General features: G+C 41.0%; 1 protein-coding gene and 1 non-coding gene across 4 annotated transcripts; both read right to left on the bottom strand.

Moving 5' to 3' along the window:
* Positions 1 to 1,629: 1,629 nt before the first annotated feature.
* On the bottom strand, positions 1,630 to 1,736 carry LOC131234171 (small nucleolar RNA R71). Its single transcript, XR_009165579.1, has one exon. It is a non-coding gene; the product is annotated as a small nucleolar RNA R71 (small nucleolar RNA).
* A 32,484-nt stretch (positions 1,737 to 34,220) lies between these two features.
* LOC131232515 (E3 ubiquitin ligase PQT3-like) lies at positions 34,221 to 43,369 on the bottom strand. Of its 3 annotated transcripts, none has more exons than XM_058228798.1 (12): positions 42,623 to 43,369; positions 40,048 to 40,147; positions 39,765 to 39,843; positions 39,443 to 39,642; positions 39,237 to 39,316; positions 38,074 to 38,296; positions 37,818 to 37,963; positions 36,673 to 36,840; positions 36,324 to 36,587; positions 36,045 to 36,083; positions 35,401 to 35,616; positions 34,221 to 34,535 (listed from the first exon to the last, which is right to left on the bottom strand). In XM_058228798.1, exons 1-11 carry the CDS (start codon positions 42,789 to 42,791, stop codon positions 35,426 to 35,428), a joined length of 1,659 nt encoding a protein of 552 aa, XP_058084781.1. In that variant the 5' UTR covers positions 42,792 to 43,369; the 3' UTR covers positions 34,221 to 34,535; positions 35,401 to 35,425. The 3 variants fall into 3 exon arrangements, with proteins under 3 accessions (XP_058084781.1, XP_058084782.1, XP_058084783.1); XM_058228799.1 differs by having other exon boundaries at positions 39,243 to 39,316; XM_058228800.1 differs by lacking the exon at positions 36,045 to 36,083.
* Between the last annotated feature and the right edge of the window lie 28,720 nt (positions 43,370 to 72,089).

Raw genomic sequence — 72,089 nt, 5'->3', positions numbered from 1 at the left:
ATTGATGGATAGGCTTACCCTGGATCAATTAAATTTCCTAGATAGGAGAGGTTCTCAACCTGCTACATTTCTTTGATATTCATTATCTCATGGATATTGAATTCTTAAAATCACTGGTGCTTAAAAACATATATCAATGGTGCAAATCCATAATTTTCTGATCTTTTATATCATTTATTTAAAATGTTTAAATTGTTTTATTTTCTGATTAGGCCGACCATAGTGCTCAGATCCTAGTTGTGTTATCCAAGTCATCATGATTTTCGAACATTAACCTATATGTGGAACTTTGAAGCTTTAGTATTGTTTTAATTCAGTTGAATTACGTCCATTCAAAACTCACAAAATCAAATCATCAGTTTAGTTTTTATTACTTAGTTTATTTTACATTTGATTTTCTCTTTCTTGCAATTCATCTCCCTGTGTGATCGACCTTGTATTCACAGGATATTACTTACGAACCTCTACACTTGGAAGCAAGCAATTATGTTTTTGGCGCCGTTGCCAGGGAGACTGAGATAGATTAGATCTGTGCCAGATAGCTAAGGTAAGTTCTCTTCTAAACCCTCCAAAATTCTATAGATTTTCTGTTTTTCTTTGAAAGTAAATTCAGTTGGGTCTTTCAAGTACTAACTGTGACATAAGGTTGTCTTGCATGAGATTTTATCACCCAAGTACTATGGTTGTCCTACAATTGTTGTTTGATCACAAAGATCATCCGCTGAACCTATTTTTTATATTAGCATAATTTAATTTCTACATTAGTTTTACTGTTGTTGATTTATTTTTTATTTTTACTTTGTGGTTTGAACCCTTATGGTTGGCTTTGCCGCATGGGTTGTTGATTTATTTTGCTTTGTAGATTGAATCCTCATCGTCGGCTCTACTGCCGGTGTTGTTAGTTAAGTTTTTATTTTGTGGATCGAACCATTATGGTTGGCTCTGCCGCCTGGGTTGTTGGTTAAGTTTTCATTTTTATTTTAAGTATCATACTTACTATTTGAATTAGTGGTATTTGTTGTGTGGTGTGGATGATTTATCTCCCATTGGAGTAGGGATCAAAACAATCGACTCTCCTCCGAAGGCAAACTAGTTCCAGGTTTTGATCATTCACTTAGGAGAGGCACTTAACATGACTTAGATTCCATGACAGACCCAGTTGATAATCCAAATCTAAATCTTTTAGATCCAACTATAAATCAAAACAGAGAAAATCAATGCAATCCTCCTCTTGAGGATGAGAATGAAGTTCATAGGAATGTGTTACACCAACCACAGACTTTACATGAACATCTACACCCTGAGAGATCAACTTTACCATCTTGTATAGTGTTCCCTGCTCACACAGGGAACATTGATTTTACACCAGGTGTGATTCAATTGATTCCTAGATTTCATGGCTTGGATTCTGAAAGCCCCTATTTGCACCTTAAGGACTTTGAGGAAGTAATTACAACATTACAAATAAATAATGGCAATAGGGATGTACTCAAACTTAAGTTATTCTCATTTTCTCTAAAGGATTGGGCCAAATCAAGGCTCAACTCTCTGAGACCTCATACCATCACTATATGGCAAGCCCTAAGTAGAGAGTTTTTGAAAAAATTCTTTCCCGAGCACAAAACAAATGCACTGAAATAAGAAATCATGTCATTCTCACAAAAGGGGAATGAACTATTTTTCCAAGCATGGGAGCGCTTAAAAGACCTTCTACTCACTTACCCACATCATGGTTATGAACCATGGCACTTGATTAATGCGTTCCAAAAAGGGCTAACCATAGATACCCGTCAGTTCATAGAAATGATGTGTGGTGGAACCTTTCTTGACAAAGATCATAATGAGGCTTGGGATTTTCTAGACATGTTAGCAGAGAATACGCAGACATGGGATGTCTCTGCTAAACCAAACTAAACTAGACCCATTCCTAGAGAGAAAACAAGGACATACGTCCTACGAGAGGAAGACAACCTTAATGCAAAATTCGCTACATTAGCTAAAAAGGTTGAAGCCTTAGTACAAAATATCACGCATGAGCATGGGCAAGCAAATGTTATAAATAACTACCAAAGGTCAGTTATGCAACCAATGGAAAACACGTACCATCCAAATTGGTATAACCATCCTAATCTTAGTTGGAGGAATGGACCACAAATTAATGCACCCAATGCACCTCAAGACCCTCCACAAAGCAACTTCTTTGGGGCACCTAACAATGCACCATATATACCCCCATCAAAGCGATCATCTATGGAGGATGCATTGACCACATTCATGAACTCTCAAGCTCAAATAAATCAGTCTCTAATTTAATCAAATTAGGAATTAAAGATGGTCGTGGCTAGGATTGAGACTCAACTAAATGCTAGAGAAAAAAGCACCCTTGCTTCTCAACCTGTGTTAAACCATAAAAATACACATTTTATTGGAGACTCAAATCCAAGCGAGCTACATCATGAACAAGCTAAGGCCATCATTACCTTGAGAAGTGGAAAAGAGGTCGATAACAAGATAATGCAACCGGTAGAAATACTAGAGGATGAGACACCATCTCAAGAGAATGATGAACCGGTTATGGTTCAAGAGCTACAAAAACAAAAGGATAAAGAGACTAAGTCACATGAGCCTCCAGTTCTGTTCCCCTCTAGACTTTGGAACCCAACTGTCGCCATGAAATATCAAGAGGTATTGGATGTGCTTCAAAAGGTTACTGTCAATATTCATTTGCTTGATGTCATTAGACAAATTCCATTATATGTTAAATATCTCAAGGACTTGTGCACTGTAAAGAGGAAATTAAATGTACACAAAAAGGTCTCCCTTACTGAGAAAGTGAGTGTTATCATTCAACAAAGGGTCGTACCCAAATACAAAGACTTGGGAAGTCCCACTATTCCTTGTATTATTAAAAATTTTCAAATTGAGCATGCTTTGCTAGATTTGGGTGCAAGTGTCAACTTAGTACCTTATTCAGTTTACCAACAAATGGGGTTAGGTGAGCTTAAACCAATCACGATTACACTCTAACTCACTGACCACTCCATTAAGGCACCAAGGAAAATTTTAGATGACGTTCTAGTCTAAGTGGAGAAATTCTACTTCCCCATAAATTTTATTATACTAGACACTGAACCATGTGTAAATTCTAACGCTCAAGTTCCCATCATTTTAGGCCGCCCATTCCTAGCAACTTCAAATGCAATTGTAAATTGCAAGAATGGAATGATGAACTTGCCTTTTGGTAACATAACTCTAGAGCTAAATATTTTCAATCTATGTAAGCAGCCCATTAACAATAATAAGATCCATAAGCTGAATTTCATGGACTACTTGATAGAAGAAAATGAATTAGAACCTAGTCTGACTAAGGAATTGATTCAAGTCTTTGGGGACTTGAAAAATTCTGATTTAGAAAAAGTGTTTGCGGAAATTTATGATGATAATAAGAGCACTACCACTCAGGACATTGGTATATACCAATGGAGACCATGCACTCAAATCCTATCTATCGAAGACTCGCAACCTCTGTCATCATCAACCAATGTTCCAAAGCTTGATTTCAAACCACTACCAAATGAACTTAAGTATGTATACTTAGGTGAAAATAAAACTTATCCTATGGTGATCTCTTCATTTTTATACAAGGATCAAGTGATTAAATTGTTGAATGTTCTAAGGGACTACAAAGGAGCCTTGGGCTAGACCATTTCTGACATCAAGGGTATAAGCCCTTCCATATGCACCCATTGGATCCACCTCGATGAGGACGCCAAACCAATTAGACAACCTCAAAGGCGTCTCAATCTAAACATGATGGAATTTGTAAAAAATAAGGTGATCAAATTGTTAGATGTGGGAATCATCTACCCAATATCTGATAGTGTTTGGGTGAGTCCAACTCAAGTAATCCCAAAGAAATCTAGAATAACTATCGTGCAAAATTCTAATAATGAACTCATACCAACACGTGTCACCACAGGTTAGCATCTTTGCATTAACTATAGAAAATTGAACCAGGTCACAAAGAAGGACCATTTCCCTCTACCATTCCTTGATCAAGTTTTAGAGAGTGTAGCAGGTCACTCCTATAGTTTTCTTAATAGATATTCCGAATATAACCAAATAGAGATAGCCCTAGAAGACCAAAAGAAAACCACATTCACTTATCCATTTGGTACGTTTGCTTTCAAATGGATGCTATTTGGATTGTGTAATGCCCCAGTAACTTTCCAACGGTGTATATTAAGTAATTTTTCAAATATGGTTGGAAAATTTCTTGAGGTTTTCATGGACGACTTCTCTATATTTTGGAGTTGTTTTGAGGAATGCATCAACAATTTATCTCTTGTCTTGTTTAGGTGTGAAGAGAAGCACCTTGCCTTAAATTGGGAGAAATGTCATTTCATGGTTCAAAAAGGAATTGTTTTGGGCCATGTTATCTCCAAAAATGGAATTGAGGTAGATCACTCAAAACTGTATATTATAGCTAATTTACCTATCCCCCCAAACTGTTAGAGATATTAGATCACTTCTAGGACATGCTGGTTTCTATAGAAGATTCATCAAGGACTTTAGTGTCATTACTAGACCCTTGACTAATCTTCTCTAAAAGGATGTCCCATTTAAGTGAATAGATGAGTGTGTAAGTGCCTTTAATAAAATTAAATCATCTCTTACCTCTACACCTATCATACGTCCACCAGATTGGACACTTCCTTTTGAACTAATGTGCAAATTATGCCATAAGAGTTGTTTTGGGCTAAAGGAAAGATAAACGGCCCTACGTTATTCACTTTATAAGTAGAACTCTAAACTCTGCCCAAGTGAATTACTCAACAACTAAAAAGGAGTTACTTGCAATACTTTTTGCTTTGGATAAGTTTAGACCATACTTGTTGGGATCCAAAGTGGTCAATTTCACGGACCACTCGGCTCTAAAATTTTTGCTATCTAAGAAAGATGCAAAGTTGAGACTTTTGAGATGGATCCTCCTACTCCAAGAATTTGGCTTAGAGATAAAATATAAGAAAGTAGTAGAAAACATAGTGGTCGATCACCTTTCCAGTGTTAGATGATTCCACTGAGGAGATGCATATCCAGGATACTTTCCTTGATGAACAATTACTTGCGATCTCCAAATTGCCTTGGTATGCGGATATAATGAACTATCTTTTAATGGGAAAAATGTCATACCATTCGAAGTCACAAGATAGGAAGCGTTTTGAAACCGAGGTTAAAAACTTCTTATGAGATGACCCGTATTTATATAAATATGGGACTGATCAGATTTTTAGACATTGTGTCCCAAAGGATGAAGTTCAGAGTGTTATTTCCTTTTACCATATGGAAGCATGTGGTGGCCATATTTCTGCTAAGAAAACCACCGCGAAAATCCTACAGTATGATTTTTACTAGCCCACCATGTTTAAAACACTCATGCTTTCTGTGTTGCTTGTGATAGATGTTAAAGGTTGGGAAGAGTGTCTCGGCGTAACATGATGCCTTTATCCCCAATTTTACTATTGGAGATTTTTTATTATTAAGGTATTGATTTTATGGGCTCATTTCCATCTTCTTTTGAATTTCTTTATATATTGGTTGGTGTGGACTATGTTTCAAAGTGGATTGAGACAATTCCAAGTAGGACCAATGACAACAAAGTGGTCATACGATTCCTCAAGGAAAATATTTTTTCTAAATTTGGAACTCCAAAGGCCATCATTAGTGATGGCGGGTCTCACTTTTGCAATAGGATATTTAATGCTTTGATGAAGAAATATAGCATCAAGCATAAAGTGAGCACCCCATAACACCCACAAACGAGTGGGCAAGCTGAGATTTCTAATCAGGAAATCATACATATTTTGGAGAAAACTATAAGGCTAGATAGGAAGGATTGGTCCCTCAGACTATCCGACGCTTTATGGGCTTACAGGACTGCTTGTAAGCCCCCGATTGGAATGTCCCCATACAGATTAGTGTATGGGAAGACTTGCCACTTACCTATGGAATTGGAACATAGAGCATTGTAACATCTCGAAAAAATTCGTACAAAGACCCGAGTATCACCTCAAGCAGAAATACCTAAGGACTATATCCTGTAGTAATTAAGGCAGAATTTAGTTAAGTACTAAACTGAATAATTGATGGATTAACTCGAACCACCATTTCCACAAATGGAAAGACCCAAAACCATTAATACCATTGACTTAACGTCCCTTAAAAACCTAAGAGAAATCCCAAGAGTCTGTCACTCTCGAGAGTACATTGAAACCCCGTATCAGACCTAGACCGCACGTCGAGTGTCCGATGACCGCGAAACTATAAGGTTACTTCCATCCTATTAGGCTTGACAACCATCGTGGGAATCGAGCCCAGATGGTGTCACGCCCCGAACTCAGAAACTGGCTCACAAAATTCCTGATCACCGAATCCGGTGCCGACAACCTCCGTAGAACCCCATTCTCGGCTCCTAGCACCCATTTACCAGGTTCCGATCCTGGGATACTACAAGGAGGATTTATAATCATCAGTCTGATTCATAATAAGCATAACCAAAAGCATAACTCACGAACAATAACCATAAGAACACCATCACAAAATCCATTATGATCAAAAACCTTTGGATACAGTGCATATGAAAGGGAAATACAATATAACGAAAGCAACAAAACTCTAGAAGCTCATCTGCACGCTCCTGCTGCTACTATGCTACGGCTACGTCCTGGCGTCACCTGCACGCATCAATCGTGCATAAGCTTATAGAAAGCTTAGAGGGTGGTGTAAGTGTGTGCGCAATATAAGCGTGCTCAGAATGCAAGGTCAGAGTAATGCGGAATCATGGTGATGAGTACATGAATGCAATCAGCCATACCAAGGCTATACGGTGCAAGATATGAATGCTATCGGCCATAATACAGCCATGCGATGTGAGATACAACTCAAGCATGCCAATCCTCATCATATATCAGTACAGTTCTCATTCTGGATAATCACCGGGGTTTAGTACACTCCAAATGGCACTGTCACTCTCCTAGCCGCACAGTCCAAGTGAGTGTAAGAAACCTCACTATCCGCCTGGCCAATAGTCTGCCAATACCTATCCGGCATGTCAATAGCGGACCCATTCACGAGCTGGTCAAACTCAGCCTAGTATTACCCCCTACCCTAGGGCGAGTAAGGCCACACCCCTTTCCAACCGACCACGACACAGTGGGAGACGCGGCCTCCTGGTATTCAGCCCTCGTGCGCTCATATATCCACTCAGTCTCAACGTTAGAGTCATCTTCTGGTACCATCGGGTTTAGGAATTTTAACCCAGGGACATCTATGGCGCCTGTATGCTAGAACCAAACATTTTCGGTATCCAATCCAGCCACCCACGATGTGTCTGTAGAGGCTTTGGCCCTGATGTCGCTAGGGCATATAATAATCATGATCACACAAATGCAAGTGCATGAATCACCCTACCAAACATGCAACAATCCTGCGCGTACCGAGCGCTCAGGTGGGGCGACTCCACCTATCAGGGAGCCCATAAACGATCTGCCCGAAGGCATATGCTATGATCAATCACTTCTCATATCAGGCATACATATGATGCGTATGATCATGAATCATGGATCTATGCTATACATGTTATGTGGTGATGAGCTTTGATCAAAATGAAGATGGGCCTAGACGGCCTACACACTGCAAGTATGGGCCTATTAATGGGCCCTAGGGAGAGTGATAATGCGGACATTTAACCGACATCATCCGTACAATGTGGGCATCTAACCAACATTGCTCCCAAGGCACGCCGCTATAAGGGTCAACACATAAATCATGGTGGAATCACGTTATAATGGGCCTCATATACATGGGTATTGTATATATCAAGATGGGCCTGGTCACATGGGCCTTATAGTCGTCAAGTGGGCCATACCAGTAGGCCTTGTATATATTACAATGGGCCATAATTAAGGTAAGTGGGCCACATCTCATGGGCCACGCCCAAATTTAAGTGGTGATAATGATTCCCACCATTAAAATCCCCAAGGCTTGCCATAACATTTATTTCCCATTCATTCTGATCGTAAGGTCCCAAGGGACTTCAATGGTAGCCGTTCAATTCTCACTGTTCATCGTGGTCCACATGATAAATAGATCTGTCTTATTTTTGTCTCAAGTCTTAAAAATGATCCTTTGAAAATGATTGGACAGTTTGGGTGCAACACGTGCATCATGGCGGATTCCATATGGGAAAGATGGATGGCAAAGATGAGGTACACACCTCATGTGGGGCCCACACTATGGAAGGTGTGGATTATAACACATACATCAGTGGGTCCCATGTGGGGCCCACCTTAACTATTTTTTTCCACCCAGCCTGAGCCCACTGTAATGTCTATTTTCCACCCAACCTGGCCCACTGTAGTGTTTATTTTCCATCCAATCTGTTCATATGGTCACGTGGACCTGGGCCCACCGTGATATGTATTTGCCATCCAACGTATACATGAGGCCCACCATGATATTTATCTGACGTCTAACCTATTTAAAAGGTCACGTGGACCTGGGAAAACTGGGGGCCCATTGGGATGTTTATTTGCCACCTAAACTATTCATAGGGTCACGATCAGGGGCCCACTGTAATGTGGTTCGGCAATCCAGTCCACCCATTATGTGTGTCCCACTTAACTGAGGGTTCAGACCAAGTTTCAGCCACATCCAAATTTCAGGTAGGCCCCACCAAGTGTTTTTATATGTTTAGGCATGTCTTCACATGATTTAAATGGTGTGGCCCACCTGAGTTCCTTATACGGTTGATTTTTGACGATGGCCCTCTACCCTAAGAGACCCACAAAATGGACAGTGTAGACCATAGACATACATCATGGTGGGGCCCATGGCGGGCACAGGCAGCGCCTGCTGCGTCTACCAGCGCGCAGGTAGCGCCTGCTGCGTTCTGTCAGCAGCAGCTGACGCTGCTGCACCTTATATTTTTTTTTTTTGAAAATCCATTTTTCTCTAGAATTGCCTAGGTGGGGCCCTCATCATGAAAATTCGCCCCGGCCATTGCATCTCATGGCTCAATACTAACAAAACAAGCCCAATATCGAGTGTGTTTCGATGTGTAGAATCATCGGGTGGGTTTATAACGATAAGAATTACTATTTCTTATGGTATGGCCCGCTTGATTATTAGATTGGTCTCAAATTTTGGCTCAACAGCTAAAATGATCTGGGTAACGAGATGGACGGTGTGGATCAGTCCCATACAGCAAGGTGGGGCCTACCTAAGTGGTCCACCCAAAAACTCTCTTTTTTTATTAGCTTGTAAGTACACACCATGTCAGTGCACATACTCCACGTTAGCCACACCCGTCCAGTGTCCAGGGACGCTGGACGGCATGGATAAGCACATTCATAGTGGGGGGGTCCCACATGGACGTGGCCCATCATTCTAGTTAAGGTGGGTCCCACATAAACATGGCCCACTTGACCTAGATCAATTTAATGTTTATGTTTTCCTTCCAGCCGGGCCCATTAATGGGCTGAATAGGGTAGATCCAACACATTCATCCGATGGGTCCCACATGAAAATATGATTCATGGTGGGCCACACTCACCCCCTCATCATATCATCATCACCATTCAAAAAGAGAGAGAGAGAGAGACGGTGATAGGGAGGACGGACCCCGCCACTATGGGCCCTCCATTGATACATCACATACATCGAAATGGGTCCCACCAACAAGTGGGCCCTTAAATCATGAAATCAACAGTAGAAACTCAAAGATCACCCACCTCTAGGCCTCCTTCTTGCTCCCTTAGGCTCCTAAGCTCCTTGCCTTCAACTTTGATGGTGGTAGATGATGGATCAACGGTTGAGATGGGAGATGAGAGAGTGGGGAAAGTGGGCCACACTTACAATTTGTGAGGGAGAAGCTTGGACGTATGGAATTTTGGGTTGCTTGGGAGATTTGAGAAATGAGAGAGAGAGTGAAGTGATGGGAATGATATGGATGGGGTGATATAAGAAAGGGTATGGGTTGGGTTGAAAATTTGTAAAAGTGGTATGGTTGTGGTTGAAAATGGGAAAAAGAGGAATGGTGAGGGGAGAGAGAGAGTGGACTTTTGAAAAGGTAGGAATGGGTTGTTGTACTTTGGGTAAGGCTTGTACTTGACATTAATTGATGGGATATATCATAGAGATTCCCTCGAAATTCGCAACGCGCGGCGTTTCTTCGAAACAAAAGCTGGCCTACATCTCCTGGCCCGGGCATCGGTTCAGTGCGCGAGTCACGGCTAAGGTACAAGTTTCAGTTCAAACTGACTTAGGTATGCAGACCCATTTAGGATCGCGCGCAAACGTCGGATACGGTGCGAAGGTTGCCGGAATTCGACCGGAAGGACCACGAAAGCTAATGGAACGGTAAGGACTAGGACACGGGTCTTACAAATGGTCTCCAAAAATGCACAACTTGAGCCCTGAATAAAGTGTGTAAGAAATGCGAATATCTTTAGAAAATAAAATGAATCTTAAGTAAATTGGGTCATTCGCTCACGCGTGAAAATGGAGATTTCAGACCGTCAGTTTCTGACTAAACTTCACCCATGGGGAAAGGAAACTTCTCTGCACATATCCGTATAACTGTGGCCCCAATCGAGTAAGTATGACCGTTGATCTGACACGGGTCCTCCACTATTGATCAGCTTATTCGATCACACCGAAATCACATCTTGGCATAGATCCATTTTTGAAAAACTTACCCTACGACGAATGTGAGTAGTGGGCCTCCCTGTGAGCCCTGTTTGTCAAAAACAACTACCCAAAGGGTATAACCCATGTATATAGTGGCCTTGGAGCCATTTGCATCACTTCTGGGCCTAAGGGAGAGAGAGAGAGAGAGAGAGAGAGAGAGAAAAGAAGAGAAACGAGGAAAGAGAAAGGAAGGCTTTTGGGAGATCGTTGCTGTGATTCTCTCCCATGACTCCACGCACTGAATCACCTTCCCGTTACACTACACAATCTATTTTGGTTACGATTTGGGTAAGAAATCTTAACCCTAATACCGTAGTTGAGATCCAGAATGGTTGTTTGTCAACCTAGCTAACCGATTTCACCATTTAGGTACCCGATGTTCTATTTTCGGGAATGTAGAATTCGAACCGAGTCCGAATCGAGTATTTTGACGAAAGGTGTGGACTATAAACTCTTAGGTTATGGTTTTCAATGCTTTCAACGTCAGCTAATGATTTATGTCTGACTTCATTGTTGTCATATTGTCTTAGATACGCCGTTTTCGATGTAATATACATGTATGAGCTATGTTGAACAAAGGGTGTATCTCATGTGTTTGTTGAAATGTTTGGATGAACATGTAAATATGATTTATGCTTACTATGACTACTACTCTAGGATTCATAGTTGTCATATGCATGCCGACCTATCTGTGTAAGGAATTGCCAAAATATATGTTGTAACTAGCTTAGTCTATATATTTGGTGAAGTGTAGATTAAGTGTTTGATAAATTGTCTGAATAAGAAATTGTTGATGATTTGTATTTATTAAGGGTATTGAGATAGGATTCTCAATTATCTTATTCATATGTATAGTTTCCTTCATGTAATCTTATTTGCCTCTACGTGATTTATGGATAAAATGTAAGTCTTAGGTAATATGATCAATGTGTTTAATGAAATGCTCAAATGAGAAATTTATTTGGATTATTTGTTGAATGTTGATATGATTATCACATGTGCCTATCTATTGCATCTGAGTAAGATTGGGGCTATAACCTAGCCCAGGCAATCGATAACAGTTCCCATTTAGGTGGCCGAATTAGTCTCACCACATTGGGTATACTTGATGAATTCGGGTCGCACGATGATTGTCGACAGGGTTAGGCCATGAGGGGTGCTTATACGCTCCATGTCGATTAAGTTAACGTGTGCCCGTACCAATCAAACTTACCTAACAAACCGATCGACCTATTGTGTGTTTACCTTGTGTGGGCACTATTGCTTGAATCTAAGGTAGCCCTCTCCAATGTAAAGGCCCACTTTAACTATGGTACCATGATTCGCTAAGCCTCATGAGCCGGGTATGGTGGTATGGGACACCGTGTTCGAGCTGTCGGCCTACGCCGAGGTGATTAGCCACCCTGTAGTGACCGCGAGTATAAACTTATGAATTTGCCTATCGACTGCTTTTCATTAGGAGTGATGACCCCTCAACTTGCTTATCGTATGTGCTTAACTAGGAGTGACGAACCTAGATGGATCCTTGGGTTCGGGTCAATGATATAAAGGGAGGTACCCTAGCTTCCCAAATCTGCTGTATGAATAAGCTTAATTAACTGCTGGGTTAACATGACCATGCATTGCACTGCATTAGTTAGGACGTGCTTTAAAGGCGTGGAAGTCGCACAAGAGGCAGTGTTATCATATGCAATATTGGTGTCAGCGTCGCTTGTTGAGGGAGCTTTGATGCTAGGGCATACATCATTACTTGCACTCCATTCCTGCATTAACAAGAGTAGTTAGGAAGTGATTGTTATGTTGTTTTATCATTACTACTTAATTGACTTGATAGCATGTTAACTTTTACCTTATAGTACCAATGAGTTGATCACTCACTCCCACTTTGGGACGGTGTTTTAAAACACCAACCAGACTCTGGTTTAAATGCAGGTGATGATGAAGTCTATGTGACAAGCAGGACTTCATGGACGAGGAGGAGGAGTTCTCCTACTGTCAGCTTTCAAGTGGGTCTATATAGACTTCGTGCTAATACGCAAGGAACACTGGGACTTTTGGTTTAGATGGACATCTTACATTTTCACATTTTGTATATTTTAAAACAATACATGTACATATTCAGCCCGGTTACATCATCATACTCTGAAGGTTGTGAAATGTTTACTTAAATACATATGCTTCAGACTTCTGCTTGCTTAATTAAATTATCTTTGGAGTATGATATGTTGTTTTAGTGTAATCTCACTCACGTTTAACTCATTAATATGGACAAAATTTTAATATCATTATCCATGTTGCATAAGTGATGTACTAGATCTCGGGAGTAAAGCTTTGCTCGACCCTCGAAATTCAGAGCGTTACAAGCATACTGGCCAATTAAAAAAATTAAACTTTGATATGGACCAAGCAAGTGGACAAAGGAAATTAGAGTTGAATGAATTAGAGAAGCTAAGGAGAGACTCCTATGAAAATTTTAAAATTTACAAAGAAATGACCAAAGCTTTCCATGGCAAAAATATTTTGAGGAAAAATTTTGAATCTCAGCAAAAGGTCCTATTATACAATTCCTGTCTGCAGTTCTTTCCAGGAAAATTAAGATCAAGATGGATAGACCCCTTCATTGTAAAGAATGTATATACTCATGGTGCTATTGAAATTGAGAATCTACGTAATGGCAATATGTACATGGTTAATGGTCAGAGATTAATGCCTTATGTGGAAAACTTTCATTTGGGAGAGGAGTTCATCCCTCTTCATAACCAGAATATTTAGATTGATGCTCCTAGTCTGACGGAGCATTTGTGTAGGATTTGTATCATGTTCAATTTTGTTAGTGTCACCTAGCAGGTGAGTTCTTCATGGTAGATACTATCCACCCTTTCTTTTATTTTTATTGTTCTCTGCATTACATTATCATTACATCGGGGATAACGTAGATGTTAGGTTGGGGGGGTGGATAGTCATCCATGTGAGTTTTTTTTTTTAAGGTTTAAGTTTATTTTTTAGGTTTATGGGAAAAAATTTTCAACATTTTCAAAATAATATGTTTATATACAAGAATGTGAACATGATATTATGCGAATTCCAAAGGTAAAGTTAATACTTAGTCTAGGTTGATAGTAGTCAGAATTCTGATAACTGAAAATTATAGACTTGAGTTCGATTATCTAATCACTAGTTTAAATTAAGTTATAATTTGATGTACTGAATTCACAATACACCCTAGGTAACTAAGTGAGAAATATGATATGTGAACTAGAATAACAAATTTTTATTCAAACAAGGTTGAATGAATTAGTACCATTGATATATGCTTAAAAGGGAGAATATTGAAGAAAAAAAGGTGATGGAAAAAGAAATTTTTATTATAGAGCACGAATGCAATGACCATAACAATCGTGTCAGTAATCCGGAGTAAGGATACCTAAGTATCCATTACTGTTACCATTACAAGTACGATACCTTAGGTTATGAAGCAAACCCGGTAGGAATCTTCATCTAAGGGTGGTCTATAATAATGATGATATAATGATAAAAGAAGAAATGGTATGAAGGAAATGAGATAACTAGAGATTTCATATTCTTAGGATGATTGAAAGGAGTTAGGATAGGGAACATGCATATTTCTCAAAGTTAGACTAGTCTCACTGAGTACCTAAGTATATTGGATCATAACTATTCTAAATTTTGATTAGGTCTCCGAACTCAAGGATGTAACGGATTAAGAAATTGAGATTCTAACTAACTTCAGACTTAGGATAAGCATTGTTTTGTTTTGGAATGCATATGATGAATGGAGGCATAATTGTATAAATTTCTGAGTGTTGAACTATTTTTCACGTTTTCAATGTTTGTGGGTAACATTTTTGAAAACCCTCACGAGACTATAACTCGTCCACTAGGGGAAATCTAGGAGTTTAAAGGCTTGTTTCATATGCTAAATGCAATCGAGATTACTTGCAAAAGTGGTGTAGTTAAAATTTTTATTTTCATTTTAATTTTGCTTTTAGAATTAGTTTTTATTCTTATTTTTATTTTTCTACACTTATTTTGCTCAGGACTAGCAAAATGCTGGTTGGGGGGTGTGTTGAGACTCAAATATTGCATAATTTCCCCCATTTATATCTTGGTTTTATGAACATAAATCAGATTAATGTTCTATTTTACTCATGTTTGTATTGCAAGGTGAATTTAAGAGCTTAGATTGAAAAGGGTGTTAAAAACATGGATTTGTTACTCAAGAATCACCAAGGAAAGGGATGGATCTTAGGAGACCAAGATTGAAGAATTCACATGCCAAAGATCCAAGAAAATCAAGTGAGGAATGAAGAGAATCAAAGATTTGAAGTGAAGAAAATGAATCCTGAAATCATCCTGAAAAAGCATATTCTGAGTCTATTTTAGCAAACTGCGTAAATTTAAGGCAATTTCTAGAGTTTTTCAACTAGGTGCGAAAGTTGGAGTTCCTCACTTATAAATAGGGCTTCTCAGGGCATTCCTAAGCATCATTCAAAGCATTCAAGAGCAATATTTAGGATTTTTAAAGAGTTTTCAATTTTATTAAAGTTTTATGAATTATTTTTTTAATCACTTATATTTGCATTATTTTATTTCTTGTTACTTTTCTATTTTACAATTTAATTATGTTTTTCTAAGTTCCCTCTAGCCCAAGCTAGAAAGGAAGCACATTGGTTTAATGCTTTCATAGTTATGATGATTGATTGTTTTAATGATGAGAAGAATGGTGAATGCATGTTATCAGTTGTTTAGGTTTAGTTTTTTATCCTCATGTGAGATCCATATGTTTTCATCATATGAGAACCACATTAATAGATAGACTTACCTTAGATCAATTAGATTTTCTAGATAGGAGAGGTTCTCAACCTGCTACATTTCTTTGATATTCATTATCTCATGGATATTGAATTCTTAAAATCACTAGCACTTGAGAATATATATCAATGGTGCAAATCCATGATTTTCTAATCTTTTATATCATTTATTTAAAATGTTTAAATTATTTTATTTTCTGATTAGGCCGACCATAGTGTTTGGATCCTAGTTGTGTTATCTAAGTCATCATGATTTTGGAACATTAACCTATGTGTGGAACTTTGAAGCTTGGGTGTTGTTTTAATTTAGTTGAATTACATTCATTCAAAACTCCCAAAATCAAATCATCAGTTTAGTTTTTATTATTTAGTTTGTTTTGCATTTGATTTTCTCTTTCTCGCAATTCATATCCATGTGGGATCGACCATGTATTCACGGGATATTACTTACGAACCTCTGCACTTGGAGGCAAGCAATCACCTTCCTAGGCGAGTGTCGGTTCGAGAATGAGAGACTCCATCTTTCTTGATAGGTCAACGTTCACCATCCTCGACCAATGGCTGAGGTGCAGGATCTGTGTTCCTTTTATCTAGGCACTAGTGAACCTCAACCTTGTTATGGGACACCATCGACCTATAACCGGGTGGTGGCCGATCTATGGTTGTCCAATGGTTGATCTATAGCTGAGCTATGGCCAGGTAAGAGGTGATCTGGGGTTGATCTATGGTTGGGCTTTATCTGACCTATTAACCATTCTATGATCGATTTATACTCGATCTATTAGGTCAGAACACAGTTCATTCGAATGGTCTCATAGCCATGTTCTTTGAGTGTCCTTACAGTTGTATCGACCTCCTTAGAGGTCGGCCTGTTTCTAGACATAAATGCCTTATCAAGATTGACTTTCACTAGGTCTGTGCTGGTTCAGTAAAGTTGGTTTATTCCATAAGTCGACTTACCGACTTGTCAATTTTTCCCCCGACAGTGAGCCCCCCTTACTTTTTGAACCAAACTTAGAGGTTCGGAAAGTAGGTTTGGCCGTAACTAGTTCGGGTTATGTATGGACTAGGTCATGTCGCATTGTCATTAATGACAGGTATGGTGGCTAGCATGGTAGTCGAAGCATTGTCAGTCTGTAATCATGATGTGTCGTTTCATGGCTCGAGGTCACTTGGGGCGTCAAGACGTCTTTTCGATGGTGGACCAATGAAACCGTGACACGTGGTGTTGTACTCGATATTGGGGTCGAGCGATGCATGGGGTTGCGCTACGCGTCGAGTCAAGGTAGTCGAGGGGACAACGTATGGAATTGCATTGATGGGCGCCCTTAATGAATGCCACGTGGCATCTTTATATAAGGGAAGCTCTAACCCTTAGGGCCTTTCCATTTACATTTCATCTTACTCCCCCTTTCACTCCCTTGTTATTCTCTGGGCAATTTCTGGCGTCAATTTCTTCTATAGTCAAGCCAACGACTTTCCCATTTCCTTCTCTAGTGAGCTTCCATCTCTCCCTCCTCTTGTCATTTTTCCATTTCTGAGTAGCTTTACTCACAAACACCATGTCTAGCTTATTGAGCTCGAGATAAGGGGCCTCTAGCGACAATAGTGGGGCGAGTTCTCGCCTTAGGGTAATGTTGAACCTACTGTTGTCGCTGGTGATGATAGCAGAATCCAACTTTCGGTCATTGGCGTCGCGAGTGTTGGAGCAGTCTCCTATGCAGAGGCTAGTGCCCATGGCTAAGGAGTTGAATTTGTCCCCATTGCAGAGGATAGCGCCCACGCCTAAGGGATCAAGCACATCCCTAGTTGGGGGCCTAGTAGTCCCTGGGCGTGACCCCTTTGAAGAGGTTGATCCAGAGGAACCCAATGATGAAGAGGGCCCAAGGGGGCAGGTGCCCTCGACCTTGTCTGAGGAAGAGTTGGTCCGGATCAAGCTCAAATATCATGTCCCCGACTTTTTGGTCCTCTGGCTTCCTTCACCGAACGAGCTTCCAGACCGACCTCCAGAGGGGACCACCGCGATCTTCCAGGTCGCGCTTCAGTGCGGCCTGCGGCTTCCTCTGCAGGGAATAGTCAAGAGTTTACTAGCTCGCCTTGGCTTAGCCCCGGGACAGATGATCCCGAATGGGTGGAGGGCTTTGTCTAGTTGTGCAGTCCTATGGGTCGAGCTAAACCAGCCCAAGCTAACTATGGACGAGTTCCTTCACCTAGAACAGTTAAAACCAAACAAACTCCAGCCCGACTGGTACTACTTCTCCGCTTGGCAGAATGCTGGTGGGGCCCTAATAACCGACCCTCCATCCTCTAATAAAAATTGGAGAGGCAAATGGTTCTGGGCCTTTGGGTGCTAGGAGATAGCCGAGCCAAAGTCGACTCCCCTTATCCCCTGAGTTTTCTTTGACCCAGGTCAGTATTTCTATTGTAGTAGTTGTCCTTTAGTTGATCAGTTTTCACTAGCATCTGACCTTTGTTGCCTTTGTCTTTTAATATAGCCACACCCAAGCATCCTCCTCTGCTTAGCAGCAGATCATTAGCTCGGATCCGTGATTTGCAGGCGCTCGAGGAAAGGGAGAGATCTTAGAGAGTACTCCTTCAGCCTGAGCTACTCCTCCAAACGGGCTTGGACTACGCTCTTATCGGTAAGAACTTTGGTAAGGTCTTTAGCCAAGATTTATGACTTAGGAATTTTTGATAATCTTCCTGGTATCTCGTCCTTATTCGTTGATGTAGAGATGCCTGAAGCTTGGCCATTCATCCGTCCTCCCTCAAAGGTTCGTGCGCCCCCTCGAGATGAGTCGGTGACGCCAAAGAGGAAGAAGCAGAAGACTTCCTCCAAGTTCAAAGGGAAGGTCGACCCCTCTTGCCTGGTCGTCTACGAGGTCGAGGGAGAGGGCACAGAGGGGGAGATCCCTTCTGGAGTGGCAAGAACAGATGTTCGAGAAGGCATCGCTCCTGCCAAGATCCAAGGGGCTCCTAAGCTTCCCACTGAGGCGCAACCCTCGGGGAGGGTGGAGGCAGAAGAGAGGCAAGGAACCCTTCACCATGTGGTGGAGGAGATCCTTCCATGGGTACACCATTATACAGCTAAAGGGGAGTACACCGGTTTGTTCGACTCTCCCATGGATACGCTTCTCAGGCACATGTCGACGACCCTTCTTGCAGTGAGCACTTCATCCGAAGCTGATTTGTATTCCATTTCGTTTTGGTTGCTTGTCCTCACTCTCTTTTTTTTGTAGTTCACCCCGTGCGTAATGAGGGCACGCATTGAGTTTGCTCAGAAGAGGACTTGGGCGAAGGTGGCCGAGCAATGGGTGGTTCAGTCTAAAGCCGAGCTGCAAGCTACGAAGATTACTCTCAAGGCGTCTTTCGTTGAAAAGGCCGAGGTAGTTGCATGGCTGGAGGAAGACAAGGGCTTGCATGATGAGTGTCATGCTCGGCTTGTTGAGACTCTGAGGCGAAGCTGGAGAAGCTGAGGAAGGAGACCAAGGCTGTGATCTCCATGGCTCAGAAGGAGGTTGTCCGTAAGTTCGAAACGTCTCCGGCATTTTTGGACAAGAGGGATAACCTCTTCCGCCAAGGTTATGCTAAGTGTGTGAAGGCGATGAAGCAGACCTTACCAGAGCTTGATCTCTCTGCTTTTGATGAGCCAGAGTCAAGCTTCGGTGGGTCGGGTGATGAAGCGGCTCCTGAGGTGACTCCCGAGCAACCTTCTGAGGCCTGATGCTCGGCTTTTGAAGAGCAGTATTTCCTTCGCCTTGCTCTACCTTTCCTTTTTTAGCTTTAGGCACTTCAAGCGCACCTTGCCCGTGCCTTTTTAAGTTTCAAGCACTGTAAGCGTTGCTCGCTCATGCCTTTTTAAGCTTCAAGCACTTCAAGCGTTGCTCGCTCGTGCCTTTTGTAGGTCGGTGTACATGTATTTTTCTGGGATATTATTGATGTAATCATGCCCTTTGGGCCTTTATCAATGAAAATACTTTTGTCTTGAATTTCAGATTCTTGAGCTAAGTAGATCATTTTTTTTTACTTTAGACTAAGCCTAAGTTGTAACTTGGGCATTGATCAGACTTTTTATTATGTAAAAATAATAATAATAATAATTTGAAAATTTTTGAAAATTTAGTGTGGCACGACCGGTCGAGCATGTACTCGACCGGTCGAGGAGCACGGGTGGACTTCTCTAAAAAGGAAAAAATCACTTTTTTCTTCATTTTCTTCATCTTCCTCAACAAGCTCTCTCTCGACTCATCAAACCCATCTCCATAGAGTCATTGTAAGTGCATCTTTTTCAATTTCCTTTTAGATTTGGGTTCTTGTATGCATCTTAAGCTTCATTTTGTTGTCGTTTTGAGATTTCTATTCCTTTCTTAGTGGGTTTTTGATATAAAATCTGATTCCTTTTAAACCCATCTTCTATTTTTTATTTTCTCTATTGCAATCATTATATGGAACATCGAACTAAGAGGAAAGTGACTTGTGGTTCATCCTCTAGGGCAACTCCACTTAGGGTTAGAACCCTACGGGCCCCCAAAGAAGACTCGGAGTATGTTAGGGATCTTCACAATAGAGAAGTCATAATAAAAAGAATGATTAATGTAAATCATTTAGCTCTATTTCAGCTTCTTCCTATCCTTACCTCTGTTGGTTGGGAAAACATTTTAAATTGGAGCGGACCGGCATACCACTCGATTACACAAGTAATGTATGTGTCTATAGGTGAAGCGTCCCTAGATGACCTAACATTCTCTATCAATTTTAGAGAAGGGACATTCCCTATAGATAGACATCTTATCTCAGGTCTATTGGACATAACTGTTAATGATGAAGGTATTCCAATACCTACATTAGCTGAGAGAATGACTGAATCTAAACGGAGAACAATTACCCACAAATTGTGTCGGTTTAATGCTGAATGGAGTTCGAGTAATGCCCTCCGTGCCAATCAAATGTTGCCCAAGTATAGAGTTCTTCACCACATTTTTATCTCTAATGTCTATCCTTGGTATGGGAATAAGGCTAAGCTTACCTCCTTTATGTGTCGTATTCTTCATTTTGTTGTGTATGGCATTCCCATATGTCTTCCTTCTTTGATTTGTTATATCATGATATAATTTCGTCTCCATCCTGGCCATGGCTCTATTCCTTTTGCCTATCTTATGACTATCCTTGCCATTCATTGCAATGTGGTCATTCCTCATGCTGAGGCACCGATAGTAGTTCTTCCATTAATAACTCCAACATCAACAAGATGAACTTGGAGTATCTGCCAGGTCAGCGAGATGAGGAAGTTGTTGAAGAAGAAGAAGACGGAATAATAAAGAAAATGATAGCCAAATTAAATAACAATGCAGGAAAGTAAAACAACCTCAAAATTCAGATCTTGAGAGGTTGATACAAACGTTATTCTAAGGACAACCTTACACCAAAAACAGAGTTTATGGTAGGACAACCTTATTTCTAGAAAGGTCTTTGTATCAAGTCTCAAATCGAAGAGGAATACAGAATTAAATATAAACTGAAATGAAATAACTTGTAATTAAAGATGTATTGTTCTAGGGACAGCCATACACCATAAAAATGGCAGGGCAACCTTGCTGGAACAACTTTCAAAAGAAATTGAAAATCAAGCTTATAAAGGAATAGCAGAAAGTAAATTCTAAGCTATTACAACATTCTCACAAAGCTTGAAATAATTACAACATTCACCACCATACATACATCCCACAAAAAGAATAAAAATTAGAAGAGTAAAACAATCAACCACAACACAAGGGTTTATAGTGGTTCGCCTGTTTGTTCACCAACCGTTATACAACACCCACACAAAAAGCTCCTCCACTCCTAATATCCTCACACAGGCGATATTAGCGTTCACTAAAGAGAGGTTTTCCCAGGTTCACCCAAAACCCTTACAATTGTGTCTTTGTATGTGGGCTTAAACAATTAAAAAAACCCCTCTTCTGAGTTTTCCTGGCTCTCCTCAGATAACCAATATAACAAGATTTTTTTGGCAAATCTTGAAAGAAACCATAATAATATACAGGTATTTACTAGATGTAAAATACCCGAATATCTTCTTCGTTGTAGCAGCCCGGTAGAACCAAATCAAAGTAGATGATTGAATGTCCAAGTTCATTGTCAAGTACTCGTTTTCAATGGTTCTAGTTCTAATTGATTTTAAATTAAACCAAACAGGCTTGCCTTAATTGATTTTGATTCCAAAGAAAGGGAATAACAATTCCTCTTTTCAAATCAGATTGGAATATACGAAACAAAATCAATTAAAATAAAGCTAAGGAAAGAAGATATTAAATAAGCACACTTAGCTTAGATGGAGCAAATAATCTCCGAAGTTCGATGAAGATTGGCTTGAATACTATAATTAAATCGATGATTTCTTCCGAGATTCGTGCTCTATTTATAGATGAGAAGATCAGGTCTTCGATCGTCTAGAGTGCTCTTCGACTAGTCGAATTAATAAATATTTGAAAAATCCGGGATATGCTCGACCGTTCTACGAGTGGTCGAAGGTCTCCTACGATTGGTCGTAGGTCACCTACGACCGGTCGTAGGTTTCCTTCGACGGTCGAAGAACCTGAAGGTTCGCTCGACTTCGAGTCGTAGATTCTACGATCGGGTCGAAGATGCGAAACATCTTCCTACGACGGTCGAATGCATTCCGTGACTAGTCAAGGCTAAATGATTTTATCCGAATTTGTAACAAACTTACGATCGTCGAGGATTTTCTTAGATGGTCAAGCAAGTCTAGGACTAGTCGAGAACCAACAAAATCGAAGAACAGACCAATCACATGTAAAATAACATTCGACTTATGTATCCGAAATGACCTACTTTCTAAGGTCATCCTATGGTCAAACAAACCTCAATCAAGAAGTATGGACATTGAAACAAGAGACCATGAAGAATGAGCCTTGAAGTCTTGATGTAGACTAAACCTGAAGTAGCTCAATCATAAAAGTGGCTTGAGTTTCAACTTGAGTCTTGAGTTCAGCTTGACTTTCAACTTGAGTCTTGAGTTCAGCTTGAGTCTTGCCTTGTACTTTCTTTTTCTTTTCAGCTTGAGTCTTGTGAGCAGTTCTTGCATTCAAGAGTCTTGTCTTGTGATCAGTTCTTTCATTTAAGATCCTGAGTCTTGTACTTGAGAGCTTTGCTTGATGTGAGCTTAGTTTGTTCATGAAGTCATGAATGTTGATCCTTGAGAGAGCTTCACTTAAACAGGTTATATAAAACATAACAGAGATTTTGTCACCACAAATTTGACAACTTACAGGGATATAAACTATAGCACTTACAAAGATGAACTTGGAGTATCAGCCAGGTCAGCGAGATGAGGAAGATGTTGAAGAAGAAGAAGACACCTTGCTTGCAGACACGACTATGGATGACATCTTTGATGAATTAGAAACCGATGATGAGGCGGATCCTGACTTTCAACCATCTCATTTTGATGATCATCTTCGTTCTTTAGAGGAGAAGGTGGGTGAATTAAAAGTGTCACAGGACAATCTGACGAAAAGTCACAAGTCGTCAATGAAGTATATGCAAAAATATTTTCATCGCATTACTAAGGGACTTCATCAGATTGACCCGTCCATCCCACCTCCTTCTTCCTCTGGTTCTGACTAGTTTGACTTTGATTTTATTTTATGTTGGGACTATATAACTTTAACTTATACTTGGTTTGTATGTCTTATGGTTTCTTGGATGATACTTTCTTTATGCTTTCTAAATCCTATTTCTACTCTCACGATTTCCTCTTAATCATATTTTTTCTATTATCTTTCATTTATCTATTTATGATTATCATTCTAACTTCCTTTGTCAAGTTGTGACAAAAAGGGAGACAGATTAATGAAATTTATGGTATGGTATGAGAGATGATATGAGGAATTTATGTTATGGTTATGATTAGATCAAATGTGCTATTGGATTGTGTGGATTGTATGTTTAGAAATATATATATATATATATATATATATATATATATATATATATATATATATATGTTAATACAGGTATTCTACACTACACAAGTCCAAGCTTAGAGCTCAGATTGAGGAGGAGTAGATGTTGTGCTCATATTAAGAGAAAGAATGAAGTTTTTATATTTTGTTTTCTAAGTATGTTTTGTCACGAATTTGACAAAGGGGGAGATTGTAAGTGTTGTGATGTATAAAGCACCCTTATTTGTCAAATTTTGATGGGACAAAACAGCTTATAGTGTGACCCACTCATGTGATGGAAAGTTCACCTTCAAGATCAACACATGAAGTTGGAAAGTGCAAGACATGAAGATGGTACTTCAAGTTTGAGTTCTATTTCACTTCAAGTTCAAGATCGAGGTACAACTACAAGTCTACTTCAAGTAGAAGATTCAAGTAGAAAGTTCAAGGTGTATACTTCAATGTCGAATAATTTCAAGTATAACTGACCCTAAAAAGTCCCTAGGCTTAGGTCATTTCATATGCTAATCATACACGGGTTTTTATACTTTGGTTGGGCTTAAATTCGACTAATTCAAGCCTAAGTTCGACTGGTCCAGGCTCTGGTTTAACCAATCTAGGAAATACTTCAACCAGTCCAAGATTCAAATTCAAAAATCAGATTTTTCTAGTAAATCCTCAACCGGTCATGAACACATCCTCGACTAATCAAAGGGAGATCGCCTCGAACTCCAGCAACTAAATTTTTGCTCCCTCAACCAGTCGAAGACTTTACTCGACTAGTTGAAGGCATTACTCGACCAGTCGAAGGACGGTTTTATCCGATTGCGCCAAAATTTAAAATTTAGTTGATTCTTTGATTAGTTGAAGGAGACCTTAGACCAGTCGAAGGAACCGATTTTCAATCTATAAATAGAGTTCTTTTCTTATTCTAATTCATTCATAAAAGGCCTCAAAAAGCTTTCACTTTCAGAGAGAAAAGTCCTCGTCATTTTCAAGTTATAGCTCGGTAATTTTAGATCTTTTTAATAGCTTTTTATTTTTGTAATTCCTTGATCTCTATTTTATGAATCTTATGTTTTAAAGAGAGTTGATGCTCTAATTTGTGAGATCTAAGAAATTCAAACAAGTAACCTAAAGTTTGAGTTAATTTAAAATCTATTTAGAACCTAGAACCCTTTATTATGTTTATTGGACATTGAACATTTCTACCTCAAGCGAAGCGGTTCTACAGGCTACATCAAAGAGCGTCTTCAGAAGAAAATAAGTATTCTTTATTCATTTTTGGTTTATAGAGATATCCGGAAAATCTCTGTGTTTGGTTTTGACTGAAATAGCCAGAAAATCTCAGCGTGGGGTTTTGATTGTATAACCCATTTGAAAACACAACTGTATAGGTTTTAAGGTGAACCTGAGAAAACCTTGATTCTTAGTAAAAGCCAATATTACGTGGGTTGTGATTATTGGGAGTAGAGTAAGTATGGTTGTTTGAGAACAATTGGTGTATACACCGAACCACTATAACTCTTGGTGTTTTGTGGTAAATGATGTATGTGATGTATATGTGTTGAATGATTGTAATCTTTTCATGTACATGTGGTAAATGTTTGTAATAGATAGCTTTCTTCCTTTGCCTCTTGTTTTAGTTTGCGATCTTGATCCTTATTACGTTCAAGAAATCAGGTTTTCTTACCTAAAACATCTATTTTTGGTGTAAGGTTACCCTTTGAATAAGATTTGAATCAATTTCTCAATATTATTACAATTGAGATTTCTGATTAGTCCTGATTTATTTAATCTTTTAGTTCTTTAATTTTTTAAATTGACATAGTCCTATCACGCCCTCCCATATGGACTGTTATTGATCCCCCACTGAGCAAACGGCCATGGCCCGACCATTGGGGTGAACTCTTCCGGGGGTTGTCGAGGTACACTAGCGAATCTTTGACATTTATTGCACCTCTAGACGAGCTTTCCTGCATCATGCTGAATGGTCAGCCAGTAATAACCCTGTCGAATGACCTTGTGTGCTAACGCTCGTACCTCGAAGTAGTTTCTGCGGATTCCTTCGTGGATCTCCCGTAGGACGTATTCTGCTTCCTCGAGTCGGATGCACCTCAAGTAAGGAAGGTAGAATCCTTTCTTGTAAAGTATTCCATTAAGTATGGTATATCGGGCGGCTGTGACCTTCATTCGCCGCGCTTCCATTCGATCCTCAGGTAGCTCGCCGCTCTCGACGATTTCATTCGGTATCTTTACAGGATGAGGAACAATTCCTCTAAGTCGGCTACATGATCTATAGCCGTGATGCTCTTCATGAGCATGTCGTCAATATAGACTTCCATAGTCCAACCAATTTGGCAGGCGAACATCTTGTTGACCAGTCACTGATAGGTCGCCCCTGTATTTTTCAAACCGAAGGGCATCACACGGTAACAATAAAGACCTTTGTTAGTAACAAAGGTGGTCTTAGATTTATCGTTAGAATGCATTACAATTTGATTATATCCTGAATATGCATCCATAAAACTAAGCAATTCATGATCCGTTGTACTGTCAACCAACTGATCAATTCTAGAAAGAGGGAAGCTATCCTTAGGGAAGGCTTTGTTCAGATCTGTGTAATTTACACTGACCAGCCACTTCACGTTAGCCTTATTGACCAGTACGATGTTGGCCACCTAGTCTGGGTAGTAGATATCTTCGATGAAACCGAACCTCTTCTTCAATCACGGTATACATCTCGGGGCCGAGGGCCCATCGCTTCTGTTGAGAGGACGAATCGATGTTCAGTCAATGCGTGATGATGGCAGAGTCAATTCTAGGCATATCTTCATGGGACTATGTGAAAACGGCAGCGTAGCGTCGAAGGAGGGCTATCATCTTATCACGCAATGGTGATTTTAAAGACGACCCAATTTGGACAGTCCTGGATGGATTGGACTCATCCAGCGAGATCGGAATAAGGTCTTCCATAGGTTAGCCTCTCTCTTGAGTTTCTTTACACGAATTCAGACATTCGATGGTCATTGCTTCACGTGGGGTTCTCAGCACCATCGTGTAACACTGTCGAGCATCATGTTGATCGCCTTTAACGATCCCGACCCCTTGCTCGGTCGGGAATTTCATTGCCAGATGGTAAGTCGATACCACAGCTAGAGGTGGGCATGTTGGACCCGATCCGGTAGATCTGACCCGATCCGACCAGATCCGACCCATTCCGAATCAAACCGACGGTCGGGATCGGTCAGGTTCGAGTCCGTCCATCCAGATCCGAATATTTTTTAGGACGGGTTTGGATAGTGGTCCAACCGGCCAATCCGATCCAAAAACCCGATCCAAATGGATCCGATCCGACCCGATCCGAAGCGGGTACTTCTTTAGTTCTTCTTCTTCAAATCTTGATTTTCCTGCTTAACCATTTGCACTGCTCTGCCCACTTCCTCTTTATGTAGATCGGTATCCTTTCGAACACCGTCCACCTATTTCCTCAGCTCCTTGACCTTAATCTCTTTCTCAGCCATGGCTTGCTCGATCTCTTCCCTGTCTCTGACGCTCTCCTCCAACCTCGCATACAATCTTGACTGTGGGGCCCACATCAATGCATGTATTGTATATCCACACCGTCTATCCATTTTTCTAGATTATTTTAAGGTATGCTGAGAAAACTAAGGTAGATTAAAAACTCAGGTGGACCATGCAGTAGGGATTGAATTCCCACCATTAAAACTTCATGGGAGCGACAGAATTTTTGGAACAAGCTGCTATTTGTCTTTTTCCCTTCATCCAGGTTTGTGTTACCTTATCAACATGTTGGATGGCAAATAAAAATTATAGTGGGCGCTAGAAAGTTTTTAAGGTGGACCTTCAATCACCACTGTTTTCCTGTGGTGTGGCCCACTTGAGATTTGGATCTGCATCATTTTTTGGAACAAGCGCTAAAATGATCTGGAAAAACTGATGGACGGCGTGGATATATAACATGTACATTAAGGTGGGCCCCACGGTCAAGGAAACACCCACGAAGCTGTTCCCCTACATCACCTAATCCGCACTCTCAGTTACCTGCATGCCACGTAAGGTGGGTGGTTAATGGTACAACCGATGATGAGAAATACTTTCATACTCTGGCAGAGTGTGATGGATGATACTCAAGCACTTAGAAATTACCTAGAGACTGCACACGCAGAATACAAGTAATTCAAATCAAACCGTTCAAATTGTAGGTCCCATTTTATATGTCTCCACAACGAAAATTTACTTTTATCGGGTAATCATACTATTAGATTGTTGGGCATTTAATGGACGGTTAAATGAAAAATATGGAATGATCTTATTTTATAAATACAAGTATCCACAAATCACAGGTCAAGATTGTTCAACCCAATTTGGGTTTGAAGAATATTTTGGAAACGCGTGGTTTCAAAATTTAGTCGGTTTAATTTAAGCTTATACAGGCCACGTATATTTATTTCTAAGTGCTACGTATCAAGTGTCATACGCAGCCAGAGTATTAAATCACTCCCATCGAAGATAAGCACGCGGCGCGCGCCTAATCGCGCACAAAAAGTAACGGACGCGGATTAGCTTTAGTAGCGAGACTCGCTGCTGAAGTGACGTAACCTAATTACGTGGGTCCCACCATGACATATTTTTTGTATCCACACCGTCCATCCATCTTGATAGATCATTTTAGGCATTATACAAAGAATGAATCAAATCCAAATATCGAGCACAGTAAACTGTGGAGAGAGTCACGCCCACCATTAAAAACTTCTAAGGACCACGAAAGCTTTCGATCAAGCTGATATTTGTATTTTCTCTTCTTTAATGTCTGTGTTAACTTAAGAACAGGTTGGATCTCAAATAAAAACCACGGTGGACCTTAGTAAGGTTTTAATGGTGGGCGTCACTCTCTTCACTGTTTTCTGTGGTGGGGTCCATTTGAACTTTGGATCTGACTCATTCTTTAGCTCCTGCCCTAAATTGATATCTCCAAATGAATGGACGGTGCGGATACAACACATATCATGGCAGGTCCCACAGAACTTGATCATGTCACTTCAGCAAGGAACTTGGACCACACGCAAGCTACACAGGTGACAGCCTACTGTAGATACGTGTCGTACGATGACGGGCGCATACGCGCCTCGAGCTCCCGGTTGTAGAAACGGCTTAAATGAGATCAAAGTTACATGGCCCCACCATAATGTTTATTTTCCATCTAATCCATTAATAACGTGAACAATACATAGATGAAGTGGAAAAACAAATTTCATATTGATCCGAAACTTATGTGATCTGGAAAAGGGTTTCAATGGTAAACGATCAATCCCCCACTGTTTTTTGCAGTGTGGTCCAATTGATCTTTAGATCTATCTTATTTTTGCGGCTCAAGCCTTAAGACAAGCTCTCCAAATGGATGGACGGTTTGGATATAACACATAGCTCATAGTTTGACCCAAAAAATTTGCTGAGGAGTGATGTCAATACATAACCGACCACTTCTCTCTTCCGATCCGAACGGTACCCAACTCGATCCGATTCGGTTCTCCTGACCGAGTCGGACTCGGTTCAGGTCAGACTAGCAGTGCATCGGATTGGATCGAGTCAGATAACCCGAACTCGGTCTCGGATCGAATCGAGTTCGGGTTAGGCCACGTAGAATCCGGACCGAGTCGAGTTAGACCCAATCCGATCCGACTCAATCCGATGCCCAGCTCTAACCACAGCTCGCAGGAGATTCAACGACGATCGTCCCAGGATGGCATTATAGACAGATGGTTGGTCAATCACGAGGAAGTCGACCATTATAGTAGTTCGATTATGCCCTTCTCCAGCTGAGAGGGGGAGCTGGATGGCTCCTTCCGACATGACCTATCCTCCTAAGAAACCGATCAACGAGGTTTTGATAGGTCAGAGTTGAGACCGACCAACTCCCATCTTGTCGAATGCTGAACAAAAAGCACATCAGCTGACGATCCTGAGTCGACAAGGATCCAAAACACTTTTCGGTTGGCGATGGTTAAAGCAATTACCAGCGCGTCATCCTTGGGCATCTTCTTCAGTGAAGGCTACATTATACTTCTCCATCTTTTGCTCTTTGGAAGGTTGATCGAGGAGCAGGATTTCCTCCTCAGGACGACTGATGCTTCTAGCATGTGTTTTACGAGCGTTATTCGAGTCGCCTCCTCCTCTGTGGCCTGCAAAGATGGTTTGGATTTTTCCGGTCGGCTGATTATTGATCGGCGGTTCCTCAGCGGCCTTGATTCGATATCCCTTATTGTTAACATAATCTCTGAGATGACCATCGCGAATCAGTGCCTCGATCTCTTGCTTGAGGTCGAAGCAGTCACTCATATTATGACCATGATCCCGGTAAAATTGGCAATATTTATTCTTTCTCCTATCGGGATTACCTTGCAATTTGTTCGGCCAATGGAGGAGACGTTTCTCCTTTATCTCCATTAGGATCTGCTCAAGTGTTTTGTTGAGGGGTGTGTGAGTCTTGAACTTACTGTCGGATCATTTATTCGACTTGCGGTCATCTCGAGATCAGTCATCATTTCTCTTCTTATTGGTCAGACTAGGATCTGCCTTCGTTTGTTCCTTTGCTGGAGGATTTTGAGTGGCGTCCCATAAGAGTCAGGATTCCTCAGCGATAGCGTATTTTTGCAATCGATTCAAGAACTCGGCCATCGTGGAGGGAGGATTCTTATCCAAGGAAAAGAGGAACGGTTTGTCCCTCAATCCACTCAGGATAGCATTCAGGGCGACCTCATCTGAATGCTTATGAACTTGTAGGGTTTCCAGGTTGAAGTGCTTGATATAATCCTTTAGAAGCTAGCCATCTTTCTGGATTACGTGAAGAAGATGAGCGGACACCTTCCCGCTAATTAAGTTTGTCATAAAAGCTTCACTTAGCTCGGAGAATGAGCTGATGGACCTCGGCTTCAATTGTTTGAACTAGAGCCGAGCAGTATTCGCTAGAGTCAGTAAGAAGGCTCGGCACATGATCGCGTCAGAGGCATTATGGAGTTCCATGTAGGTCCGGAAAGACTCCATGTGCTCTGTTAAGTTAGTGTTTCCTGTGAAAGGCATGATTTGGGGCTGTCGAAACCTATCCGGCAGCCGTGCCTATACTATATTGACCGTAAATGGGGATTTAATTTCTTCCACTGCGGCCGTATTGGCTTGATAGGTCTGCTTCATGTCTGCGATTTGCTTTTGTAGACTTTGTAGCTTAGTTCTCCACGGTTCTTTGCTGTCAATGGTAGCTTCGGCTGGGGTTCGGTTGCGCCTCTTCCGATCTATTTCATGACGCATGTCGAAAGCAGGCAATGGAACAGTCCCAGAAACATGGGATGGGACAAGTCCGGCAAGGGCATGTTGTTAGCTTGGTTGAGGGGCAACAGCCTGCGCGACGGATGGTTGAGGAGGGTTGGTCATAGGTCGAACATAACTCGACTATCCTTCCCTCTAGTCGGACCCTTGAACATGTTGGGGCTGCATCTATTCCAGCATTTGTTTCACGTAGTCTAAGTCGGCCCTCATATCTCTGACCTCCCTTTCGAGGGCGTCCGCTAACCATTCCTCCCATGTTTTTGCTGACCGTGCCTGCTCGAACGCAAGGTGGCCTAATGCTGTGGTAAGCCTTGGTGGCTCCCTTGTTGTTCAAGTTGCTTCACGGATTGTGGGGCACGAGTGGACGTAAAAAAAGTAGTGATTGGAATTGCCACCGGAGGAGATTGTGCTTTCTTCTTTTCCTTGGCCATAGATGAATTTAAGATGTTCACTGGTAGAACTAGAACGGTTTAAAACGTCGTTCCCACAAAAGGCACCAAACTGTTGATGCAGTTTTCCAGCAGACCCTCTACGGTTGACCCTTTTATACTTACATAGATGTAAGAGAGAAACAAAGGAGACCCTAGCTGGTGCAAGGGACTCTCTAATGCCTAAGTCAGGAATGGGGTCTTTTCGTAGGGTAGGATCTCTAAAAAAGAGACAACAGTCGAATGCTAGGGTTAGAAGTTGCGTACCTTTGAAGGTTGGGGATACCTTTATATATAGGGTAGAGAGTCTGACTGTATGAGGACTCGTCCCGATATCTTGGCGATCTGTCCGGATTCAGAATTTTTATGAGATTATCAGTTTCCGAGATTACCAGGATTCGATATTATCCCCGGAAGATCTAGAGAGAGATCCTCGGGATGATCAGGGATTCATTAAATCTCCAGCTCGGATTTAGGTCGGCCTTCCTAGGCGGGTGTCGGTTCGAGAATGAGCGATTCTGTCTTTCTTGACAGGTCAACATTCACCATCCTCGACCAATGGCTGAGTTGCTGCATTCCTTTTATCTGGGCGCTAGTGAACCTCAAACCTTGTTATGGGACACCATCGACCTATAACCAGGTGGTGGCCGATTTATGGTTGTCCAATGGCCAATCTATAGTTGAGCTATGGGCAGGTAATAGGTGATCTGGGGTTGATCTACGACCGGGCTTTATCCGACCTATCGATTGTTCTATGATCAATCTATACTCGATCTATTAGGTCAGAACACGGTTCATTCGAATGGTCTCGTAGCCGTGTTCTTTGAGTATCCTTATAGTTGTATTGACCTCCTTGGAGGTCGGCCTGTTTCTAGATGTAGATACCTTATCAGGCTCAATTTTCACTAGGTCCGTGCTGGTTCAGTAGAGTTGGTTCATTCCATAAGTCGACTTATCGACTTGTCAATTTTTCCCCCAACACACGCCTTGCAACTGATCATGTTAGAGATATCAATTGTATCAATGTCAGCAGCTATTGTAACTTTTGTGCTTCTCGAATGGCCTTGAACCTGAGATGTGGGTCCTACTTGTGCACCATCCCACCAACTTGAGAAATCAACTGAAATTGAGAGGTTGCTAGGATTTTGAGAGATTCATGAGAGGAATGAGATGTAAAGAGAGCGGGAAGGGAATGGGGGGCATAGGAGGCTCTGAGAGAGAGAGAGAGAGAGAGAGAGAGAGAGAGAGAGAGAGAGAGAGAGAGAATTGGGGGGCGGGCCGAGAGAATAAGAAATGATTAAGTTATTATTATTATTATTTTTTTTGTAACCTGTGAAACCTTTAGTTATTGCCTGGTTTTAACTAGCGCCGGCAAATGGTACCCCCAAACGACGGATGCAATTTTTAAGGAGTTCGTTTACATCCACCGCCGACAGCCACGTGACATGCCGGTGATAATTGCATATGTTGGCGCTGGCTTAGATGAGGAGAAAAAGGCGCCCGGCAATGCCCTGTTTTCCTGCACTGGATCTCCAGTGATGGTAATGGCTAAACACTGCCATAATTATCACCCATTTGAACTCATAGAAAGATGATCCTCAGATTCATTATTCTCGTAAATTTCAAGATCAAGTAACCTTTTTGAAATTGCTACACATTTCCCAATTTGATCTACAAGGATAAAAAGAAGAGAAGGTGAGGTGCAATTCCCCTTACATGCTGTAGATGATATTACTAATGGCACTTGTAAAAAACAGACCAAGCCAACACAAGTGTCAATAGCCAGGAAATACCATTAACCAAGGCAACTAATGGACTCAGATAATTTTCAGACAATCAAATGAGATCTCTTTAATATATAGAGACCATCCATAAAACAAAAGTTGGTTAATGAAGATGACCTGTTAAAGCTGCCAACCAAAAGTTTTGGCCATATTAAGTACGTCTTTTGTGGCTAACTAACACTGATGCCCCCTCTGTTAATTAGACTAGTGGCAAAAAGTTTAAAAATAAAAATAAAAATTAAGATTACTTTTCCACCACCATCTACTGAGACAACTTACATTCCTCACACAGCCAATGTTGCGAAAATGTTTCCCCATTCTGAAGTCACAGATAACGTTTGAGCATTTGGATATCCAATTTTTTAGTGCCACTACATCAGATACCGTATGAGCATTGGATCTATAAACCAACGTAGATGGGGAAAACTGGGGAATAGTTCTTTTCATAATAGGGAGAAAAGAGCGGATCAACCAAGTAGATGAGCCTTTTGAGCTTTGCTACTTTCCTCCAAATCAACTAACAGATCTCACATCACATACACTTCAGGGGTGGCAATGCGATGGGTTTTGGACCCAGCTAAGCTTGAGCCCAGTCCTGGACCAACACTTAAGGCCCAAGTCCCATCCCAGAATGGGCTTCGCACACAACCCAAGAGAAAGCATAAAAGAAACTGGTTCGGTATGGGCCCCACCGTACCTGCCTGGCCTTAAAATTGATAAAATCCATACTAACACTGAATTTTCCTGATCCATCCATCCATTTATACATGCACAAAGAAATAGACATTTTAGAGGAATGAAACCAACACTCAACTAAATGACTTAAGCCCAAGCCCAACTCGAAAATTGATTGGGCCATTCATGCAGGCCCAAAACCGGCCCAAGCCTAGCTCAAAGCCTGATAGGGTTCGCAAGTTCAGGCGGGCTACCCAGCCACCCTCATATGTGAAGCCCCTATCAAATGCACACCCCATCAACATTGATTCCACATAAAATCCATATAAGCTAAAAAGAGATGCTTTGCATTTTCCCCAACAAAACTCAAAAAGCCCCACATTCCATTCGATATATGTCCAGATATGTATGTAATGCTATCAAGATTCGAGTGAAGACAACAACTCACAACTCTTATGCACCAATGTTTTCCATATATAATCAATAAATGTTTACAATAAACAGCTCATTATACAATTCATTGGCAACAACCAAAATTAAAAAAGAAAATACATCTTTTATTTACATATCTTCCCCCCCACCACTCCCCATTGTAGGTCACAAGCCCAAGAAACCATTCCAATCCATTTTGCCTTCATGGAAACCCATCCTCACTCCAAATCCAATTTCCACAAATGTCTGCACCGACATTGTCGCCTTCAACAGCCAGTAACATCCTTGTCGGACAAAAGAGACGAGCTGCCGCAATCATTGTGTCGACTGCAGGATACAACAACACCGGAGGCCACTACAATCATCAATACTTGCAGAGAGAGAATTTCTAAAAGACGTTATATCCATGAACGACAACAGAATTCAAGAACTTGGAATATCGGCAAATCAATGAGAATTCATCTTAATCCACACAAGTTATAAACAAACTGACCATGTGAATTTAGGCCTTGTTCAAGTTTTGAAGCACTAGCAGAGCCTCTTACTTCTCATATACCATTCAACTAGTGGATAAGAGCCAACTTGTCAATTGTGTATGACATCCAACCGATCCAAAGTTTGGGCGCACCATGAAGATCACCAGCTACCACAAAAAAGCCTGATCCACTCATTTGGTGGGCCACGACTGTACTCTGGATCAGATGGGCTGCTGTCCATTTCTATGGTGTGGCCCACCTGATGAGTGGATCGGCTTGGAGTTTGCGGCAGATGTTCTTCATTATCAGGCGAGCCTTTCAGCAGTTTTGAACGTTGTACGTAATTGACAGGTTGGCACTCATCCCTGCATCCCTCCCTCCTTCGGTGTGTGCACGCTCGCGTGTGGGTGCACTTGCAAAAATAAATATACTAAATTATAATATTATTCAACTATTTTGGTTTTCTAGTCACAAGATCATGGAAACAGGAACAAAAATTTTAAATAGAAAATAAATAAATAAATAAATAATCCATGCAGATGATCATAGTTATGCCACAAACGTAAACGCAGTATCTTCGCACTGAGGTCATTATCATGCTAAAGCATAAGATTATACTGTACCCTTTTCGGGTTTCAAAGTTCTGATTTTTCTTTTTCAAGAATGGAGGTGCCAATGTAATTTTCCAAGAAAAGATTTCCCAGAACCCAACATACCTCTTAAAAGGATGAATGAATGGCATCACATATACCCTTCTCCAAATGGACCTGCTGCATAGCCCATGCACTGCATATCATCAGCATAAGGCACCATATACTCGTTCACTCCCCACTGCATGCCGGCCCAATATGGGTTGTAGGATGAAGGGCCAAATGGAATCAGATGGTTTAGGGCCGCATGATTTTGAGAGGTTCTCCATTGCAAGTCCGCAGCTGCAAGACAGAATAATCAAATAAACTACCGTTAGAACAAAAAGAAGTACATCAATGGTTGAAGTTAACCCTAATACTGATACATGGAGATATAGCCAGTGCCACCTTATTCGTGGTGGAGTTGACCCTAATACTGATACATGGAGAAATTGCGAGTACCACCTTACTCGTGGTGGCACAAGAACTCAGAAGAGAACTATAGAAAGAAAGAAGGTTCTAACACTGCAATGGAAATCATTTATCTCATGTATTACCATATATTCATTCACTTCAAATGATATACAGCATGTATTCCCCTCAAGGGGCAGCCATGCAAAGTTTGTAATACATGGGTTTCAGTCACTTATCGAGAAGTCGTGGATGGATATTGCTTCTTTTTTTTTTCTTTTTCTTTTTCTTTTTTTTAAAGTGAAAGGTGACAGACTAACCATTAGCAGGTTTGCATGCTTTTTCCCGTTTCTTCTTTCCTGTGGTGAATAAATAAATAAATAAGTCAGGAAACAACCACCATATACATCTGACTTGGGAAAAAAAAAGACAAAAAAAGAAGAAGAAGAAGCTTCTTGTCATTTCATTTCAAATTGGCTGATGATGGCTAATCTTAACATGTTCCTAATTCCCAGGTGACCACTACTTACCCAAATGGGCCAAAAACTATCCCACAAGCCAAAACGAAAAGAATTTCTTAACATTTGCAAAGCATTCACCTGGCTCACCAACAGGCAGCTTCTCCAGGACTTTCTCTTTGGCCAGCGGAGGAGCTCCACCCAGTGACGCTGGTTCTTGCTCCAATGTCACTTCAGATTTTTCAATATTTGTTGCAGTCTTACTTCTCTTCAAGGACTGAAGGGGAGTATCAATAGTAAGCTTCTCTTCATGCACAGGCCTCTTTCTATTCAAAGTGCCATCTTTATGGGAGGATGGTATGTGTTCTTTCTTCACAGTGGCAGAAAGAGTATGCGAATTGCTCTCTGATGAAAACAGGTGGATTAACACGACGGAAATATTATTTGAATCAGATATACGGAAGGAGACATGCTTCAGTGAAATGCAAACCTTGAACTTGCGATAAGCTTCCAGCACTTTCTAGAGTACTACTGGTTGTTGACTCTAAGACACGATCAATGGTCTCCCTAAGTGTCTTATTAGGTATCAGGCTATCCGCACGGATGTTTATGGCCCCACATGCACACATGGATTTTGAGATTATGTGGTCCCTAATACCTGATTAAAAATGCATAGATAACTGAGAATTTGTAGCATGTCTCAAAAATGAAAAATGCAAATAAATAACTGCCACAAAAAGTAAAGAACAATACATCCTGGCGTTGTGTATCATGATGCCGTTTAAAACCGGTGTTTTGCTAAGCCCACACACATCTCTGTAAGGATTCCCCACTTAAAACCAAGTTCTGTTAAGCCCACCATTCCATTACCATCTCTGGGGCATCCAGGAATCAGGTGTGCCCCACCACATATATGATCAACCCGAAAATAATGCCAATTCACTCATCAATTGAGGCTGCACGAAAACATTTTGGCAGTTTCTATTAAACCATCAACATTTTGGCAGTTTCTATTAAACCATCAATTGTTTTCATACAGATGGCCACCCTAATCTTGGGCAGGCTGCCACAAAGAGTGGCCGACCTAGTACAAAGCTCAGATTCCATGCGAAGTTGGCATGTGAGGGCACATGTGGAGCATTTTCAGCATGACATTCATAATTTGCAAGCAGTCAGATCCCAGCACTGACAAAACCAACATGTTTTTATTATATGACAAAATAAAATTAAAGGTGGTTCTTTTGCATTGACTAGTGTCTTTGCTTCTTCTTTTCTTTCTTTCTTTCTTTTTACTTGTTTTTTTTTTTTAAAGAACTCTTTGCTTTTAATTTTAAAAGCAGAACTTACAGAAATGGTTTAGGGTTTGTTTGGTTGCACCAAACTTCATGAAATATCAGGAAATATTGCAGCAAATTAGACTGATAAATCATGAAATTTCCTGATATATGGTGTAAACAAACAAAGTCATGTGCAATTAAGAAGTTGCAAACAGGAAACTAGCATAGCAGGAGGTAATGAAGTTGCCAAATTCAATTGAAAATACAAAAGAAAAAAAAAAAAACTGTCAAATATCATACAGAATTAGAATTATTACTTACTGCTACAAAAGACAGTTCCAAAGATCAGAAAACTAACATTTATCACAGAAACTCCTGAAACAGCACTTGCCGGTTAGGATAGCATCTTTCATTACTTCTTTACAGAGTGGGCAATGCAATTCTGGTGGAATAGTTCTGACATATCGAGTTAAAGGCCCCTCAATCTCCTTCACAAAAGCAGCTCTGTTTCAAGTTGAAAATGTCATATATGAGCCATCATGCCTTTCAAAAGAGGAAATATCAGCCTGGCTTTAAAAAAAAATAAAAATAAAAATGATAGAATATCAACTTACTCATTTGGCTTTATAGCAACAGCTCCACTTGGTAATGCAAAGGAGCCATCTGGAGTTTCCACTAGCATCGACTTTGGAAAACCAGTTGGATGTTTCAACCCTCTAATGTCATAGCTCGGATTGCCATTTGTTGGGCAATGCTGAATAAAATGCCCGGGAACTTTGCATCTGTGACAGATATACCCTTGTGGAGGTGTCGTGCGCTCTAACGATCCACTCCAGCCTTCAATCAAGCAAAATTTTAAATGTTAGAACCATAAAGAACTGCAACGACAATAGGTTTACATATGAAAAGTGAAAAAAGATTACAAGGAGATTCTCAAAATGGGAAGAAGAAGAAAAAAAAAAGAAGCATATGCTAAACTGATGTAGAACAAGTTGCAGATGACTTCATGATGACCAGGACCAAAAGAAATCGGACCAAAAAGCTCGATCTAGGGCCAAAATGGCCTAAAAGTGCACTATAGCTTTCAGCAGCCATAACTTTGCAACAGGTTGCAGATTTGCATGTACAATGTATTGTTAGAAAGCTATCGACCAACCTACAACATGGCAACTGACGGAGTTGGTTGGATCCAAGGTATTTCTTGAAAAAAAAAAGGCCATTTTCAGGGTCAAATTTGCATTTAGTTTGAAACTTACTACTTTTAGTAAGTTACGTTTTTTTGCTGTTTTTAAGATTTTGAGTCCCGTTGTGGTCCTAAGTCTTTGTTTTAGTCATCTAAGATTTGTTTACAAGTTTAGGTAGGTTTAGATGTCTTTTCCTACTTTTATCAAGTTTACTATTCCGGGGGACTTCCATTTTGAGTTGGATTTAGGAGTCTAGAACCTTGTTGCTTATATAAGTACAACAGATACGTTGTAAGCCATACCTTTTTCTTCATTCAATAATATTATTTTTATTCTCATTTTAGAGATTTCTAACTCTCCTTGTAGATTCAAGGATTAATTATCATAGCGAGAAAAAATGCTAAACAAGATAAAATAACACCATTTCAACAGCGTTGGAGGAATGTGAGTTATATCACATACAGAACACCGAAGACATTTGTACTAACAATTAAAGCAATTGAGGAAAACTGGAACAAATACAATATGATCACACAGAATTATAGCAAATAATAAACACAAACAAATTAGACATCAAATTCCATGGAACATACCAAAACCATGGCCCTCCGTCATTCTATCACCCGTAACCCTTCCAAAGCCTCCTTCAAAACCAAAAGTTCCCTTTGTTTTCCTGTATGATCAATCCAGAACGGTGAAACTGAGAGAAAAGGAGAGAAAAGAAAAAAAAAAAAAAAAAGTGTTGGCAATGGAAACACCATATCATATCAGAGAACGCATGGAAGGAGCAATATCTCACCATTGCATGTCCAAAGCAGGCATGTCGACTAACACCTTGATCTTCCTATCTTCTTCAGCCCTACTTTGATCATTTTCCACCTTCCTATCTTCCTCAGCCTTACTTTGATAATTTTTCACCAGATTGCTAGATTGCACTGGTACCACCTCTGGAATAGCAAAGGCATCATTTCCAAAATCATACCCTTCCAACTCTTCAGGCTGTAAAACAAAGCAACAAAATATTATTCGGATTTACCACTTCTTATCATTCACTAAAGAGAATTCTTCCAAAATCAGTGTCTAAAATGACATTATCCAACCAGTCCACTAAAGAGTCTTACATTTAGAGATCTCATGTCAGATGAATCAGCAACACATACAGTACTATTAGATTGTGAAACTTCTTCTAACTTACTCTCCCTGCAACCAGAAAACAGACCGAAGCTCTCAATTTCCACACAAGAAATAAAAACTCTTAACTACCAAAAAGACCCAGAGAATGTAAGCCAGGAAAATGAAAGGCCAAAACAGAATTGACTATTTCCAACGGGTTGAAAGCGAAATATATATAAATGTAAAGAAAACACTAAATGAATCATCAAGATTCAGAGTGAGATGTATTACTCTTCTCGTTCCACAACAATGCGCATGCGAGGCGCTCCGGGAACCCGGCGAACTAATACAGATGTATTTCTTGGTACCAGCATTCCTTCATCAGTATAATCTGAAACAAGAAATACCACAAAGGCTCTATGAAAATACTATAGAGAATGCCTGAATAATGACTCATATCACCAGCCAAATAAACTCTAGAAAAACAATCATCATCTAAGTATTATGTGTCAGTTGAAGGAGTTGGTGCAAGTTGAAAGTCTCTTAAAAGGGCAACAGGAAGAGGCTCAAAAGGACGTGGTGGCGGTAGTAAGAAAAAGACTTGATGACCTATGGTCTAACTGAGGTTATGCCCCTTGATAGAGTGAAATGGCAGAACAGGATTCATGTAGCTGACCCCAATTAGTTGGGATAAGGCTTAGATGCTGATGCTGACGATTTGTGATCAGTGATCATCATCTAATCCTTATCCCAACTAATTAGGGTCACTACACAAATCATGTTCCACCATTCCACTCTTTGAAATGTCTAATCATCAGGATTGATGAGAAAAGGTTGAAGCCAAATTTTAACACCAGCTGCCAACTTTATGCAACCCTCTACTATCAGGCCTGGGACCGGCAATGAGAGCACACAACTCCCATTAGCAATGTGAGCGCAAAACTGTGGAAAATAATAAAATCTTAAATATGCAATCTAATCCTATGCGAAATTTTGACACCTAGGATTATCACCAATTGCAATTGACATTTTGATCATAAGAAGTTCTGATCAAATAGCCTGAGTATGATCATCCTGACCCCTTCTATGCATATGGAGATAAGGAATGCCACCATGATGCCATGATCAATTCATTGATTAATTCTGATCAAATAGCCTGAGTATGATCATCCTGACCCCTTCTATGCATATGGAGATGAGGAATGCCACCATGATGCCATGATCAATTCATTGATTAACATAAAGCGCACACCAAAGCATCTGAACATACGCATGGAACTTGTGGACAGTGATCATGTTGATTCGGTGGACACCATGTGTCTGCACCTGAGAAGGCAATGAGGTAGATTATGGTAGTAGCCTTCCAAATCAATGAATCTCAATTGGAAGGGCAAGTTTGGACATATTCATGGTAGCACAAAATTAATGCTCCCAATCACACAAACTTTGGGATGTCTATGATGGGGATGGCACTTCATAGGCACTTCTGTTTATCATTGTTCTAAAACTCACAGACTCAACTCAAATTCAGCCAAGTAAACTCAATTCAGTGAGATTTCGAGGTAAGTCTCCTTGGAAACTCAGTTATAGGCATGATTCGATCTTGAATTGGGAAAACTCATTGACTAGAGCAGTGGGTCAACTCAAGGTGACTCGCAATGACTTGAAGTAAATCACAGAGCTATTATTAATAAAAAGTAGATGGGGAGAGTGAGAATCAAACCCACAAACCTCACCCAAAGGGAGAGAAGCACTTAACCAACACACCAACCGGCAGCAACATGAAAATACTTAAATTTTATGTTACTTATTCCTAGTTCTAACTATTAAGATATCCATTGGCATACCTAATATTTTTAATTACAATAAATTAAATATCAGATCGAGTCAACCTTCGAGATTACCTGACCCAACTGAACATTCAGTCGATTCGTGTTTTCAGGTTTTTTAACTATGCTCTTTATAGAGCCCATATGAATCATGCATCATGATAGCATTTCACATTATGAAATGCACAACGCCCATCCCAAATTACCAACATTTCATTGAGGCAGGCCTATCATGGGCAATGCTGTAACAAACTTCCCCACAGGACAACCCCAGTCATCTATCCAATCATCAGCCAAAAATTATCTTTTCAGAAGATACAATAGCTAAAACATCCGATGAGATTCTGGTCCATCACCTACCCATGATCTGGGCAAGGGAAAGATGTATACTATCAGAAACCGTGGTAGTTCAAAACAATCATTGTACAATATCGCTAATTACTTGTATTAATCTTTAGATCCAGTTCTATATCTCTAGTTGCTTGAATTAATGTTCAGATCGAGTTCTTGGAGAAGTGCTCAAAATAGTAGAATAATCATCGAAATGAACACAATTTCATTCCATACTGTATGCTAACTAAAGAGTAATGCTATTTGCAGACCAAGCATCAGCAGAATCCATACATAAGTTAAAAGTACTGAGCCAATTCATCGGGTGGGACCATCAATGAACATTCCCCAGCCCATGAATCAGGCTGGTCCACTCATCAGCAATGGCTGCATACATATGTAGAATATAGACCATTAAATATCGTTCTCTCAACTGTCCATTCTTTTCATACACATGTGGAGCCTACAAATCAGGCTGGTCCACTCGTGTGCATAAGAAGTAGAATATGGACTGAAATCCATTCTTTTTATACACATGTGGCCACCTAATGACCAAACCACCTTGATTTTCGAACAGCCACGTTCCCAAATGTGTGCCATGTGTAGGGGATGTGTGGTGGCACGCTTGTGCTTTTGTGCACGGATAACCTCCAATTCGAACAACAAAGATTAATCAATCAATAACAATGAATGGAAAACGAACCGACCTTCATTGGTCTGAGCATTGGTGAGCAAGAGGTCATAATCAGTACCCCTGCCCAAATGCTTTGCTTCGAATATTTTTTCTTTCAGATTCCAAACTGATATGAAAGGACCATGCACAGCTACACTGTCATAACCTTTTGCACTTCTAAACTTATAGTACACAGCACCCATTCTCTCTCTCTCTCTCTCTCTCTCTCTCTCTCTCTCTCTCTCTCTCTCTCTCTCTCTCTCTCTTCCTCTGCTCGGAAACAAATATACAAAATTGTGTGTATTTGTCTACAAATAAATAAAGAAAACAAGTAAATCAGAAAATTCTAGATAATTGAGTACAAGCAATTCTTTTTTTCTCCTTGCGTTCTTTTTTCCTTTCCTTTCAAAAACTTCAATAATTCGAATACTTTTTGAACCCCGACAGGACGAAGAGAAAAACAGAACCGTTCAGAAGGTCAAACCCCACCAATTGCCACAGGATTCTCGCAACAAGTGTATAATCTCCCTCTGCTTTGAAAGATGGCCTTCTCTTGAAAATAGAAGAGAGGATTTGATGAGATCAGACGGTCTTCCAATGAGAAAGAACGGTCTCTTGTCGATAAAAGCTGAAGACCTTATCGAAAATTGATAATAGAAAACGGATCTTGGGGGAATTTGAAGCCCTAGAATGATTAGAAAAGCAAGAGGGTAAAAAACAAAAACTAGGGTTAGGGTTTTCTCAGTCGAGGAAGATAGCAATCGCCCGGTGGAGAAGTTTCCGTGAGAGTAAAACAGAGAACGTGTATATATATATATATATATATATATATATATATATATAAGTTTCCGAGCAATTTCTGGTTTAAAAGATATAGTAGGACAGTAGAAGCGGCACAAGTGGAATATCGTAGAGCCGTCTCTGTATATTATTATATGGGACCAGATTATTTATCAATCCAGACTGTCCATCAATCTTTTCCTATTATGGATTGAAGAATTTTCAAAATTAACACGTACTAGACAATCCTAGCCATCAATATATTAGAATTATTAATAGTGTGCCGTTAATTTTTGAAAATATGATTAGATGGCTATGATCATCCTCAGAAAACGTGTATTTCAAACCATTTAAGATACAAAGTAGAGAAACTAGCTAGGTCGTTCTTGCGTCTACCATACTTTAGCTCTACCGACTTGTACCAGAATTTCTCTTCGGTCAGCTCCAGAAAAAGGAAACACGTTAAAATTGAAACCAACCCGGAGCTAACGAACGCGGATTGCGTCCTACCCCCGCCCGGATTACCGTCCGGGCAGGGCTCTGTGGGGCCACCATGATGTAAGTGTTTTATCCACGCCGTTCATCATTTTCCTGGTTTCATTTTAATACATTAACCAAAACATAAGACAAGTCCAATGCTTAAGTGAACCACCAAGTAGGGATTGAACATACACCATTAAAAATTTATTAAGAGCCGGAGAAGTTTCGGATCAAGCTGATATTTGTTTTTTCACTTCATTCGTATCGACATGACCGTTGGATGGTTTAAAAAAAAAAAAATACGGTGGCACTTAGAAAAGTTTCAACGGTAAGTGTCATTGGACCTGCTCACTTTTAGGATCAAAACATTAAAATGATCTTTAAAAAAGCGATGAATGGTGTAGATAAAACGCTTACATCAAGGTGGCCTGCATAGCCCTGCCTGGACGGATTAGGTAGGACGCAATCCGCGTCCGGTGCTCACGCGGTGACGCGTAGTAGAGAGCTAATCCCGCAGAGGACATCAGACTGCGTCCAGTGCCACTTGGCTGCGACTCTGGAACCAGCGATGTCGGTGCGACACCAATTATATATAGGGCCCACCTTAATGTATGAAATGAAATGCATATTCAGGTTGTCTTTTTTTTTTCTTTTTTTTTTTTCAGGTTATTTTATCACATGCTTTCAAAAATGAAACAGGTAAATTTCAGGTGGACCCCATTACAGGACTATTAAAAAACATTTTATGTACCAATATGTTTTTGATCAAGCTGATTTTATTTTTTTTCATTTCTGTACAACTATCAACATGTTGGAAGGTAAAAAAAAACATGTAGTAGACTTTTGGAAGTTTTTAATGGCAGTGTGGACGTTAGAGGAGCGGATTTTCTGAGAGTATGGGAGATTAAGGCCCCCTTTGTTAAATCTCCAGTCTACAGAGGGAATTTGAAATCTTAAGCCTGAATTTAAAATCAGAAGTCAAAATACTTGTTTGATAATTATGATTGAAGTCTGAAAATTAAGTATTGAAATTGAAACAACCTGTTTGTTAACAAACATTTTAAATGTCTGAAATATGTTAATTTGACACATTTGCCCCTATTTCCCATTTGGAAATGTTTTACATTATAAAGAAATTATTTTTTATTAAATGAAAATAAAATTAGTATTTCAAATAAACTAAAATACTTAATAGAAAACTAAAATATCATTATTCATAAGGCACTCAATTCCTCTTAGCGGGAAGATTCTCACTATGTGTCGTGTGTAGCGTTGAGCACCAGTAGCAACAAAACCTTCAAATAAGACCCACCTTGATAGTTCCATATCTTATTTTTCATCTCAAGCCTTAATATGAGCTCGCCAAATGAATGGACGGTTTGGATATAACACATACCTCATGATTGGAGCCACAGAACTTTCTGAGGTCAATACAATAGCTATATAGCTGGCGTGAGGTATACCAGCTCATCCGCATTCTACATATACATGGATTAGCTACCGACAAGTTGAATAGCGAGATTCGCTACCGAAGTGATGTCACCAAGTTTTGTGGGCCCCACTATGATGTATGTGCTTTATCTACACCGTTCATTTGCTTGGAGATTTAGTTTTAGGGAATGAGTTAAAGGATGAGGCAGATCCAAATATGTAGTTGACCCACCACAAAAAAAAAAATAAATAAATAAATAAATAGTGGGGAGATTGATGCATACCGTTGAAACCTTCCTAATGCTTACCGTGATTTTTATTTGAAATCCAACCTGCTCACAAGTTAACACAGACATGAAGAAAACAAATATCAGCTTGATCAAAAACTTTTGTGGCCTATTTAAGTTTTTAATGGTGGACGTCACTCTCCCCACTGTTTTTTGCGGTGAAGTCCACTGGAGCTTTGGATTTGACTCATTCCTTGCATCTTTACCTAAAATTATATTTCTAAATGGATGGACGACATGGATACAAAACATACATCATGATGGGGCCACATAACTTGGTGACGTCACTTCAGTAGCGAGTCTCACTACTCAACATCTCGATATCCAATCCGCGTCCGCGGAAACAGATGTAGTTGTTTCATCCACCATGATGTATGTGTGGGCCCCACCATGATGTATGTGTTTCATCCATGCCATCCATCTATGTTTCTAGATCATTTTATGGTATGAGACCAAAAATGAGGTATATCCCAATCTCAAGTGGACCACATTACAAGAAAACAGTGTTAAATGAACGTCGACCATTAAAAACTTTTTAGGGGCCATAAAAGTTTTGGATCAAGTTGATCTTTGTTTTTTCCATTCATCTGGGTCTATATGACCTAATCAATAGATTGGATGTCAAATAAAAAGTACATTGGGCCTTAGGAGAATTTTAACGGTGGATATCTAGTCACTATTGTTTTCCTATGGTGTGGTCCACTTGAGATTTATATTCCTCTCATTTTTGGTGTCAAGCCCTAAAATGATCTTTAAAAATGGATGAATGGAATGGATGAAACACATATATCATGGTGGGCTCAGAGAAGTGCTTCATGTTAAAAGTTGGGATGTGTATAACGCAAGGGAGAAAATCTCTCTCGCAAAGGATAATTTTGGATTAAAAAAATAATAATCACAGAGCGCATTCTCCATTCCCCATTAAGCTAGACTCCCATCATGGAAAATATTCAACGTAAAGGACTCCAATCACGGAAAATTTTCAACAGAAAATCGTGGAGCGCTTTCCTTCTTATGCATTAACAAACACCACTAAACATGGAATATTTTCGAAATTCTGCGTTAACTACAAAAATTTAGCATTAACAAATAGGCCCTAACTCTCTTATTTCCACTAGTTGCCTCGTTCGAGGGATTTTGTTAAAGGTGGTGAGGGTGTTATATTTGACTAGAGTCACCATGTCACGCCCCAAACTCAGAAAACGGGCTCACAAAATTTTCGATCGCCGAATCTGGTGCCGATAGCCTCCGTAGTACCCCATTCTCGGCTCCCAGCGCCTATACGCCAGATTCCGATCCTGGAATCCTACAAGGAGGATTTTCAGTATGGATTTTTTTTTGTAATGGAGCATAACCACAAGCATAACCAAGTCACAAAACAACAACAACACATATCCACTATATCAAAAACTTTAAGTACAATGCGTATGATAGGGAAATACAATATAATGAGAGTAACAGAAACTCCAGAAGCTCGACTGCACGCTCCAAGCTCAACGCTGCTGCAGCCTAACGCCACCTGCACGCATCTATCATGCATAAGCTTATGGAAAGCTTAAAGGGTGGTGAAAGTGTATGTAAGACGAGTGTCAAATGTACAATATCAGAGTAATGTGGAAATATGTGGTAAGTCCATGAATGCTATCAGCTATACCAAAGCTATATGATACAAGGCATGAATGCTATCGACCATACCAAGGCCATGCGATGCGAGGCCTATGTAGCCAAATGTCATATGCAAGATGCAAAGCAAGCGTGCTAGTACTCATCAAGTACACATATCAATACAGTTCCTCTCTGAATATCACCGGGGTCTAATACACCTCATAATGACTGCCTCCTCCCTAGCTGCACAGTCAAGCAAGTAGAAGAGACCACACTATCCGCCTGACCAGTAGTCTGCCACTACCTACTCGGCTCGTCGATAGCGGACTCATTTGCGAGCTGGTCAAACTCAGCCTAGCTTATATTCCCCTCACTCTGGCGGATAAGGCTACACCCCCTTCCAACCGACCACGACACAGTGGGAGACGCGGCCTACTAGTATTCGGCACTCGGGCGCTCGTGTATCCACTCGGTCTAGACGTTGGAGCATCTCCTGGTACTAAAAAGGTACTGAGACTTTCACCCAAGGACATCCTAAGTGCCCACAGTGCTAGAACCAAGCATTTCCGGTATCCGATACGGCCATCCACGATGTGTCTATGGAGCCATGACCTTAATGTCGCTAGGGCGTGTAGTGATCACGACACACAATGCGAAATGCATGAGTCACACTGTCAGTCATGCAGCAATCCTGCGTATACCACGCGATCATGTGGGGCACTCCGTATAAAAAGAGTCCCATAAATGTCTCAGCCCAACGACTTATGCTATGATCAAACATTCCTTATATCAAGCATACATATGATGCGTATGGGCATGAATCATGGAGTTATAATAAGCATATTATAAGGTGATGAGTTATCCTTACAATGCAGATGAGCCTAGATGGCCTACACACAACAAGTACAGCCTATCAATGGGCCCTAGGGAGAGTCGTAATGCGGACATTTAACCAATATTATACTTGCAATGTGGACGTCAAACCAACATTGCTCCCAAGGCATAGCTTGCCATAAACCATGGAGAAGTCACGCATTACAATGGACCCTAAGGACAACCCATTAGGCCTCAACCCATGGGCCTTAGATACATTAAATGGGCCGCATTAATGGGCCTCACCAACAGGCCTTATGTACATTGCAATGGGCCATAACCCATGGGCCTTGAATACATCAAAATGGGCCTTATAACATGGGCCTTATATTCATATCAAGGTGGGCCTCAACAACGGCCACAAATACATCGAATGGGCCTAATCACATGGGCCTTATGTATACCAAGGTGGGGTCCATTTGAACTATAGATCTATCTTATTTTTAGTCTCAAACCATAAAATGAGCTTTTAAAATGGATGGATAGGTTCGATGCAGCACATGCATCATGGTGGGTCCCATATAAATGGACGACATGGAGTGAACACATGCATCATTGAGGTCCCACCGTTTAGCCCTGGACGGTGTGGTGAAAACACACACACCATGGTGGGATTCCACTGTCCATGGTGGACGGTGTGAATAAAGCACATACATCATTGTGGGTCCCACGTGGGGCCCACCATAACGTTTGTTTTCCATCCAACCTGTTGATAAGGTCACAGTAACCTGAATGAAAAGGAAAAACAAATTTCATGATGACCCAAAACTTGTGTAGCAACCCAAAAAGGGTTTCAACGGCTGGCGTTCAATCATCACTGTTTCCTGTTGTGTGGCCCACCTGATTGACGGTTGGATGGCGTGGATAGAACACGTACATTACAGTGGGTCCCACCGTCATAAAACACATAAATCACTGTGGAGTTCACCGTCCACTGCTGTGGACGACGTGGAGAGAACACATACACAGGGTGGGTTCCACCGTCCTGTGCTGGGGACGGTGTGAATAAAATACATACATCACTGTGGGTCCCACGTGGGGCCCACCATAATGCTTATAAGCCATACAATCCATTCATAAGGTCACGCAGACCTGGATGAAGTGTAAAAACAAATTTCATTTTGATCCAAAATTTCTGTGAACCCAGAAATGGGTTTCAATGGTAGAGGGTTCAACCCCACTGTTTATTATGATGTGGGCCGCCTTAGCCTTAGATGGGGCTGATATTTGGGTGGGGCCTACTTCAGGAAGGGGCCCACATAATGAATGGGTTGGATGACAAACAAACATCATGGAGGGGCCCACATGTGGGGTTGTGACCCCTGGCCCATCCGCCCATACGCAGCAGGTGCTGCCTACGCCTCTGACACAGCAGCAGCAGTAATGCTGCTGTTGCAATTTTTTTTTGAAATCGTGATTTTTCACGGTTTTCCATATATGGGGCCCGCTTAAGCTGAATCCACCCAAGCCACTGGATTCCATGGCCCGATACCGTCCAAAGGAGTCCAATATCTAGTATGATTTAGCTTAAGGTGGGTCCTACTCGATTTTTAACAGTAAAAATCAACATTTTCTATGCTATGGCCCACCATAAAAATCGGATTAACATCATTTTTCAGCTCAACGCCTAAAATGAGCCGTGGAAGGGAATGGACGGAGTGGATTGAATACTTACATCAAGGTGGGGCCTACATGAATAAGGCCCTTCCAAAGCTTATGAATCAAGCTCATATTTGTGTTTTCAATTGACGTCCAAGGACGTCTGGACATATCACGTGCATTGAGGTGGGCCCTGCTTAGGTGGGCCGCCAAATGGTGAGTGGTGTGGATACAACACATACATAAAGTGGGGTCCATCCAAGTGGGCCACACAATCATATCATCACACAAAAATAAAAAAAATAGAGAGAGAGAGAGAAAGAGAGACACGTGATGATGGAGGGACCCCGGCATTATGGGCCCTCCCTTGCATGATCTATAACATACATCAAGTGGGTCCCATTACACGTGGGCCCATCAAATTTAAAATCAACGGTGGAGATCCTTTCTCCACCAAAATGAAAGGTCTAGATGACCCTATTTATGCAAGAAAACAAACATCGTGATGGGGTCCATGGGAAAGGGCCCCATCATGGAATGATCATGAGTATCAAGGTGGGCCATCGGCCACACTTAGGGTCCAAAGTGAGATCCATACCATTGATCGGTAGGCCTCACTTAGCCCATCATAAGAACATGAAAAATCTAGCCTATAGAAGCACCCACCGTCGATCTTCTTGGTCCGTTGGAAAGCCGATCTCCTTGTGCTTCACTTGGATGGAGGGAGATGAGAAGTGGATGGCTTAGATGAAGGAATTTTGGGATGGAAAGGTGGGCCACCAAAAATCATTTTTTTCTCTCCATGGGAAGGCTTGGACGTGGGTTTTTTTTGCTTGCTTGGGATAGAGTGTTGAGAAAGAGAGAGAGAAGGGGTTGTAAGGAGAGAGAGTGATGGGTGATGTGAGGTGAGTGATGGGTGAGGTGATGGATTGGTTGACTTTGGTGGTTGCTTAACTTGTGGAGAAAGAAAGCATGGGTGCTCTTGTACTTGACATGAGGTGATGGATGGGATTGATTTGACATGTTGTAGAGATTCTCTTGGGATTGCAAACGCGCGGCGTTTTCTTCGAAATGAACGCCAGCCCACATCTTTCGGCCAGGGTATCGCATCGGTGCGTGAGTCGCGGTGTTGGAACCGCGGTGACGGTGTGGTCGCAATGGTACAAGTCTCGGTTAAGCCAACTCAAATCTACGGGATACGACTTAGGGTTGTGCGCAAACGTTGATTATCGGTCGCAGGTTGCCGGAATTGGACAGGAAGGATCACATGATTCAACGGAACAGTACAAACTAGGATACCGGTCTTACAGCTCTCCCCACCTAATAAGAAATTTTGTCCTCAAAATTTAAATCATAACATGACCAATACAGAGCTTACCAAGAGAGGGAAACCACACCGCTATATATATATATATATATATATATATATAATCAGAACACAACATACCAACATAATCAAACATCTAAGGGATAGGGATAACGCTCACAAATCTCAAGCTCTAATTCCCAAGACGCCTCATTCATGAACAATCTAGGAAGACGATGTAGGGGCCAAGTCACGCGAATCGTCGACGACTGCTCCTGATGACTGAGGGTCCTGCTGGGCAGCATAAAATCTGCTCTGGGCCTGCTAGGGAGGTGCAGGTCCCCTCTGAGGTCTCTGCTGCTGCGGGGGAGGTCCCGGAGGCTGGTGCTGCGGTCGCTGCTGTTGCTGTGGGGGCTGTCGTGGAGGCTGATATGGTGCCCTCAGCTGCTTATGCTGTAGTGGCTGTCGCGAAGGTGGATGCGGTGCCCTCGACTGTTGCTGTTGAGGATGGGGACACTCATGCACACGATGTCCTGTCCTACCACATCTAAAACAGGTACCTGCAAACGGTCCCGAAGGTGGTGCTGGGGGTACTGCTGGGGCTTGAAATGCTAGGCGGGTCGTGCGTCGTTGTTGTAAACGATGCTGCTGTGGCTGGGGGCTACTGGAGGGCTCCTTCCTCTTCTGATCTCCCCTCAGGTCACGGGCTCTGGCCCAATTTGACTCGTAGATCCGAGCCCTCTTCACAATCTGCTCAAAAGTCGGAAGCATGTGTCCGATCACATGACTCTGAGGGCAGGACACAAGCCGTTCTCAAAACGGCGGGCCTTCCGCCCCTCATCATTAACAAGGTATGTCACGAATCTCGATAGTGCGACGAAACGTGCCTTATACTAGGACACAGTCATGTCTTCCTGGACCAGAGTCTCAAACTCTAATGCGCGCTGCTGGCGCACATGCTCGGGAAAGAACTTTCGGTTAAACCGGTCTACAAAGTTCTCCCAGGTCCACTCAAAATTAGCCACTACCGATCGGGCGACAGATGCCCACCAATGCTGAGCCTCACCCTGGAGAAGGAATACAGCTAATGGGACTCACTGCTGGGTAGTACATCTCATGGTGTCAAATATCTTCTCCACTTTAAAGCACCATATCTCTGCTGCAGTAGGGTCAGGCTCGCCCCGGAAACGCAGAGAATCGTACTGTCGGAAGTCCTTGAGAAGGGCGCTTGCACGGTCCTGCTCAGCCTCGGCTGGTGTAACAGTGGGACGTCTGCTCTGCCCCTGAAGAATAGCGGTCATCACCTGAAGCATCTGCTGCACCTGGGTGGCACTCACAGATACGATTGGATCCATACCGGTCTTAGGTAAAGGAGTGGCATCCACAGGCTGGAAAGCAGGAATATCCAGTGGTGGAGCGGGAGTCGCAGGTGGTAGAGCGGGAGTAGCAGGTGGTGGAGTGGGAGTCGCAGGTGGTGGAGCGGGATTCGCTCGGGTCGACTTTCTACCCATCACGTCCTACATGAAGGAACAAGGGCCTATCATCCCCGAGAATTCTCGAAGGCATAAACGTTAAGGGTCTATGTCGAAAAATCGCTAAGTTATTCGGACTCGAAACCTTTCCACCCTAAGTTCATAGCAGATATGTGATGTGATCTCAGGTATTCCCAAGTTATGCTCTGATACCAACTTCTGTCACGCCCCAAACTCGAAAAACGGGCTCACAAAATTCTCGATCGTGGAATCCGGTGCCGACAGCCTCCGTAGTACCCCATTCTCGGCTCCCAGCGCCCATACACCAGATTTCGATCCTGGGATCCTACAGGAGGATTTTCAGTATGGATGTTTTTTTGTAATGGAGCATAACCACAAGCATAACCAAGTCACAAAACAACAACAACACATATCCACTATATCAAAAACTTTAAGTACAATGCGTATGATAGGGAAATACAATATAATGAGAGTAACAGAAACTCCAGAAGCTCGGCTGCACGCATCTATCATGTATAAGCTTATGGAAAGCTTAGAGGGTGGTGAAAGTGTGTGTAAAGCGAGTGCCAAATGTACAATATCAGAGTAATGCGAAAATATGCGGTAAGTCCATGAATGTTATCAGCTGTACCAAAGCATATGATGCAAAGCATGAATGTTATCGGCCATACCAAGGCCATGCGATGCGAGGCCTATATAGCCAAATGCCCAGTATGATTTAGCTCAAGGTGGGTCCTACTTAATTTTTAATAGTAAAAATCAACATTTTCTATGCTATGGCCCACCAGAAAAATCGGATTAACATCATTTTTCAGCTCAACGCCTAAAATGAGCCGTGGAAGGGAATGGATGGAGTGGATTGAATACTTACATCAAGGTGGGGCCTACATGGATAAGGCCCTTCCAAAGCTTATGAATCAAGCTCATATTTGTGTTTTCAATTGACGTCCAGGGACATCCCTGGACGTTTGGACATATCACGTGCATTGAGGTGGGCCCTGCTTAGGTGGGCCGCCAAATGGTGAGTGGTGTGGATACAACACATACATAAAGTGGGGTCCATCCAAGTGGGCCACACAATCATATCATCACACAAAAATAAATGAAAAAAATAGAGAGGGAGAGAGAGAGAAAGAGAGACACGTGATGATGGAGGGACCCCAGCATTATGGGCCCTCCCTTGCATGATCTATAACATACATCAAGTGGGTCCCATTACACGTGGGCCCATCAAATTTAAAATCAACGGTGGAGATCCTTTCTCCACCAAAATGAAAGGTCTAGATGACCCTATTTATGCAAGAAAATAAACATCATGATGGGGTCCATGGAGAATGGCCCCATCATGGAATGATCATGAGTATCAAGGTGGGCCATCGGCCACACTTAGGGTCCAAAGTGAGATCCATACCATTGATCGGTAGGCCTCACTTAGCCCATCATAAGAATATGAAAAATCTTGCCTATAGAAGCACCCACCGTCGATCTTCTTAGTCCGTTGGAAAGTCGATCTCCTTGTGCTTCACTTGGATGGAGGGAGATGAGAAGTAGATGGCTTAGATGAAGGATTTTTGGGATGGAAAGGTGGGCCACCAAAAATCATTTTTTTCTCTCCATTGGAAGGCTTGGACGTGGGTTTTTTTTTTGCTTTCTTGGGATAGAGTGTTGAGAAAGAGAGAGAGAAGGGGTTGTAAGGAGAGAGAGTGAGGGGTGATGTGAGGTGAGTGATGGGTGAGGTGATGGATTAGTTGACTTTGGTGGTTGCTTAACTAATAGAGAAAGAAAGCATGGGAGCTCTTGTACTTGACATGAGGTGATGGATGGGATTGATTTGACTTGTAGAGATTCTCTTGAGATTGCAAACGCGGGCGTTTTCTTCAAAATGAATGCCGGCCCACATCTTCCAGCCTGGGTATTGCATCGGTGGGTGAGTCGCGGCGTTGGAACCGTGACGACGGTGCGGTCAGAATGGTACAAGTCTCGGATTAAGTCGACTCAAATCCATGGGATACGACTTAGGGTTGTGCGCAAACGTTGATTATCGGTCGCAGGTTGCCGGAATTGGACAGGAAGGATCGCAGGATTCAACAGAACAGTACAGACTAGGATACGGGTCTTACACACCATTAACCAATTATCACGATTCTGCAGTCAATTAAAGCCCATAAAAATGCTTAAGATTTAGAACTCGAAGATTCTTAACCTTGAAATGACTCGTGAGTTTATGTTACATTAATTTTGAGTAAGAGACCGCAGTTACAGAGAGGGAAGATGTCAGGTACTCTGTAAGGCTCGTGTTATAGCCTATACCATTCCGTAGGCTTACGTGGTCCTCCCGGTCGAATTCCGGCAACCCTCAACCTGTATTCGACGTTTGTATGCGATTCTAAGCTGAGTCCTGCATATCGGAGTCGACTTGACTCGAGACTTATATCCTTGTGACCGCATCATCACCACAATTTTGACGCCGCATCTCGCACGCTGAGACGATACCTGGGCCAGGAGATATGGGTCTGTGTTCATTCTAAATAAACGTCGTGCGTTGTGAATTCTGAGAGAATCTCTATGACCCCTCACATCAATCAAGTCAAGTAGACCCTCCATACCCCAATGCTACCTGACCCTATCCCATGTACATGCACCTATTCCCTCTTTTTCCTAAGTCAACATACTCTCTCTCCACCCATTCCACCTTTACACCAAATTCAAACTAACCCATACTTCCTATTCCTATTTTTTATAACACCCACTTCATCCATCCATCACTCCTCTCTCTCTCTCTCTCTCATTTCAAACTCCATCTCCCAAGCAACCAAGAGAGAGTGAACGTCCATGACTTCCAAGGAGATGAGAGCCTAATGTAGCCCACCTTCCTACCTCACAACTCCACCCTCCAAGCCTCATCTCAACCGTTAGATCACATTCTTTGGAGCTATAGAATGCGTTGATGGAAGAAGGAAGAAGGGATCTTGAGGTGGGTGTTTTTTTTTGTTTGTTTGTGTAGATTTGATTATTTGAGAGCCCACATGTGGTGGGACCCATCTTGATGTATGTTTTATATCTAGGAGGGGCCCATAGTTGCGGGGTCCCTCCCATTTTTCAATGTTCTCTCTCCTTCTCGCTCTCCCTTTTTTTATGGTGAAGATGATAATGGGTGTGGCCCACTTGATCCATGCCGTACGGCCGTGAGGACCCACCTCAATGTATGCGTGCATCTGGCCGTCCATCTGCTGGACTAGCTTAGACAGTGCCAGGCCACCGTGATGTATCTATATTCCACATTGTCCATTTGCAGGTCCCACCCTGCACGTGTGAAAATCCCACACCATCCATTTGTAGGACGTCAGCAAGATGCTTGGACCTCACCTTGAATTATATACATAATATATATTATATACACCTTTCATCCACTGTAGGCAACAGTGATGCTGACACCATCAAAAAAGAGAAAACACAAATAGCAGCTTGGTCTTGTGGACCCCACCACGATTTATGTGCTTCATCTATGCATGTGGGGTGCCACGTGTGGACCCCACCTTGATGTGCTGCCTCCATCATCCAGACCTTGGACGGTGGAGCATGTATTTCACAGTTCGGACGGTGGAACCCATCAGACTGTCCAAACGGTGGGAAACCACCTTGAATGTATGTAGTTCACCCATCGTCCACGTGGGACGGTGGGGCCTGCTTGAGGACGTGAGTCGTCCAGATGGTCCAGATTAGTGGGACCCACATGGAGTATGTATTTTATACACACCGTTTAGATAATATATATAATATATATAAGATAATATGTATTATATATATAATATGATATATATATTATATGTATATATCATATTATATTATATTATATGTATATATGATTTATATATATATATATTATATATATACATGTATGTGGTGGGCCCCATGTAGGACCCACCTGCTGGACGGATGGGCAGAGGTACCTCACACCAGCTATATAGCTGTGTAATGACATCAATAGGTTCCGAGGGTCCCACCTCGATGTATTCATTTCATCCACACCGTTCGTTGGATTGGGATGGTGGGACTCACCTCGGATGTATGTGTTCTATACAAGTCATCCATTTGTTTTGCCAGCATGGGACCCACCTTGACATACTTATCCTATATCCACTCCGTCCATCTGTCCAAGGACGTAGGACCCAACCCACCTGCTGTGAGCAAATTAACTGGGTACCTCATTCCAGCTGTGTAGCTGTTGTACCACATCAACAAGTTCTGTGGGCCACCGTGATGTATTTTTTTCATCCACACTGTCCAGATAGTGCTGGACGGTGCTGGACGTGTTTGGACGGTGCTGTCCAATGTTTGGACGATGTTGTCCAATGTTTGGATAGTGCTGATTTACATAGACAATGTTTGGGCAGTGCTGATCATCATTAGAGTGTCATGTGCCCATAGAATGATAGTGTACAGCGATACATATGTTACACCTGCAACCATTGAAATGATTTTGGTGTGGTCAAGTCTACTTGAGGCCCATTGGTGTGGCCCATCTATGAGGCCCATCATGATGTATATTTTGAGGCCCATGTGATAGGGCCCACCTGCCTTGTAATTAAGGCCCATATGATGGGGCCCACCTGCTTGAATCTGAGGCCCATTGTGATGTATTCGTGACCTATGGGAAAGGCCCATTGTGATGTGTATTAGGCCCTTATCGTGAGGCCCATTGTGACGTGTATTAGGCCCATGACGCGTGGCCCATTTGATGTATTCGAGACCCAGATACGTAGCCCATTTGATTCATATGAGACCCATGTGTAGAGCCCACATGTTATGTATTTGAGGCCCATGGGTTGCGACCCATTATGATGTACTGAGGTCCATGGGTCGTGACCCATTGAGATGTATTTTTGACTCATATGACATGGCCCATTATGATGTATTTTCGGCCCATTTGGTAAGACCCAATGAGGTGTATTTTCGGCTACGCGTTGCCCATTTGATGTATTTGAAACACAAATACGTAGCCCATTTGATGCATATGAGACTCATGTGTAGGGCCCACATGTTATGTATTTGAGGCCCATGGGTTGCGACCCATTATGATGTACTGAGGCCCATAGGTCATGACCCATTGAGATGTATTTTCAGTCCATATGACGTGGCCCATTGTGATGTATTTTCAACCCATTTGGTAAGACCCAATGAGTTGTATTTCCGGCCCATATGGCGTGGCCATTGTGATATTTTTGTAGCCCATTTAATGAGGCCCATTATGATGTGGATTAGACCCATGGGTTGTGGCCCGTGCGATGTATCTGAGGCCCATGTGTAGGGCCCACCTGTTGTGTATATAGCCCTTGTATGAGGCCCATTGCGATGTATATTAGGACCCTGTGTGAGGCCGTGGGCCCACTGTATGTTCGGCCCTATGTGGGCCACTCCTTGGGAGCAATGTTGGTTGAATGTCTACATTGATGGGCAATGATGGTTAAATGTCTACATTATGACCTTCCCTTAAGCCTAGTTAGGCCCATTCTCACCATTCTCTAGTGAGTTAACCCAAACAAATAGGCCCCATTGATATTGCTTGGACCATCATCGACTATCCATCTATGGACCCTGCCTTGTGTCGAGATCGATTACCGATTCTGATTTGTTGAGGTCGATTCCGATTGTCTAAGCCGATTCTGATTGTCGAGGCTGATTCCAATTATCGAGGTCGATTCTGATCGTCGAGGCTGATTGTCGAGGCCAATTCTGACCGTCGAGGCTGATTCCGATTGTCGAGGCCGATTATCGTCGCTGATCCCGATTGTCGAGGCCGATTATGGACGTTGATTCCGATTATCGAGGCCGATTCTGATTGTTGAGGCCAATTTTGATCATCGAGGCCGATTCTGATTGTCGAGGCCGATTCCTATTGTTAAGGTCGATTGTTGAGGCTAATTTCGATTTCGATTGTTGAGGCCGATTCCGATTCCGATTGTCGATGCCGATTATCGAGGCCAATTCTGATTATCGATATCGATTTCGATTGTCGAGGCCAATTGTCGAGGCTGATTTCGATTGTCGAGGCCGATTATCGACATTGATCCCGATTGTCGAGGCCGATTATCGACACTGATCCCGATTGTCGAGGTCAATTCTGATTGTCGAGGCCAATTACGATTGTCGAGGCTAATTCCGATTTCGATTGTCGAGGCCCAATGTGATGTATATGCGGCCCGTATTTGAGGCCTGTTGTGATGTGTATTCAGCCCGTGTTTAAGGCCAATGTGATGTATATGAGGCTTATGTGATGAGGCCCATTGTGATGCATTTGAGGGCCAGGCGATGGAGCCCATTGTGATGTATGTTAGGCCCATGTGAAAGACCCATTGTGATATGTATTAAGCTCTTGAGTGGGGCCCATGGTGTTGTATATTTGGCCCTTATGTGAGGTCATGGATCCACTATATGTTAGGCTCTATGTGGGCCATTCCTTGGGGGCAATGTTGGTTAAATGTCCACATTATTGAGGTCGATTGTCGATGCCAGTTATTGATACCAATTATGAGTATGTGATAATATAGCATCATGATACATGCCCATATGCATCATCTGCATATTTGTTATGAGATGTGGTTGACCATTGCATATGTCATTGGGCAGGTTGTTATGAGACTCCCTAATAGGCAGAGGTTATCTCACATGAGCACACAGTATGCGCAGGATTGATGCATCATTGGATTTTATGACTCATACATCTTATATTGTGTGTTGTGATTACTGTACGCCCTAGCGACATCAGGGCCGTAGCCTCCACAGGCATATCATGGACGGCCAGATGGGACACCGAAAATTTGTTATTAGCATCGGGCTGTCATAGATGGCACTGGGTGAAAATTCCTAAACCTCTGAGGCCATGAGATACCCTAATGTCGAGACCGAGTGGATACATGAGCGCCCGAGTGCCGAATACCAGGAGGCCGCGTCTCACACTGTATCGTGGTCGGTTGGGAGGGAGTGTGGCCTTACTCGCCCGAAGGTAGGGGGTATAGCTAGGCTGAGTTTGACCAGCTCGTAATTGGGTCCGCTATCGATGTGCCAGGTAGATATTAGCTGACTACTAGCCAGGTAGATGTGAGGTCTCTTCCACTTGCATGGTCACATGTCAGTGGGTGGCGATTGCATGCAGAGTGTACTAGACCCCGATGATGATCCCGAAGATGTACAATCTTGATTTATAGAGCAGGAGTTACATACTCAGCATTATATTCATTCATTCATTCATTCACTATCCACTCGGGCTGGGGGTGCACAACTAATTGTTATGTGTACTTTCGTAATCGCCAGGATTTCGGTTGGGGAGCGCGACTAACCTGAGATCAGGAGCTTACCATATTTAGTCTATCTATTTAAATTTAGGTATGGGACTAGTTTAGATAGAAGTCTTTTGTGATAGGCCTCATAGCTTGCGATACCACGTACTATCATCCCGACTTCACACTGCAACTTGGTCATTTCATTCGCACTATATATTGCATATTACATTACATCCTCGGCATATGACATTTTGGGTTGCTATGTTTCTGCATTTATATGACCTAGATGAGGCTGATGATATTCATAGCTCTTCCGAATTGCATATTGTATTGCATCATCGATATTTGATATCTGGTTCATTATGTTTCCGGATTATATAGCCGATTTACATTACTTTCTCAGTATATGATATTGGCTTGTTATGTCTTTTCATCGTATATCCTGGATGAGGTTGATGATATTTTTATGGACTTGTCAGTATTTCGGCTTACTCTGATATCATATGATTTATGATCTTGCCAGTATTTTCGATATTGTATGATTATGGCATTATATTGGATACTTGGCACTTACCTTGTGCACACACTTACACCACCTTCAAAGCTTTCTATAAGCTTATGTACGATAGATGCGTGCAGGTGATGTTAGGTTGCAGCAGCATTGAGCTTGGAGAGTGCGGCGGTCTTCTGGAGCTTTGATTTCGATATATGTATTTCCCTTTCAGCACTATATTCAAATATTTATATTAGTGGATATATGATGATGATGTTGCCTTTGTGATTTGGGTAAACTTGTGGTTATGCTTCTTATGAGATAAATGTACGTTGGAAAATCCTCCTTGTAAGATCCTAGGATCGGAATCTGGCGTATGCGCGCTGGGAGCCAAGAATGGGGTACTACGGAGGCTATTGGCGCCAGATTCGGCGATCGAGAATTTTGTGAGCTCGGTTTTCGAGTATGGGGCGTGACATACTCCCTCCGCCCATACAGATATACGGTCTTTACTTCACAAGATCTTACTAACTTTTGAAGAATAAGGGTAGTTCTTGTGTGTGGAAAATGTAATGCGATTCAGTGATACTAGTGATTGATTAATCTGAATTACTGATGGGCAGGATCTGACTATATTGTAAGCCATAGAGCATACATTTGAAATGATCATGTGCATGGTCTATGTATGGGATACTCAATGCTATGCTGATGATTAAACGATGACCAACCGGCTAAGGTTTCTGGTGGACTTGTTGCGATTATATTAATAGGTCTCATAGCATATGCCTGCCAGTCAGATATGATGAAAAATAAGAAAATGCAGTATATATGCTAAAATAATGACTAACTGGCTAAGGTTTCTGATGGGTAAAATCTGATTATATCGGCAAGCCATAGATCATACGCCCGCCAATCAGACATGTGAAAACAATGAAATGGAATATGATGCTGACGTATATGAGGAACAGGGGGGTTGAGAATGTAATGAATGTTGCACGATGCTGATGCAATGATTTGATGAAATTGATAGAGGCTTGAACTGTATGATGAACGGTAGTGTCGCAAGGCTGGATTGAGTGACTTGAATTTGAACTTAGGTGGCTTAGGAGGCTAGGACTCTGGCTAGGCTAGGCTAGAGCAGGACTAGGCTCTCTCTCTCTCTCTCTCTCACTCTCACTCTGACTTTCCTTGGTAGAGGAATGGAAGTGAACGCTTTCCCTTCGATGCTTTGAAATTAGAAGGGGATTGGGGTATTTATAGTCTCTCAACCTGGTTTTCTAGTCATTCTTGTTGATCTTAGGGGTAAAAACGCGGTTGAATGGCTGGGATTGGAGATTGCCACATGGTTGAAATTGTAGTTTTTTGGTCGCAATGCGTTATATGCGAAAGTATGGTGGAGCTAGAGAATGAAGGCTATGTCCTAGAGCGGGGGTGATTAGGACCTATTTAAAAATATGCCTATTTAAAAACTTAATTGCCTAACTTAAACTTAATTAACAATTAAACTAAGCAAGTCAATATAACTCTAAGGCTTCCAAGCTAATAGAGGGTCCAATCACATATACTATAAAGATATGCAATAAGCAATTAGTCTATAAAATGATAGTGAACATGTGTGTGTGGGATGTGCTACCTATCAACTTACGCATTCATCTAATCATGCATTCATAATTAAGCATTCAAACACATAAGCAGAATTAAACAGATACGTAAATGACAATCACAAGCATAAGTATGTATAGTGGTTCGGCTACTTGCCTACTCCACTCCTGGCGGACACACTCAACCCATGAGTATATCGAATTTCACTACGGAGGTTTTAAATCAGGTTCACCTCTAACCTTTATAACCCTACACAAGGACTTTAAGCTTTAAACTCTACAGAAGATCAAGGGTTCTGCTCCCGAACCCAACAATTTAGGCCATACACAAGAGTCAAGGTCTTACACAAGAACTTGGTGATTTAGGCCCTACACAAAGGTCAAGGTCCTACTCCCAAACCTAAGATTTATGCCTTACACAAGAGTAAGGGTCCTAATCCCGAACCTGACACGTACTCTCTTGTCGGAGGCCTACAAAAGGACTTTGGTTGGTTTTTCCTTAGGTTAACTAACAACCTTAGTCCTACACAAGAACTATGGAACTTAGGCCCTACAGAAGAGCCAAGGTCTTACGAAAGAACCTAAGTGAGTTTGAGCACAAACTCTTGTACTCTAACCTACACAAGGAATGAGTACAATAATGGACTCCTACACATGACACTTGTCGGATTGAGTCTCTTTTGATGCTCCTCTTAGGTTTCTTGATCTCCGCTCTCCTGTGCTTCAATCAGCTCCCCGATGCTCCCCCGATCATGTTGTCACAGTTTCGCCAAGGTTTCAGCTCCACGATAAATCTCCTTGCATTTGATGCTTCTTCAAGATGACTTAGGTGATGGGAGTGGGTTAAATCTTTTGCAACTAATGGGTAGTTGTTTTCCCAGGGGATTCAACTAGGTGGATCTCATAGAAGATCTGGACAATGATTTACTAAGATGCTTTAGTACAATCTCTAGAAAATTGAGGAGTTCAAGAACATCTCAATGTTGAGGTTGGAATCCTCATTAGAGTTGAAATCTCAAAGGAGATTGCTTAGAATCAATGGAGTAGAGGCTATGAATGAGGGATATGCATATGGAATCACCTTACCTATGGTTGCTCTAAAAACCTATCAAAATGCTCAAGAGCCAATTCCCATTTATAAAAGTTCGAGATCCAATGGTAAAAAAGGGGCAGAAAACGATTCTGTCGATGCCATCAAATGGGTCTTTGATGTCGTCGAAGATTCCTTCGATGTCATCGAAGGGTTCCTCGATGCCTTCGAAAATTCCAGATAAAAATGATGTTTACTTGTTGGACCCACTTCGATTGCATCGACCCGACCTTCGATGTCATTGAACATAATGTTTTGATGTCATCGAAGTGGCTTCGATGCCATTGAGAGAATCAAGGGAAAATCCAAAAACCTTGTTGGACAATTTTGGATCTCAAATCAATATCATCGAGAGGACTTCGATGGCATCGAAACTTAAGTTTTGATGCCATAGGTTCCTCGATGTCATTGAGATTTCCAGCTAAAAATCTAGTTTGGTTGTTAAACATCCCTGACTCTCGATTGATTACATCGGCCAGGTCTTCGATTGCATCGAAGACTATTTGATGGCAACTCGATGCCATCGAACATTGTAAGTGCTTATATGTTTAGCACACTTAAGGTTATCAAATTCGTAAGACAAAAGTGATACCAGATAGATCGTAAGAACTGCTAGATCACAATTACTCTACATGTTTGAAAATAAGCTTAAGATCGGCTTGTCATCTCAAGAGAAGACGTCGCTCGGTTTCAAGATTAGTTGAACTCCGTATTTGCTAAACAATAGGTGGTATAACCTTAGAAAGACCTTAGGTTAGGCTTTCTAAAAAATTCATTCATTTTGAGTTGTTTATAGGGTATTTGTTCTGGAGTTCAGCCAACCTAAATTCTGGTTCGGCCAGCCTAACTTCTTTGGCTAACCTAACTTCAAGTTTGGGCTAAAAATTAAAATCTGTTGAAAATTCAACTAGCCTAACTTTTGGTTTGGCTAGTCTAACTTGAAATTCAACCAGCCCGAGAGAAATTCGGGTCAAATTCTATTAATTCAAACTTCTGAATTTCGTGAGACTTTGGCCAGCCGAATTTTGGATAAATCTTATCCCACGCAATTCGATAGCCGTTGAAATGAATCCGATAGAATCTGGCCAGCAGAACATATTCTCAGGCTAGCCAAATTTCCAATATCTTTGGCTATAAATATGGACCTTCTCTCATTCATTTGAATAATGAAAAATCACTCTATATCTTCTAGAAGTGAGAGAGAAGCTTAGATCCTTGACATGCTAATTGTGTGGTATTTATAATTTCTTTTAAGCTTATTCAATTCCCTTTCTTAAGATCATTTCAATCTTATTTTTAAAGAGTAATCTATACTCCTCTTGAGATATAAAAGAATTGAATCAGTAGCATTTGGGTTTTTCATTTCTAAAATACTTCAGAACCCTATACTTTTTCTGTTGAGTGAATATTACCTCCTCTACATTCAAGAAAGAAGATCTCTGCTACAAGCTTTTACTGCATCTTTGAATCTACGTTTGAAGATAATTACATCATCTATTTTATTTCATTTTAGGTTTTTCTAAGCTAACCTATGAAAATCTTAGTGGGTTGATTTGTGATAGCCCGTGAAAATCATAAAGTGGATTTTTGTTTGTGATAACCCATGAAAATCACGAAAGGGGATTTATTGTGGTGAGCCCATGAAACTCACAAGGAACTGTATAAGGTTGTTAAGGTGAACCTATTAAAACCTTGTTATAGTGAAAGCCAAAATTACGAGGATAGTAATTTTGGGAGTGAAGTAGGTGTGGTTTTTTTAAAAGCACTGAACCACTATAACCCCTTGTGCCTTGTGGTAAATGCTTTATTTTATTTTATTTTTTTATAGCGAATGTTATTTATTTCATTCTTGTGGTGAATGTTATTTATTTCATTCTTGTAGTGAATGTTGTAATTATTTTATCTTCTCTAGCTAATTTGAAAGATTGATTTTAAAGACATTCATGAAATAAGGTTGTCCTGCCTAATGTTTTAAGTGAAGGTTGTCTTACGAATTATTTAGAATCAATGTTTTAATACTTGGGTGATTGAGATTTTGTATTATGTATATATTCTGCTTCCATTTTAATTATTTAGCATTGTCCTATTCATCCCCCCCCCCCTTTTTCTAGGACATCGATAGCTCGACTTTTCAAACATCACTTAAAATTTGTTGTTTTGGGCTATCTTCTACACAACAGATTTGCACCTCTTCTAGCCTTGTTTATCATATTTCTCTTGGTCTCCTGAGGCTAAAGTATGATCAATTTTGTATTCCTATTAGGTTAAGATCATCTAGAGGTAAAAGGGTTGTTTTAGGTCAAGGGTTGGGGTCACCAAGGCACCTATTTTACCTGTACATGCTGCTTGATGCTCCGTCTTTACTTGTGTCTTCGGTCTTCACTTTCTAAAGGCTCAACTGGCTTCGTGACACAACGACTCACGTGATTGACAAACCATGGTGCAAAAATGAGTGCACTAACAATGGCCTCATCTCATGGGTTAGATGAGGTGGTAAAAGTGTAATTTTGGGTAAGGAGATGAGTATCAAAGTAAATGTAACTCAACCGCACACTTAAGGTTCGAAAAATGAGAAACCCAATTTCTTGAGGGACACTTCCTGAAAAAGGGGGAGTGACACATGGCCAACGACAACTTGGTTGTCATCGGTCCCCACTTAGACTCCCTGCTTTGGTAGGCAGCATCTTCCAAGCATGTGGAGGCTATGCTGTGAGGGTTATTACTTCGACATTTCAGCCATTTCTTTGATTGGGCTTAGTTTTGGGCTTGAGTTTGGGATTGGTTTTGGGCTTAACTAGGTGAGTTGACTGGGTTCTTAGGTTGGGGTAATGTTGAGTATGAAATATCACATATTTTCCCCTATTTATACCTTGGTTTTATAAACATGATAGTGCTTAATCGATTTAATTATGCATGTTTTCATGTGTGAGGTGATTTCGAGAGCTTAAGGTGAAATTGATGCCAAAAGGAAGATTTATGCTCAAAAGATTACTAAATAAAGATTTGTTGATTTGGATGTCATTGATAAAGAATTCACATGCCAAAGATCCAAAAAACCAAGTGAGGAATGAAGAGAATCAAATATTTGAAGTGAAGAAAAGGAATCCTGAAATTGTTATAAAAATAAACATATTCCTGAAATTGTCCTGAAAAATCATAATCTGAAAATCCAAGTCTATTTTGGGAAACTACGTAGAGTGCATATATTTTAGGTGGTTTAAACTCTGAGTTTATTTTAGGAAACTGCGTGAAGTGTGTAAATTTGAGGTGGTTTAAACTCCGAGTTTATTTTGGGAAACTGCGTGAAGTGCGTAAATTTGAGGCGGTTTCTAGATTTTTCTAATCGGTGCAAAAGTTGGAGTTCCACAACTATAAATAAGACTCCCTAGGATGCTCTAAAGCATCTTTTAGTGAAAAGGTCTCAAGGAGCATACACAAGGGTGGAGCAGCCGCCAAAGAGTTTTTCTTCTTCCTTATTTTATTTTTCACGGTTTGTTTAAGAGATTTAGTTTCAATCATGTCTATGGTTGGCTAAACCTCTTAGATGGGGCTAAGAGGTGAAGCTTGTAGTATGTTGGGATGTTTATTTTACTTTGATTCTTGTTTTTATTGAACTTTATTGATTTTTAATTTGATATTAAAGGAATATTTTCAGTTTTCTATGTTTTATTGTGACTCAAATTACAATAGATGTCATGATAGTTTTGGATATCTTCTTTTTCTGTTTTGAGATTGTGAGATTGGTAAATCTTATTGTTCACCATCGTCTCTTGGGCATGGTAGGGTGATGGAATCTCTTCCAATCTTCACAATCCTCCTGCATTGAGAATTAGGTCAATGAAAAGTTCAGATATGATTTAAATTGCTTTATCTTCCAATTGGATAGGATAAGACTCCAATTCCAATTGTGTTCCTTGAATCAAGTAAGGTAGCATCTTGATAGCTACTAGTGGATCCTCGCACCCTAGTTCTCACCTTTAATTAATAGTTTAAACATTATTCACAATTACTCTCTTTTATTCCAGAATTCAGATTTAGATCTTCTTCTAGTTCTAGTTTTAGTTCTTTTCAGAATACGTATAAGTTTAGTCCATGTGGATTCGACCTCATTCTCATGAGTTATTACTACATCACAACCCCACACTTGGGGTTGTAAACAAGTTTTTGGCACCATTTCTGGGGACTACGGCTACGTTTTTCTAGAATTAATTGGTATTAGAATTAGGTTAAGATTAGGGTTTATTTTTCTGCTATGTTTTTAGGTTATGATTTTTTTTGAAACTATTTTTAGAAACTAACATTGTTTTCAGTTTTGTAGGATCCCAACATAACAACTCTTATTCGATAATTTTGTTCTAACACTCTCTGTTATCTTTTCTAGATCTCTTATTTGTTTTAGTTTTTTTACTTTTTTTTAAAGGTTTAATTGTTTAGTTACTTGAGGGCTGAGAGTGTTTCATGCCTAAGTGGGTCCATGATAACACTCTACGTCTTTTAAATGAAGGAGGATTAGTCGAAGGGTTGCCTATCCATCACAGGATTCGACACCACTTGAGACCCTCTGAGTCAATAGAAGTGATGGCTTGTTTTGACAAGAAATGAATGTGTTTGATTTGGGGAATTCAATGATAATAAAGAAATAATGATAGAACAATGATCATAAAGTTTTCATTCTGAGTTCATTTACATCCTCGCATATCCCTTGATTTTGAAATAGATTACAATGAATAAGCACAATGAATGGAAGAGAAGGCAGTTTAATAGCAATTTTAAAAGCATTTCGACGCTTTTGATGCTCATCACAAAGGCAAATGGGTTACGCAAACTCAAAGCCTTTGATTCTGAGTTGTGCGGGTGCACAATTGTGAAAACGCTTGTGGGCCACATGATGCTCCATCAGAAGGGTTGTTCACTCTCATCTGTTGTGCACCCAGCAATTAAGGAATTTTTATCTCTTCTGTGGGCTCCTTGAGATTCTCTAACTCATATCTTCTCTCACTTCTCCTTCTTGCTTCTCTCTCTCACTGCCCTTTCCAAATGGAGGTAGGAGAGAGGTATTTATAGACATTCAACAAGTATGGAGGTCATCTGTCCGAAGATGGAAGTGCACAAGTTTAGATAGGGAATGTGGAATGCACAAGGCTTATATTAGAACAAAAGCCATGCTTTAGGACAAGTTTCCACAAGGAGTGGCGCATGGAACTTTCTTCAAGACAACAAAAGCTTGTCTTAAGGACATATTTCCATGAGAAGTGGTATGAGAGGCTTGCATTTGGACATGCTCCCTTTTCAAATGGCGCATGAAACTTCCATTAAGACAAGAAAAGCCTTGTCTTAAGATGAGAGAGAGAGAGAGAGAGAGAGAGAGAGAGAGAGAGAGAGAGAGAGAGAGAAGTGGCGCATGGAGCTTCTGTTAAGATAAGAAAAACCTTATCTCAGGACAAGCCTCCACATGGTATGGCACATGGAGCAGGCTTCATGACAATAAAAGCCTTGTCTCAGGACAAACTCCACATGGAATGGCGCATGGGATTTCTTTGCAAGAATGTTACGTGGAATCACGCAAAGGCTTTTTGCAAAATTGGTTGCATGGGTTCGTGCAAAGGCTTCTTTGCAGAATTGGTTTCGTGGGTTCATGCAAAGGCTTCTTTGTAGGAATGGTTGTGCAGACTCGTGCAAAGGCTTTTCTTTACAGAAATGGTTGCGCGGACTCAAACAAAGGCTTTTTGCAAAGTGGAACGTGCAAAGGCTCTCCTTAAGAAGTGGCACAAAAGGTTTTCATTATGACAAAAGTCCACAAAAGGTGGAGCATGGAGCTTTGCCTTAGGACAATGCTCCTCTCCAAGTGGCACAAACCTCTTTTCCTCCCATTTCATTTGCGCGGGGTCGCCCAAAAGGCTTTCCATTTCTTTCCATTGTGCGGGGTCGCACAAAGAGGCTTCTCTCTCTTGTCTCTTGTCTTCCAACCAACCAACCACCAAATGTGGCACGGGGAGGGGTATTTATAGGCATCCCTCTCTTACATAGTGGTGATCACCACCACTTCTTTCTTCATACAACTTCCACCCTCCTTCCTTACATAGTGGTGTTCAACCATTTTTCCTTAAATAGTGGTGTACAACCACTTCTTCATAAAAATGACACCCATATAACCCTTTTTACTAAAATACCCTCTTCACTTCTTTTTATGAAAATACCCCCAGTCATTGCTTTTTACAAAAATAAGGAGTGCACAAACCTGGGAAAGATCTGCACCATGGAATTCTCTGACCAATGCAATGGACATGCAATGAAATATTTTTTATGCCTCAACAGATGCCCGATCTTCCTCCGACCGAAGAATTGAATGAACTACGACTGAAGAATGACTGGATAATCATGCTTGCATGGAAGACTGAATGATCATACTTCACCAGAAGATTGAATGATCGTGTTCGATCGGAAGACTGGAATGCTCGCTCTCAAACGAAAGACTTGAATGATCGCGCTCAAAAGGAAGACTCGAATGATCGCGCTCGAACGGAAGACTCGAATGATCATGCTCGAACAAAAGATTTAAATGATCACGTTAGAACAAAAGACTTGAATGATCGCGGTCGAATGGAAGACTTGAATGCCCCCTCCCAATAGCGTCGAACGGATGCTTCAGTAGAGAGGATAAAATTCTCCTTTCATCAAAACTTTTCACTATAACAGTTGTGGCGACTTCATCTTTGAGTAACTTGATTAGAGAACTATCTTTCAACATTGCTACTGCTGCAATGGTCTCTTTGGTCAACTTCGGTGACTCTTTCCTTCAACTCTGTGTCTAGGGAGTTGTTCTTTAATGCTGATCTTACTGCAATAACTTTTTCGATTGTCTCCTTTATTCATGGTCTGCATAACCTAAGTTTTCGAGTGATAGTCTTTGCCGCCAAATTAATTGGAATTAGTATCTCAGGACATTATAATTTTTAGCTTCATGAAGAATTGATAATTTTTTGAAATATATTGAAAGCTTTTTCTTTTTAGGCTGATTGTGATATTCGCAATATGATAATGATTTAATCATTTCATCTTTGTGCTTATCAACGTGCTTCGCATTTGTTGCATTCTTTACTCATTATATCGCACTTTTGGAGATGTCATCTCCAGCTCCAAAGGTTCAATCGCTGAGTCTATAACAGTCTTTTCTAATTTGTGCTCCTTTGTATTTCTTTATAGACTTTTCCTTGGATTTTTGCTGATTCTGAAAAATAGATAAGACGTCTTTCAATTTTCTTTTAATAACTTTCCGAAGGACATAGAAGTTACTGATGATGATTCCATTTGTTCTTTGTTTCCATCAGATCTGGTACTTAGAGTTTTGTGATATCATTATTCATAATTCTCAGCATATGAATTCCTTTGCCACACATAAGAGATTATAAAAAGACCAAGGCATAGATTACTTTGAAGACATAAATCCTGCCCCCTTTCTAGATCAATTTTGCATAAAGATTTCTTCAAAAGATAATACTTCCGAAGTGAAGCCTGCTGATACCCTTGAAGGATGGATAATCTTTGTTGCTCCTTTTAAATAATCCAAAAAATATATCTGAATCTTTAAATTATCCAGGAGAGTGATGATTCTTCGCTAGTTTATTCTTTACCACTTTTGAGAATCTTATGCGATAATATTTCTCTATCATTAAGAAAGCAAAAGTCAAAAAGACCTCACGGCTTTTGTTAATATATTTGAAGATTTGAACTTTTGAGTAAATAATTGCCAATATTTTGAAGGCATTTGCTGTCGCTGTAATTTGAACCTGATTCAAGATAAACACATTTTTGCATGTTGTTTACTCAATATTTAAAATTTTCATCAGGCAATTGCATATTTGAGCATATCTAAAGTGAAATATATATATCTACAGCATTTTGAAGGCTATACATAGTTTATGCTTTTTTTTTAGCAGTGGAGCTGGTGTACTTTTGACTGACCATACTTTGACTGGACAAGACTGAACTATACTGAACTTGACTAAACTGGACTAAACTGGACACAACTTGACTGGACAAGACTTGGGCTCAAAGAGCAATTATAGTTTACTGCCGATTTCGGGCTGGACTCAAAGAGTAATTATAGTTTACCACCGATTTCGGGTTGGGCTCAAAGAGCAATTATAGTTTACTGCCGATTTCGGGCTCTTTAAATCATTGAAGCTTTGTATGTAGACCCGCTTAAGCGTTCACTGCTGTCATATATAAACAATGATGATAGGTCTTATGCGTAGTTGGCCGCATAGGGCTTGGCTAGGCTACCTTAAATAATAAGCTACCATTGTTATCGTCAACTTTATATGTGGTTGGCCATATAGCTTTATTCCATTGTAAAAAATGGTGAATCAATAATTGATATTTTGCCGCTGCTAATAATGTTCTGAGAACACTCACATTATGTTTAAGATAGTGTATCAGCTTGGCGATTGGTGATGATAGCAATTTCGATAAGATAATCTTCTATGGGTGATTGATGATGACAGCGATAGTTGCTAATTTTGGTGATAACCATCGATACTTGATGAATTTGATGAAAATCATCGGCATATGGCGATATAATTATCGGCGCTCGAACAACAATCATCGATGATATGCTTGAGAAGCTTTACTTGAAAATTTGCACCCTTTTTATTCATTCACATAAAAAGGAATACATGACTTTGTCTTTTGTGGTCGTTTCATCTTTCTACTTGTCATGCACCCATTCAATTAGGAAGTATTATTCTGATAATCTTTGTAATCAAAATCACAATATCACGATCTTTAACAAGTATGCTGATGCCACATCACCTCATACCGATCATCCAGATTCGTATTGCCCCCAGTTTGAACTAATCAAGCATGTGTACTCTTATTTCTTTTTGCACATAAGCATGACGAACCATCGAGAGATTATCAATGTTTCGGAATTGCCATTCTTCTCTTGCTATCATATTCTTCCATCACAATTTCTTCCCTATTGATCATCTTTTGTAGCTTTTTCCTGAGGGCATTATAATTTTTTGTATGATGTCCAAATGTGCGGTGATAATGACAATAATCCATTTCTCTTGTATTCTCAATTTCTTCGAGATGTCTTAGCCGAGGTAATTCGATACTCTTCATAATCAACAATTATTTCAGCATAGGAAGTATGTCTTTTCTTGCGAACGAATACTTCAT

This window comes from Magnolia sinica, chromosome 18, assembly GCF_029962835.1.
Source record: "Magnolia sinica isolate HGM2019 chromosome 18, MsV1, whole genome shotgun sequence".
In the NCBI taxonomy this organism is placed as follows: Eukaryota; Viridiplantae; Streptophyta; class Magnoliopsida; order Magnoliales; family Magnoliaceae; genus Magnolia; species Magnolia sinica.
Note: the sequence above shows the minus strand (reverse complement) of the source record. Positions and strands in the feature narration are given on the sequence as shown.

What these genes read in the sequence shown, in the direction of transcription:
- LOC131232515 (XM_058228798.1), bottom strand. Translation starts at nt 42,791, where the DNA reads ATGGGTGCTGTGTACTATAAGTTTAGAAGTGCAAAAGGTTATGACAGT. An exon ending in CAATGCTCAGACCAATGAAG is followed by an intron (nt 40,148 to 42,622) that starts GTCGGTTCGTTT and finishes TTCTTGTTTCAG; the next exon opens with ATTATACTGATGAAGGAATG. An exon ending in CCTGCTTTGGACATGCAATG is followed by an intron (nt 39,317 to 39,442) that starts GTGAGATATTGC and finishes TTGATCATACAG; the next exon opens with GAAAACAAAGGGAACTTTTG.